This window comes from Rhodnius prolixus, unplaced genomic scaffold, assembly GCF_049639745.1.
Source record: "Rhodnius prolixus isolate KJV_2025 unplaced genomic scaffold, Rpr scaffold_14, whole genome shotgun sequence".
NCBI lineage: Eukaryota > Metazoa > Arthropoda > Insecta > Hemiptera > Reduviidae > Rhodnius > Rhodnius prolixus.
The window spans coordinates 644,800-716,888 of NW_027411594.1; the positions used below are offsets into that span (position 1 = coordinate 644,800).

General features: G+C 31.9%; 4 protein-coding genes across 10 annotated transcripts; 3 read left to right on the forward strand and 1 right to left on the reverse strand.

The window, feature by feature from the left end:
- Positions 1 to 663: 663 nt before the first annotated feature.
- LOC141451614 (uncharacterized) lies at positions 664 to 23,847 on the reverse strand. 4 transcript variants are annotated; one of them, XM_074123074.1, is made up of 21 exons: positions 23,703 to 23,847; positions 18,991 to 19,115; positions 16,757 to 16,975; positions 16,529 to 16,677; positions 16,216 to 16,403; positions 14,297 to 14,540; positions 13,968 to 14,132; positions 13,559 to 13,877; positions 12,379 to 12,592; positions 11,277 to 11,457; positions 9,144 to 9,218; positions 8,280 to 8,453; positions 7,988 to 8,168; positions 5,252 to 5,677; positions 4,888 to 5,162; positions 4,418 to 4,642; positions 3,973 to 4,313; positions 2,837 to 2,996; positions 2,412 to 2,744; positions 1,865 to 1,956; positions 664 to 1,771 (listed from the first exon to the last, which is right to left on the reverse strand). In XM_074123074.1, exons 2-21 carry the CDS (start codon positions 19,100 to 19,102, stop codon positions 1,645 to 1,647), a joined length of 4,200 nt encoding a protein of 1,399 aa, XP_073979175.1. In that variant the 5' UTR covers positions 19,103 to 19,115; positions 23,703 to 23,847; the 3' UTR covers positions 664 to 1,644. The 4 variants fall into 4 exon arrangements, with proteins under 4 accessions (XP_073979175.1, XP_073979174.1, XP_073979176.1 ...); XM_074123073.1 differs by lacking the exon at positions 23,703 to 23,847 and adding an exon at positions 21,841 to 23,168; XM_074123075.1 differs by lacking the exon at positions 23,703 to 23,847 and adding an exon at positions 20,940 to 21,727.
- A 113-nt stretch (positions 23,848 to 23,960) lies between these two features.
- On the forward strand, positions 23,961 to 42,810 carry Crag (DENN domain-containing protein Crag). Of its 3 annotated transcripts, XM_074123070.1 has the most exons (33): positions 23,962 to 24,484; positions 25,222 to 25,318; positions 25,392 to 25,635; positions 25,707 to 25,776; positions 25,849 to 26,021; positions 26,096 to 26,334; positions 26,426 to 26,551; positions 26,861 to 27,005; positions 27,461 to 27,636; positions 27,719 to 27,902; positions 28,893 to 29,034; positions 29,154 to 29,299; positions 29,390 to 29,503; positions 29,592 to 29,866; positions 30,134 to 30,251; positions 30,336 to 30,532; positions 31,498 to 31,664; positions 33,093 to 33,170; positions 34,220 to 34,351; positions 34,477 to 34,753; positions 34,838 to 35,073; positions 35,667 to 35,911; positions 35,989 to 36,272; positions 38,654 to 38,740; positions 39,579 to 39,728; positions 39,995 to 40,197; positions 40,406 to 40,592; positions 41,015 to 41,139; positions 41,252 to 41,520; positions 41,603 to 41,761; positions 41,943 to 42,037; positions 42,130 to 42,293; positions 42,437 to 42,810. In XM_074123070.1, the coding sequence occupies exons 1-33, from the start codon at positions 24,283 to 24,285 to the stop codon at positions 42,574 to 42,576; spliced, it is 5,646 nt and encodes a 1,881-aa protein (XP_073979171.1). In that variant the 5' UTR covers positions 23,962 to 24,282; the 3' UTR covers positions 42,577 to 42,810. The 3 variants fall into 3 exon arrangements, with proteins under 3 accessions (XP_073979173.1, XP_073979171.1, XP_073979172.1); XM_074123072.1 differs by lacking the exon at positions 38,654 to 38,740 and having other exon boundaries at positions 23,961 to 24,484; XM_074123071.1 differs by lacking the exon at positions 33,093 to 33,170 and having other exon boundaries at positions 23,963 to 24,484.
- A 3,598-nt stretch (positions 42,811 to 46,408) lies between these two features.
- On the forward strand, positions 46,409 to 48,374 carry Ras85D (GTPase ras-like protein 1). The gene has a single exon (XM_074123079.1). It carries the CDS (start codon positions 46,654 to 46,656, stop codon positions 47,221 to 47,223), a length of 570 nt encoding a protein of 189 aa, XP_073979180.1. The 5' UTR covers positions 46,409 to 46,653; the 3' UTR covers positions 47,224 to 48,374.
- Positions 48,375 to 54,057: 5,683 nt separating this feature from the next.
- On the forward strand, positions 54,058 to 62,075 carry LOC141451607 (gremlin-2-like). 2 transcript variants are annotated; one of them, XM_074123061.1, is made up of 3 exons: positions 54,058 to 54,136; positions 59,547 to 59,856; positions 60,751 to 62,075. In XM_074123061.1, exons 2-3 carry the CDS (start codon positions 59,609 to 59,611, stop codon positions 61,034 to 61,036), a joined length of 534 nt encoding a protein of 177 aa, XP_073979162.1. In that variant the 5' UTR covers positions 54,058 to 54,136; positions 59,547 to 59,608; the 3' UTR covers positions 61,037 to 62,075. The 2 variants fall into 2 exon arrangements, with proteins under 2 accessions (XP_073979162.1, XP_073979163.1); XM_074123062.1 differs by lacking the exon at positions 54,058 to 54,136 and adding an exon at positions 54,471 to 54,591.
- Positions 62,076 to 72,089: the final 10,014 nt, after the last annotated feature.

A 72,089-nucleotide genomic window follows, 5' to 3' on the forward strand; every position in this document is an offset into this window, starting at 1 on the left:
GAGACGATCTCAACGCACACCCGTAACGAAGGATACACATCGTTCTCTACTTAATGATTTCCATACTGAAGATTCCCTATCATTATCATTGACTGGATATACACCAAATTATGATTCCTTGTTAGAGACATGCAGGCACAGGCTCCCTCATAGGACAATAAAATAAAATATAAATCTGTATTTTTCCTGTAGTTACTCAATTAATAAATACTATTATTAATAAGATATTAAGTGAATATAATACCTTTTCCCCAATTATTACTTAATACAAGTTTGAATTTATTAAATATGAAAACTTTAAGAAGTAGATCGCAACAAATTTTTCAGAGAAAAAAGTAGATCCTATGTGTACAGAAGTTGGCTACCCCTGGTATGAATGGTAGACATTACATTCCGTTTTTCCAAACAAATATAACTAAATAAAGTAAATAAGTAAAAAAAAAAGAAATATTTTTATTTTATAAAGAAGTTAGCCACAGGCATATATTTAAGAACACCGAAGAATTAAAATTTTTGAAAACAAAAATGAAATGGTTAATGGTTGCTAATAATTTGTGAAGATCGTTTTTCCTTTCTACTTTTTATCTTTCGAGTCCGGTCATGGCCATTACTGCGAGTTTGAAAACCATGAACAAAAAAGAGTAATAAAAAAAGCACACAAAGAAAAAAAAATAATAATCAATTTTATCAATAGAATAAAATATAAAAATTTATTTTACACTAAATTACAAAGTATGAAATGTTCTCTCTCTTTGTAAATGCAATAAAGTCCTAATATAAAACTAAAATGTGAAACACAAAGATAATCACAATATAGTTTACTGTTTTAGTACATTACAAGTGAATATGTTTGTTTTTGCACTTGGCGGTGGGTTTTCTTTTAGATTACTAAGTATTTTGAATTTGCTTTCATCATTGCACCTTTTTCTTTTAATTATTTTGTTGTTTTGAAGATAAGAAAATGACTTGTTTAACAATTATAAATATATTTATTTAATTTTAAAAAATTCTACTGTACAATTGTTATTAAGTTAAAAAATATAAAATTTATAAACAATTTCAATAAATTATTCTATAATTTATTTTCAGCATCGTAATTTATTTACACGAGATAGAAACAATACACAAAAAAATTTGTACTTAAATGACCACCAAAAAAGGGTAAGAAACAAAGTCATTTTTCGCCAATGTGGACACAAAATAATACTAATTCAAACAAGTCATTTTCAATACCTTTTCTCTTTTTATTAAGTATGTATATGTATATTTATATATTAAATTTCAATTTAATTTAAAAAAAAAATTAATAATTTTTTACCAAGGTACAACTTTGGTTAAAAAAAAAATTTAATTAAAAAAAAAGATTGTAATACGTTTTATTTTTATAACAGTGAAAAAACTTTGGTTTTAAAATAAGATCACAATATATACACAAATATTTCTCTTCACCTTATTATTTTTTTAAATTTTATTTTCAATTATTATTATATAAAACACTTCAACATTTAAAATGTACAAAAAGAGATTTTAACCGCCGCTTTCTTTTTTACTTCTCTTCGTCTTCTTCCAGCACTGAGTGCGCAAAACGGCAGATGAGGGAAGGAATGGAGACAAAGAAATACTGTATTCTTTTTTATTTTATTTTTAAGGTGTATGCCCTGAATCATGTCGTGCTTGGCTCATATCAAACAGTACATGGGCTATCGTTCTAGAAGATTCCACATTGCTAAGTCCAACGCTGGCTAGATGTGGCTCATATCGAGTCAAGTACCTAGCAAAAACAAAATAGCAAAACCAAAAAATGAGATGGTTTTAATTAATTTTTAAAGGAAAACTAATATCAATAGTGAAAAAATGTGATTACCTCCTGCCATAAGTAGAATATACAACTAGATTACGAAGAACTAGAGCTGCCGTTAATCGTATACTCTTAGTAATCGGGCCTTCGTTATCTTCCTAAAAATGAAAACATGAATCTAGAAAATCTAGAGCTCTGAAGTGGTTATTACTTGTTTCGGAATCCTAATAAAGAATATAACAAAACAGTGGCTCCATTTTTCACAATTTAAAATTTATTTATATTTCTTTATTTTGAGTTTGAGTGTAAATCTATTTTTTGATTTTAATAGAAGCAGATTGTAAAAGGGGTAGCTATAAACAAAATCTAACGTTAGCTAAATATCTACTGTGGTTATACTTATAATAAAATAAAAAATGCAATTGTAAAAATGTAAAAATAAACAATAAAATATGAAAAAAAGTCATAGTGTTCTGTACATGTATGGCCCTGTCAATTATTGTTCGACTGGCAAAGAAATGGAGATCCCAGACGACAGTGAGACCGCTTAGAGAGTGTATTCTAAAATCTATTTGTAAAGAATGAATGATTTGATATGAAAAATAACTCTTACCTGCAGTTCTTTTGCATTGATGAAATCTACAGCACGCCTACTTATTGCTCTGGCGATATGTGTCGATTGTTGCGAAGAAGAAGAAGAAGAAGAAGAAGAAGTAGAAGTAGAAGAAGTAGAAGAAGTAGAAGATGATGATGACGATGTTGATGATGATGAAGTGGTGGCGGAAGGCGAGGATGTTGGTAGGACGGGAGAACCGGAAGTTTGAACACCAGTAGAAGACATTGAAGGCCTGTGGTGCGAAACATGCGAAGGAGATGCAGTTATTGCCGTCGTTCCCGAATCCTTTTTTACTAATTCAGCAAGTAACATCCGCCTCATTTTAATCACCTGAAATATTTATGTATATAAATATAAATATTATTTAGCAGTTATGAATCTATATTTTTTTGTACACAACTAAAATGGATATTGAAACTCACGTCAGCATTACAATGTCGATCATAAAGATGAGTCATCAGAGAAAATCGTTTCCTCTTAATATTATCACATCTTTCCCATAAACACTGAACTTCTTCGGACCCTCTCGGACAGTGGGCCTCACAAGAATGTATATATAATTCGTTTCCCGACTTGAAGTTCCTATAAAAAAAAAAATTCATAATATAAAAATGAATTTAGACACTTCCTCCGTACATTTCTCTAAATACTGCCGCTTATATGAATTTAAGTTAATATTTAACATTATTAACCAGATGGAAATACATAAATTGTCTTGTCTACAAAACCTCTATAATCATACGTCAGATTATGAGCAGAATTTTTAAAACTTATGGTAATTCTAAGAGAATGGTGGCTTGTTACAGTTGGTTTGAGTAGGTCACTGTGAGATTAAAGCAAATCAAAAAATAGACTATCTAAGATGGTGACAAAAATGGAGTTCAGGTTACCCTTCTACAGATTTAAAGGGAAAATAACAAGAATGGCTTTGCAATGGCAGACAGAATATTTATAGCAACTTAAGCAGTTAAAGGTAAAGGGAGAGAGCAAAGCATGTTAAGTAAATCATTGTAGTATTTTCATTCATGAAAGGAAAGAGCTGTGGTGTTCTTTTTAGTTTTGTGTCATTCGTGCTAACACTTTATTCGTACCATTTAGTTTTGTGTCATTCGTGCTAACACTTTATTCGTACCAATGTTTGTCGCACGAGTGTTTATTCTTTTCTTAAATACTGGGATGTTTCTCCAACATAGTTTTGTGACAGTCTTTGCATTCTATTTCGTAAATTAGATTTGAGTTATGTCTTCTTCAGTCCGGTTCATCAGATTCGAGTAAAATTGTCTTTTAGTGTAGTGAATGTTTTTTGTAACGATATTGTGGTTGATGAATATTTTAAATAAAAGTTTTTCATTTGTTTGTGTCTGGCTGTACATATGATAAAGAAGCGTACTGTTTTGGTCCTGGTAGGTTAGTGTCATGTTAGTCGTTAAGTTGGAGTATTTTTTGTGAGAAGTTCGTGATGTCACAGTAATATGGGATAGATATGATTTTAGGTTTCTTGAAATGAAACTGTTGGCACAGTTTGTTACATGAATTAAGGGATGTGAGAGTCAATTACCTCATACACCCTCTCCATTCACAGAGGTAATAACCGCGTTCAACCTCTGGTGCCTTAGGAGGCGGACACGGAGTCGTAGACGTACTCGTTTCCATAACTTTGGATGTAGGTGTTCGAATAGAGGACGAACTCGTTTCCACAACTTTAGGAGTAGGTGTTCGAGCAGCGGACGTATTGGTTTCCACAACTTTGGGTGTAGGTGTTCGTATGGTAGACGTACTGGTTTCCACAACTTTAGGAGTCGTTGATCTTGTAGATATGGTAGTGCCATGACTAGTAGAACCAGCAGCCACACTTGACGTACTTCCTATAGGATGATTACCAGACTGCACCACTACAGACTAAATAGCAAACAAAAATTCATTAAAAAAAATATATATTTTTCAAAAGATCATTTTAGAACTTCAATAAAAATAAATAAAATAATTGTGTAAAACATCATTACCTTATTAATAACAGTTGGCTGATTGGTCGTGTTGGGCGCTAACTTGACCAATGGAGGAGGTGGCGACTTTGCAGTAATTCTTTGGACTGGAGTTACCTTTGATTGACTAGCAGTTCCAGGACTCCCAGCTACAACCACGGCCGCCCCTTGTGGTTGTGGACGAAGGAAGAATATTGCTTTAGCTCCAGCCTGCTGTTGGGTCACTAACACTGTCTGGCCACCGTGCTGTAATGCCATACAAACTATCATATAATTTCGCAACATGTTTCCACACATTAATAATAAAACATTTGCGAATAATGTCATCGTACCAAAAACAACAAAAAATATATGACTTCACAATAATTAGGCGATTTCTTTATGTAAAAGCATTTTTTTTTTTTTTTTTTAATTAGCGGGCTCACGATTTGAGAGGTGTGCAATAATACAAAGACTAAATTGTTTGTATTTATAATTGTATTTAATATTACCTGGACAAGGGCAGGATGGGGTTGGGCAACCATGTACTGTTGGCCTCCAACGAGAAGAATTTGCTGCCGGTTTGCATGGATATTGTGTGGAGCCACGGCTGGTGGTGCAGGTTGTATGTTAGGTGGGGGATGCTGTTCACTAATCCGTGGCTTTTGAGTTTCTTGAACTTTACTATTCTTTGTTTGACTACTAACTGGTTCGTCTAATGTTTCTCCTTCGAGTATATCGGCAGCCAAATTCGCGTATAAGCTCGCTGCGCTAGGAGAGACAACGCCTGAGAAGAATTTGGAAGCATTAACAAAGTAACAACGGTAGCATATATTCCAATCGTTATAATACAAAAAATAATATTATTTTACTTACTTTTTGCTTTATGTTTGTCATCAGTACTAATATCTCCATTCAAACAAGGTTTTTTATTCTGAGGTTGATCGGAGATTGTTTCTGTTGATGCAGGAGGAGTAGTCCTCTTCAGATGATTTTGAATACTAGGTGGTGACAAAGTAGTCGGTGGTTGCCCAGTTGAGCGAATAGTTCCAACATCTTTACTATGTCCCGACTTTATAATACCTCTTTCAATTAAACGTACTGGCCCGTTGAATGCTGACAAAAGATGATCATCCCGTTTGTCTGTACCTTTTTCAAGAAGTTCTGCCAATTTCATACCTTTCGGCGAATTCGGCAGTTTATTAGCGAAAGTGTTATTTCCAGTTACATTTGTTTGTACACCACCGTCCACCAATCCTGCAGACCCTTCAGAAGAGTCCGTAGAAATATCTCCTTCTGCGCCTGTAATTAATACACAAAGATAATTACTAGTACATAAAAATGGCACTTCATTCATATAAAATATTTTAGTAACCTCGCCATTTTTCCCCTTTTTAATTTGTTGATACCCACACTTTGACAGTTACTATAGAGCCATCTCTCTTTAGACGCATGCTGTGACATGCTGATAAAGAACAGATACACTTAATTGCCGTCGAAGAATATATAAAAAACAACTAAGTGTATCAAATGATTTCAAATAATGCATAATTTTGCATGCCGGTAGCTTACCCCAGCAGTCAAATGAGACTGACTAACAGAAGTCCTGCGTGAGAAACAACCTGCCTAACAGACCACTTTTCCTAACTCCGACGTCAATAGTGAGAGTATTGCATATTTTCTATTTGAGTATTTCCGTTTTGTTTGTCCCAGGCTATATGGATAACGACTTTTTCTCGGAAACTAAGATAGCTAGAAAAAAACTAAAAAATACGTGTTCTCTTATTTTTTTGTTAAAAATCCAAATTTAATTTGTAAATTTTTTCGGAGCTTCTAGAAGCGAGATACAGGCACCAACTTCATATTTTCAAATGGAGAGATGTGGTTTTTATTTAAGAAATAGATTCCACTATTTTTTTAAAGAAAAATTTCATTAACATTACAGATCATGCTCGAAATGGCATCCACCATTAGAGATGCATGGACATGCTCTTTCCTGCCAATTGCCCCTTACTGCCAAAGAAATAGATTCGGCTTTAACCGAGTTACAGACATCTATTATTCTCTGCTTTAGTTCATCTACAGATGCAATCCCGGCTTGATTCTGATACACCTAGATTTAGAAATGCTTTTAGATAAGCAGAAATAAGAAACGAAAGAAAAAAGTTATGAATAATCTCCTTGTTTTTCGGGTATCTCCAAAGGAAATAGTCCGTAGGTGCCCAATCCGGTGAACGTGACGGTCACTGAATCCCCCACCCCCCCGAGTCAATATAACACGCCCATCAAATTGCCTATCCAGAAATCTCCTTAAATACCTGATGGTGTTATTTCGATACGGAAGGCGATTCTGCTACACTGAAAAATACTATTTAAATTTTTTTTACTAATTTTTCCCCCATAGGTATTCGATAAATTATCGAATAATGCAATAAAAATTGATATTGTAAAAATGTCCAAAATAAACATGTTTTGAACATTATATTTCCGGTTTCATACTTCTAATGTAACACAGAATCATAACAGTTAATGAAATATTTTCCTTAAGTAAAAGAAAGTAAAATATAGATCATTGAATGAAAATGAAAGAGCACCATTTTACGTACTGGATAACTGTGCTTTTATTGGTGAGGGAGTGGCTTACGGTGTCTCTACGTCATCAACTTAAGACCGCCTACTTCACTCATCCCGTTCGCCAATGAGATTAGCCAATCGTTTTTGGTAATTATTTCTTGGAAAAATACTATTTAAATTTTTTTTACTAATTTTTCCCCCATAGGTATTTGATAAATTATCGAATAATGCAATAAAAATTGATATCGTAAAAATGTCCAAAATAAACATGTTTTGTACATTATATTTCCGATTTCATACTTCTAATGTAACGCAGAATCAAAACAGTTAATGAAATATTTTCCTTAAGTAAAAGAAAGTAAAATATAGATCATTGAATGAAAGTGAAAGAGCACCATTTTATGTACTGGATAACCGTGCTGTTATTGGTGAGGGAGTGGCTTACGGTGCCACTACGTCATCAGCTTAAGACCGCCTCTTCACACATCCTGTTCGCCAATAAGATTAGCCAATCGTTTTTGGTAATTATTTTTAGGAAAACTACTATTTAAATTTTTTTTACTAATTTTTCCCCCAATAGGTATTTGATAAATTATCGTGTCAGAGGAATCTATTTCTTAAATAAAAACCACACCTCCCTGTTTGAATAAATGAAGTTGGTGCCTGTATCTGGAAGCCCTGAAAAAATTTTACAAATTAAATTGGGATTTCTAACAAAAAAACTAAGGGAACACGTATTTTTTAGTTTTTTTTCTAGCTATCTTAGTTTTCGAGAAAAAGTCGTTATCATTATAGCTTGGGACACCCTGTATATACAAAAATCACAAAACAAAAACTTACAGTTTAAAAAGTAAAGAAAAGGGTTGATTCAACGACAAAAGGTATACATATCAGCAATACCCAACATTTCATTCATACTTTATACTGCATTATTTTCCGGACAACCCAATATTAAAATCATAAAAAAGTACTATTAAATAGGAGTAAGTAAGTGGTGAGAAGGTTTCGCACTTTCTTTGAATAAGTTGTAGTATTTACCTTTGCTGATACAAGAACTAACTGAACTACTGTTCGATGCTCCTTCATCAGTTTGTGCTCCTCCATCAGTCGTGCTGTGTTGATGATTTAAGTGGGTATGAGTTGTACTCTGAAGTAAATTCATTTTCTGATTGATTGGCGCAAGTGGTGGAGGCTTGTTAGATGTATCATCATGTTTTTCCTTTATTAAAAAAATAATATAAAATAAAATAACTACATTTAACTCTAACTCCAAAAAAAAAAAAAAAGACAATAAAACTTATAAGATACAAAATTATTAGAATTAACTTACAGAAATATCTGTTCTCAAGCCATTAAGTCTACAATTGTTATTGGCAAACTTTGCTTCCATTATCACTGAGTGTGGTTTGTTTTCTGCAGATGTGGTAATAGTTTTTGTTGGAGTTGCAGGAAGAATTGGCGGTGCATTCTGCATCATTCGTGCTTGTGCTTGCCTTTGAGTCACCTGATATAATATTAATAGCAACAGAAAAGAAATTAATAAAAAATAAAAAAAAACTAAGAAATTCACTTTACTTCTTTCTGAAAAATCACTGTTTTTAACAATTTATTACTTAACTATTTTCTAAAAGAAAAATCAAGATAATTAAAAAATAAAACTTTCGAAAAAGTTAAACTACTCAGAACAACAAAATTGATTAATAAGTGGAGATCCTAAAACACACTGCTATTCCATAAAAAAAGGTTAATAAGAGATTAAGTTTGAAATCTGAATGTTAGTTGCAACGATATCTAAAAAAAAAAGATGAACAATTTCAGAGTAATTATTTTTAAACAAACAAAAAACTCAAATGAAGGTTGATCAGGATTTTTATTTTTAACTAAGGATAAGGATACGCAAACAATTTTTGCGGATTATTGAAAACGATTGAAGACGAAATTAGACATATGCTGTTGGTTAGTAACTTTTTTTAAAATAACTCGGAGTGATAATTAAAATTTTTCAATTGACAAAAAACATTTTTTTTTTTGTTTTCAATGAAAACCATGCTAGGTTAAAAATAAATACATGCTTCCATTAATGTTTTGTTTACTATTTCACTCATCAATTAATTTTAGATAGCCAAATCAGAAAACTAAATAAACAAGGCTATCTAATGAATTCAACACAAGATACCTCAAATTTGAGGCTCACCTTATTGGCGAGAAGAAATTTGATAGAACATGTAGTACCACCGTCTGAAGGGGTAACACTGCCCCCATTTTCAACCTAAACATAACGCTTCCATATTTATTTTTTCAATTTTTTTTCACAAGGATAATTCAAAAAACCGCTAAAATAATCTTAAAATAAAATCTTAAAATGAAAAACACTTTAATATTATTGTATTGTATATACACATATGAAGGTGTGTCGGGCATAAAAAGGAAACTTTTAGAACTATGTTCCTTGATCGCAAATGCTACTTTTATTTATCAGTTGCACTACTCTGATTAGATCTCAAAATTGTGACAGACAGATAGATAGATATCTTTCGTCTTGTAAATGTTCTGATATTTATGAACTCAAAACTAATTTTTAGTTAAACATATATACAGTTTAAACTAGTAAACATATATTCTCCTTATTGACATAAGTTAGTAAACCCGTACACTAACTGAGTAGACATTTTATAGGAAAGCGTATTCCATCTCCAAGAACTGCCCCACAAAAATATCTAGAAAAACCATTGAAATAAAAATAAAAGAACTGTGAACATGAATTTGATTTCCAAGTTTATAAAAAAAAATAATCTCAATACAGAGAAAACTAATCCAATTAGTGAGGTCGATAGTGGAATTTTATTAAAACTCTGAACTTTAGAAACACAGTTAATATTCCTTTAAGTTACTAAGTGACCTAACTTCGAAATGGTATTTTAGAAGGAATACTTCCACTTCTTCTCACAGAAAAGTCAAAGAACTTTTTTTAGTACAATTTTTCAAATGAAAATTATAGACAAATTATATACATACCATAGTTAGAAGAGCTTACATTACAATGAGTACAGTTTAAAGAAAATCTTTGATTTCATTCGTCGTAACATGCGTGGTTATTACATCCCTGATTGGTTTCGGACTTTTATGCACCATCAAAGAGTGATTAATCAGTTTGGTTTAGATATTCCCATTTCACTTATGTTTACACCTCACACTACACATGCTGACTGAGTAAGGGAGGTTACATGATGTGTACTTGGGTTAATGAATCGTAAAAAAATTTAATAAAAATAATGAAACCTTATTACTTGTTTATGAGTTCTGTACTTTTAGTGTATGTGTAATGTTTTTGTATCGTTAAATTGCAATTTTATTTTGTACGGGGGGGGCGCGGGAATTGAAGTCAAAAATACTATATCACTCTTATTCGTATCTGTACAGGGAAACAATGAGCCTAATAAGACAAAATAACTAAAATAAAACTTAAAAACAGTAACCCACATACTTTTTTTTTTTGGTGAGATTTGTTCAATTATGTGTTTGTTATAAGTGTAGTGCGAGATACATAAGTGAAGTCGAAATCTCTACCCCAAACTAGCTGAATCTACCTTTGATGCTAGATGAATGGCCTATGCAGGTTAGGGATACAATAAAATGGTTACTACGACCAATGAAATCAATTATATTATCCAGCGGTATGGTCCTAACCATATTATTAAAGAAAATAGTCGTTTTAAATAGATAAAACCTTTTTTGGACTTAAGGGAAGTCGAAACTCTTCGAGTGAAATGATATAAAGAAAATTTGATACAATCACAGTATTTCCTCATACCTACTAGTGAGAGTAAGAAAAGTTATATGTTAAGATAAATGATGTGAAATTAACATGCATTCACTTTCCCTACTTAAAATTTTCCTCGGAAAAGCGCTAGTGGATTTAAACAAAAAATATAATTCAATAGGAGTTTCTGTCGAACAAGGACACTTTGTCAATGTTAGTTTGATTCAGACCATGTGACAATCAGGTGGTAAGGAGGAATAAAGGAGAGGAAATGTGAGCTTGATATTGAATAGAAAGAAAGTTTTCAATTTTAGATAAGTAATAATTCACAAAAAGATATTTTTTGTGGGAATAATTTTGATTGAATGCCCTCCTAAAGTATTGCAGTTTATAACCTGGATGTCCCCTAAATATAGAGGCCTTTAATACAAAAAATAGGGGATATAGTAAGTTTAAATATAGCCTTTAAACAAATAGGGGAAATAGTAATTTTAGAAATGTACAAAGTTTGAGAGCTGTAAGATAACTAGTTATTTAACATCCTATCTTAAGTCACTCATTTCTTACCTTGACTGGCTCATGGTGAGTGGCAGTTGCTGCACTAAGAGGTGAACACAGTTGGGCCTTCAAAATGGGCGACGGAACTGAACTTCCTATTTTATTTTTCATACAGATTCCTTCATAACAATGCAGATTTCCAGTTTCCGTAGTTATCATCTTAGGACCGACAGCAAGTCCAAAGACAGATCTGTAACACAAAATTCTTTGTTAGGGGTTTCTAATTCAAGTTTTTAGTAATTATTTACTGTAATTCAAACATATCCGAATACGTTTTATGTTTACAAACACATTATTATATTTATCTTTAGACTTTGTGGAAGGTCTCTGTACGTACTGAGGACCTTTCTAACAGCCAGTTTTACTGTCAGATTCGTAGTCAAGACATTAGTTGATATATCAATTAATTGTACCTTATTCTTGCAACTTCATGTCTCCATGAAATAACAGCTGCTGAAATTAAGTAAGCTGCAAGTGGAAATTCGAAGTGAGCATCAAGCCGTTGGTATAACCTGAATTGTTATCAACACTTTAATAGTAGAGGAAGATTGGATCTTCGCAAACAAACAAACTATTGATAAGGCTTGCCAAAGTGGGGGCTGAAAAGTAAAATCGCAACACGTATCGAGTACATCCAACTGGACACCGATAGCGTACTATGGATAAGATAAAAGTAATAGGGACAAAAAGAATGTTTTGATAAAAATAGTAAAACATTTTTTGGAGATTACAAAGTGCGTTTTTTACCCTAAAACAAAAGAATACAGGCAAGAAGAGGATATACTGTCCAAAGATTGAATCGGAGAAAAACTGCATTTCCGATTATTTCAAGCAAGCAATACAGGATAAAAGTATGGATTGTCTGGAATTATGCATAATGCTTAGTTTATCAATCCCGCAAACAAGTTTTGCAATTGACCAAGTGTTGCACTTCGCCCATCTGACTCAGATAAAATGAAGAACTTGATGACGCTGAACTACTTTTACAACCATCCTGTATGTTCCATCCCAAACATAGGTACTACCGACAGCTGCTACGAGAACGTTTCCGTAGCTAATTTACTAGTTGAACGTTAAACCCCAGAAGTTACTGTATTTGTGTACATCATACCTGACACATCTAGGAAAATGAGCAGGTGCTATTACTCCTTGCCTGCCTACTCCTGCACACCAATTAATGTACAATTTGTACAATTCGGCTTCTTCTATTCTAGCACCTTTTTGTGCTTCCAAGGTACTACGCAACCAACCCAAAGCGAACTGCTCGTTCTCTTTGGCTAATAAGCGTGTGTTACTTGGTGGTGGCGTACTGGGCACAGTTGGAACTGAAATAAGAGCATACAGTTATAAAAAATAAATAAACAAATAAATAAAACATTTTCAAAACCATATATTTTGCCAAAAAATGGAGTGAAACCCTCCCACAACTTCCTTATAATGTAAGTAACAATATTCCACGTATGTTTAGAAAATCTGAAATTTCTGCAGCATTTATGATTCACATTAACAATATACAGGAAATACTATCATTAAATTCCCAGTAATTGAAATCACATCTATCCTCTTCCCCCAAAATCCTTCTAAAAATTAAAGAACTAGATTAAAAACAGTATTTAGATGATGTATGCAACGAATATCAAGTTTAAAGAATATCACTAGACCCATTTTTAAAAAATACTCAAAAACGTAAAAAATTACAAGTAGAATTTTCATGACATTGCTACTGACAAGTCTTATGAGCGTACTCAATTGAAGCATTATTTTTGAATTCGCTGCGATTTTTTGTTTTTCAACAAGAGAGTACAAATACTAACAAAAGCACACATACTGACCACATTCTACATATAAGGTTTTTGGTCCTTCAGTTGGTCCTTAAAGTGGATATTTTTATTGAAAACGCAATTTGGGCAGCAATACTTTTTCCTCTTTTTAGGAGTAAGAGTGAGTAAAGAAGAAAACTAAATCTCACAGATCTTGCGACTTTGATACGAAATTCGTAACACATCAAATTTTTATATTCTTATTTCATTTCTTTTAGCACTTTTCATAATCATCTCCAAAGGCTGCTAAAAGGTTTTCAAACACTCATAAAAAGTGATTTATAAAAAATTCAACTAGATGTTTTGTAAATATATAACAGATCTGAATGTTCACACATCTGAATTAAATTTAAGAATTCATGAGAATATATACTTATTTGAAATTTGTTATCTCGAATGATGCAGGCATTTATGTGTATACATAAACAGAACAGCTTCCAAAAAAAAAAAAAAAATAGAAGTAAAATATACCTTTTTGTACTTGTGATTGTTGTAGGCCTCCAACTTGGCAAGCTTGATTAGCTGTAGAAGTTATTGCAGGTGTATTTGTCGCATGATGTGCACCCATGGTAGTCTGCGACACCGGCGGTAATAGTTGTGTAGGATTTACTCTAGTTGCTGGCGGAGTAGAACTAGGTGTAGGTCGTCCTGCAATGTGGGCTGATTGCGTTCTAGCTAATGGACTTGTAACCATGGGTGTTATATCTCGTCTAGTGATTGAATTGACTGTATTATCAATAGTTTCTACCACTCTCATTTGAATACATGCCTTTGGTCCATAACTCTGGGCCTGTCAAACAAAGGAAATCCCTCATTAGTACACACGTTGTAAAATAATTACAGTTTCAGTTAATCACTGAATACAATTAAAGTTTCTTACCTCAACAGTAATAAGGGATACTAATATATCTACGGCTCCTCTTACTTTGACAATACAGTTACAAGCTTTATCGCCCAAAGAAGTGATAGAATAGAGACATTCTAGAGTGTCTATTAGAAGCATAATATCATGAAGTGACAACAAAGAACAAACTCGTTCAAAAACCTGCGAATAAACAAATATAATGATCAGGATGGGTTTACTTTAACCAACTCATTTGAAAATTGAAAAAAAAAAATTATACATATCTTAAAAAAGAAGAAGTTATACCACGCTAAAACAAAGTTTCGTAATTCAATTATTAATAAAGTCTAATTAAAATAATTTACCTCCGGCGTGAGGGCTGTAAGTAATAATTGTTCATTTGTATCTGAACGAGCCATAGCGCTTATAATATTAAGAGATCCTAAAATTTCAGCTCTATCATCAGACAATAAACCTTTAGTTGTAACCATTAGTACATCATCCACCAAAGGTGAATCTCCGCTGAGATGTTCAGCTACATTGCCAAGCATTTCCCAACCAGCACGCGGAAGATCGTTCCAAGACGATGAAACGCACAATAATGCAAATCTGTAAATAAATCAGAACATGACCAAAGTCTCAGTTAAAGTTTTGTTTTTTCATGAATACTTATTTAGATTAACAACCAAGAAAAGCAGGCAAGTACGATTATACAGCCCTGAAATGCAATACTACCTTGACTTTGGTTAATAAACACTTCCTAAGCTAAAAATATGATTGAGAAGTTATCCAAAAACCGCGGCACGGTACCCCGCAGTAGGAAGAAGAAACAGTTTGAGTCTAATAATACAGAAATGTATTATTTATTAGATTGCCAATCTAATTAAAATTGACAATAAAACTGACCTTCAACACTGTTTCTAACAAAATTCACTGAAAGAGTACTTAATATTAAATCAAATTTGTTTGTTTGTTTTTTTTTCAGTAAATTTTGAAAATATTTTATTCGATGCACAATTTATCTCTTCAGTGTTCTACCAACTAGTGAACCAGGAACAAGATTTGAAATACGTTATAAATAAAACAAATCGAAAAAGAAGGTGATATTCAGAAACAGAGTGGTATTTTCAAAATATGTGTCTCAATACTTAAAATAAACATACAATATATTACAAACTGAATACCAAAAACAACCATTGCACGTTGCAATTTTAATTACCATCCCCGTAATATTGTTATTAAGAACCTTTGTTATTTATGTTGAAGTTTTTTTTTTCTCCTTCTCTCTTTCTTTTTTATTTGCTTAAGCAAAAAAGATTTTCTTTTTATTAGTTATAGATAACAATATTATTGCTACCAACAAACTAACATAGGATAAATTAATACAAACCAACAAACTAAACTAATATACCTACCAACAAACTAATATAATAATTTAAATTATTAATTATTGAAAATGTATAGATGCCTATCTAACATCCTGATCTATTTTAAGAAGTTAAATGTTTTTGGGGGACATATACGCCACATAAAAATATTGTAACTTCAGTAAACAGCAAAATTTGGTCTGGGTACCTGGTCATTCAGGACATAAGGGTAACGAAGCGGCAGATTTATTGGCCCGGGAAGGCTCTGCGAGATACTTCGTTGGCCCGGAGCCCTGTTTTGGGGTTCCGAAGTGTATTAAGACTGCGACCATTAACTTATGGGTGCAGAGTAGGTCTCAGGAGTGGTGGTCTGCCACCACTGGACAGAGACAGGCGAAGGAGTTTATTAAAGGCTATTCGCCGAAGCTGACTGCAGAATTAATCCGCCAAGGCCGTGGGGCTATCAGGATGATTGTAGGTCTATTAACTGGCCACTGCAGACTCAGAAAACACATGCATCGCATGGGCCTGGCAGATGATAGCCTTTGTAAGTTCTGTCAGGAAGAGGAGGAAACAGCACTGCACGTGTTGTGCCAGTGTGAGGGGCTTGTTTGGCTAAGGATGTTACTTCTCGGGGAGGAAAAACCAAGGCCTGTGAGCTTTACCCAAGAGTCGCTCTCCAGCATTAAGAGTCTAATTAAAAGGACAGGTCTGGAGGGTGAGCTTTAAAGTTAGGGGAGCCACAATAGACCCAAAGGGGTCGCAGTGGCGTAGGCCCTGAGGCCACCCAAATTTAATCTAATCTAAACAGCAAAATTCCTAAGATTGGCCACGGAGGAACATATGTTATAATAAATATCACCTACAAAAGACGCTAGTAGGAGAAGGAAATTCATCCAATCAAAAGAGCTGCTTACCTGATGAAAGTCACATCTCGTGCCATTAATGAAGAATTATCTTCAAAAAATGATAAATTTCGCAATATATTAGCTATCTGTATAATCCTCTGCCCCACAAAATCCTGAGTGCCGAATGAACGCCCCAGGCAAAACAATCCTGGATCAATGGAATCGAAATACCAATCACTGTTACTGTTGTTATTTACCTGTAAAGTGAAATAAACAAAATGAATGCAAATGGTACTACTTGTAATGAAATATACAGTTAGCTATTAAAAATTATTGTACGAAAACTTATGTTTAATACATCTTAGAATGTTGATGATCTGACCTCTAAAGTGTCACCAGGTAGTTCGTTGAAGTAGTTGTCATCTGCAAGCCTATGAAGTTCTTTATCGCGAACAACATCCTTCCAAAAATGGGTAATAGAGTGTCCCCTATCACGACCATATAATTCACCAAACAAGTCTTTTAAACCTCCTGATGAAGATATTAATAAACAAAATTAAACAAATACCAACAATTTTTGGCATCTTAAACCAATTAGTTTTTTACTAACGTTCATGAAAGACAGCAGCATGTGCCAGTAAATAGTGCAGTATCCTTGGATGTTTATCAAGTTTCAGCACATGTTTAATGTCCCCCGACAACAGCGTACATACATTGATGGCGAAATCTTGTTCATTGGGTAGTGGAGAAATAAGTGACAAAGCAAGTCTGTCATACTCGCTTGGTCTGTAGAGATCCACTGACAGGCCGTTGCACTCTCGCAGAGATTCTAGAAATTATATTTGAAATAAATAATAAGTTCTAACCAAAATTTAATTAAATTCTCGTTTATATTCTATAACCTGGTTTCTTGATCAAAATGAATTCATTTCAATCAACCCGATCTGATGTAAACATGTAGCAAAACACAATAACTCGCTATGAGCTAAAAATTGGTTCTCCGAACAATGTAATCTTTGCCTGTTAATTAAAAAGCCTGACTTTTTTTTGTGGCGATTCTCTTGAAAATAGGTACAACTATTTTCATTGAATATCTCGTATTAACTCCATTCATGCAGTTCTTGGGCATATTTAAAACATTTCCCATGAATTTGGATTACTTGAAGTAGAGGAATTCCACTTTAAAGACTCTTCTTCCTATTTACTACAAATTACTGCTTCAAAACCGGTTTAATATCATGTATATTAAAAGCAAGCCTGGAATTCCAAGCTTGAGAAAACTTTATTCAGAAGTACCAGTCTCTAAATTAGATTTTCCATTTTTTAAATAGATTCCAAGAATTATCTCTTAAAGTTTTCATATAAATGTAAAAAATATTTTATTTGAGTCATACTTCTAAAAAATTTAAATTTAAAGTGGTTCTGTAAGTTAATTGAGGCATTAAATTCTAAATGTTTAAGTTCAATGGAGTTTCCGGTATATCGGCTTTAGTGAAATTTGTCGATGAGTTGGCAACTGAAAGAACCATGCTGAACATCAGATTCGTTTGTTCCACCGTCCGCGAAATTCAAGAAGGAGATTTATCCCGCTGGAGTTTGTGCAGGCTGTACTACAGAATAAGCCGACAATATCATCAATCAAAAAAAATAAATTCGTTAATGTATAGAAGATAGCTATGATCATGTAAAATGAATTTAGACCAAACAAAAGGAACTATTTAATGTTGCAATTTGAGTTTATGTTAAAATCAACGAACGCCTAGTTCTATTTCATCAAATGAAGACTTGTGAGGAGAGTTTATATCAATTTTATTAAGTATATTATAGCAGAGTCTAATCTTTAATCATCCTTATTTGGATTAACTTTCTGTTGCAAAGCTTCCCTGTAAACATGTAATAATGTTAATGTCACGATATGCATTTAGATTAACTCTGCAAAAGTGACAAGTCGGGGGAGGTTTTCGTGACAGTTATGACGAATTCTAACTAAGAACGACTGATTTCCATTCTTCTAATAGAACGTTCTGTGGCACTCATGTTTTAAACGGTACGCTTTATACTGGAGCTTATTTTTTTTGAAATGCTATCCCCAAATTCTTTTACATTTTTTCTTTTAAGTAAAGGATATATTCATGAATCATAGTGGAATCATGACTTTCTATATTGTAGACCTTCGCTGAATGCGCGCTTAAAAGCCTAATCAGTCAACTCATCATATAAAATACCAAAAAGATAGATAATAGTTATCTATAAGAAAACTACAGCTGTCTTTGCTTTATTATGATTTAATAGCCAGACATTTATGTTTGCTGAATCAGTGTAAATAAAATTTTTGCTCTTACAGTTAGTTAAAAACAACTATCCACAACTATTATACATTTATAGTAATTTCCCAAAATAGGTACACAGACCGTATCGCGGGAGAACTTGCGCTCATGACCCTCACGTTACCTACGACTGTAGCCTCCATTCCAATCAAATCTTTTGCCTCCATTTATTTGAAGAAGGACATTAAAACGTCGAAAACTAAAACTGAAGTAAATTTACTAAGAATGTAAAATAAATATTTGAAAATTACTTTTATTTTAAATGAGAATTTATGTTATATTTGTTTTACGGTTTGGAAAAGCATAAAAGTAATTTTTCACAAAACATTAAAAGTGGAAACTCCAATTTCATGAAAAGAAGTGGCTCCCAATTGAACTTTTAATCTTTACTCATTAGTTTTGACCCACCTTATTGAATCTTCACTGATTCAACTTCCTCATTTAAAGAAGAAAACAGGAAAATATAAAAAACAAAAAAATCGCATTAAATTAATAATAGAAAAAATAATAAATTTACCATTTACAATATGTTGAGCATGGTTGTAAACAGCAGTACAATTATTAGGTTTATTTCTTCTGAATTTGCTATCCTCTGCCCCGTTTCTAGTGAAATCTTTTAAGCTGTGCATTTTCTGGCTTCACCTGTTTCAAAACAAAAGAATACAAAAATAATAATAATAGTTATAATAACGGTACACATACATACAAAATTATATGTAAACAGAAGTAGTTTATTTCGGTTGTTCGACAAAAATAAAAGTATAGCCATCTTAAAATGATCAATGATTGATGCATTATTAATTAAATATTTCTTCAACTAAGAAGCATGGCAATCAATAAATTATTATTATTATTTAAACAGTTCAGAAGCAATAATAAATGTGACGGAACCTCGTACGGGGAAGTGAATAGCCATTTCTTTTAGCAGCCACCATCCCAACCCAACACACAATATGGTAGAGAGAAGGTCTCAGAATACACCTGATTTGGTAGTAAAGCTAGTACCCTTCGTAAGACGTTTTTTGTATCGTTAATTCTTAATTAAACATAATAAATGCCCAAAATAATTTAACACTGGCTGAAAAAAGAATTCTTTAAGATCTGACATGGTCCCTTACTATGAGTATTCTGCCTCATTTGTACTGAAGGGAAGATCGATCAAAATTTATTGGGTTATATAGATTTACTATCCGAATAGAAATCTTAATAAACCGGAATTTGGTCTAATGAGACCACCAGGATTAACGACTTTGCCATTTCCATCGACAAGGATGTTTTGCAGGCAAGAGGAGAAAAAAAAATATCAAGTTCTCTCCTTCGAACTAAAAGAAATATACAGTCTAAAGATGAGACAAGTATATATGGTGATATTAACAGTACTTGAGCTTGCTTCATCATCTAAGCTGACACTTTTCATAATAAGGGTTTATTTAACATCCCATATACCTCAAGTTTAGTAAATCTGTCCCTAATTCGACTAGGATAATTCGGCGGAGCATTTTTTTGGTCAGCAGCATTTCTACCCTAACGATGAAGAGAAGTTGCAGATGAAAATAATGCTTATAATATCAAACATTGTGGTGTAGTTTTGTTTTTTATATGTCTATTTTCAGAATTTGTCTTTAATGTTTACTCACTTTCCTTGGGTAAATAAACACCCTGATAGTTGTCATGCATGAACTTTTGTATTTTTATACAATAATAAATAATTTTAAAACAACTAGACATCTCCAATGTACTAGAGCAAGCACGCTATGAAGGTTATATGTATGTACCTTTAAAAAAATAAAATCTAAACATTTACAGTTACTACATTTACTAACATTACAAACACATATGTATATAATGAAAAAACTAATTAAAATGAAATGAATTCTTACTGATACAAACATGACCAAATTCTTTAGCTTTTAAACAAAACAAAAAAAAAACTAACTAACAAACAAAAAAACATAAACTTATAAAATAAGTTTATGCGAAAATTCAATTTTTCTTTTATTTTAATTCCTACTAAAAAGTAATTAATGAAAAATTAGTTACGATTTTTTTTGTCAGCCAAGTTTGAGGTTAAAAGGACACAGTAGTAATTAAAATTAAATAAAGAATCGTAAAAAAGAAAAATTTGTTAAATGATAAATACAAACTTTCTAGTTTCAATCATTCTGCTTTTCTAAATTTGTATGAAAGCATTATTTTCTTTAATAAAAAGTTAAATAGAACTTATAACAAAGATTTAAACTGAAAGGCACATAAATTCCTAATTTATAAATTAATTTTATCTGTTTAAAGAATGTAGGGAGAACTGTAACAAACAAAATGCTTTTTTAAAGTAAGGCAGAAAGTAAGTCAAAATTGGAGTTTTCGTAGTAATAAAGATTTGCTACAGGGTTTATTCAAAAAAAATAAACTAATCCACAGTAGAGTACTATTTACTTTTATAGTTCAATGGGTAGCGGAAACAAATACCTCGGACAGTGGGAAGATTGCAGACCGGGTGCATTATCAATGCTACTGTACTATACGAGCCCGTGGTAGTAAACAGAGGCATTATACTCTACAGATAAAGTGTGACTTCTTCCCAGTTTCAAGATAACAGTGAGAGGGGTGTGTTTTGCGAACCTGCTTATGATTCGCTACAGTGTCTGCAATGTATACATTAATCTATTTACTTCCCCAAGTCAAAACACAGTATAATTCATGAATAATAGTAGAAACTGTATTTGTTTAAAATTAAGATAGCAAATTATGTCTTTTTTTAAATCAAGTTTGTAGAATTTGAGCTCAAAACCTGCGAGAAACCCTTGAAAAGGAAGAAATAACCGAAAGGAAAGTAAAAAAATTATGTCTACTAACCAAGTGAGCAGTACAGTATTTTCTATTTGAACCTAAGTAGTTTAAGTTTCAATACTTTCATTTAAAAATGTTACGGTTAAATAGTTATTTATCTAGAGTAAATAGAAAAGAAACTGAGTAGAGTGCAGGTATAAAAGTTAACTTTTTTTGTGAACGCCATTCAACGAAAAATACAAACTAAAATAACAAGAAATAATTTGTATTTAATATTTCTTCAAAATGAAGCTTTTGGGAATATAATCATAATGAATAGCGATGGCTGAGCATATGAGAAGCCATCAAAGTTTGCATTAAGGGTGAAGTATGAATTGTAAAGGAAAACTGTTGATATATATTTTTTTTTTAATTTCTAAAATAACTTTGTGAAAATGTAAATAACTCGTAAATACAAAAAAAGAAAATAGTAAAAATAATTTTTTTCTTTTCTTTCTAATGACACATTTAGTACTAATTGTTTATTTCCATTCATGAAATTAACTTTTGCGAATCACCTTGAAAGGAAAAGACATTTTACCTGGATTTATGCTTATGCACTATTAGCGCGAAGAGTGTGGGCACTGCTGCGGGCCTCTCTATTGTCCTAGGATGTTTAGACGCTCACTATCAAAATGAATACATGGCCCACAATAAATAAAAAAACACTTTATCTCCCACTAAAAACATTGTAAAGAAGTTAAGGTTAGGTTAACACAACATTGGGTTTGCCCACTTAGAAATCCGCCACCATATTGTAACGTCATTGGAAGACCTGCATTCAAGTCCGATTGATATCCCTCAAACCACACTTTACACACACCACACAAAGATGCCAAATTAACTGCGAACTAACACTAAGAAAGGTGGAGCTTTATTTTGTGATAATAAATATAAGAAAAAAAGTTTCGTAAATATATTTTCCGAGCCCTGTAATATGATATAATTATTTGAAACTAACATTTCCATCTATTGGACTAGAACCGACAAAGGTAATAAACTATTATTAGTTCAGTTCAAGTTGACTTCGCAAGATAGGCCTTCTTGTAAAGAGTTATACCTCCTCCCATCGATTAGAGAAAGATGGTAATACTGATTCAATGATTCAATGCATGCGCTGTGCTGCAAAATTCTTTTAGTTCATTTTGGGTCTCTTAAATGGCAATAACAAGTTGGCCCCGAGAATTCGGAGGGTTATAAATGTGAAAAGAAAAAAAAATATGTATATGATAATAACATATCTCAAGAATGTATATCATATTCAACTTCTAATTTTTATTAAATTTTAATTGAATTTCCAGAAGTTCCCCGAAAATTGTTTTTAAAAAGAATTCCAAGTAAAAGCGACACTTAACGCAGTACTGGATATTAAAAATAGTTCAAGAAATTCCCACTTCTGCTTAGCGACTTTCTGAATCTTAACACACTGAATTATCAATTATTAGTTGGAAAAAAGTATATTTCATTGAAATGGGACACCTTAGAAACAATTCCAAAGTATCCCCTCTTCTAAAAATGATTTCCAAAATTTGGTAAATTATGTTTCAACTTTATTTAATTCATTATTTTTTGGGATGAAAAAGTTTGTTTCCCTCCCCATAAAGCTCAAGGATTTTTCTTGAGAAGCACCACATTTTCATGAGACGAGTGTTGAGCTTCAGATTCTCTCAGCAATATTCGCTTAAGAGTATCGCCTCACACAGATACACATTAAACCAAGTACTGACAAAACAGGCACACTGACACACTGGCGCAGATACCTTCCCCTACTCTCATCGCATTTCTGACGGTCAGCACTCACGGTCCTTCCTAATTTGTATAAATGAATGGCCACCCACTCACCAGTCAGCACACTTATCGAAACTCGTAGCACCTACATAAGAAGGCAGACATCGTGTTATCTTTTTTTATTGGACTATTAGGTAGTAGTCACTCTCCGAGTCCCGCCTTTGTTTCTCCTACATTTTATTTTTATGCATAAAATTACTGCTGGAAGGCATCCGCTAGTTTGGAACGACAGAATTGCGAGGAGGTCAAAAATTCCTAGATAAGCAATTTAATATGAACACTTAATGAACTTATACGCCAATTTTAGTTTTACTTGAACTTTTATTGTATAGTAGTTATAAATGAGGACAGTGGCTCAAAATTTCTGCGTGATTGGAATTGCTTGATTGCACTAAGCCTCTTAATTTGACTTCAAGTTTTGAACCGTACTCGTCACTTTATTACCTAAGAGGCAATCGGGCATTGTCCAGAGAGGAATTTGGGCTCTTACGTTCAAAACCAAATCTGAGTTTTTTAATGCATAACTAGGGCAATTTAAACATTAATTATACCTTAATCACATATTTTACAGACATTTTAAGAAAGGTGTATTACAAAATAAAAATACCTAATTACCTAAATTATCACTAAAACTTTCGCGAACCATTCACATTATTTTAATTATCTTTCTACATCTTTCGATTTTAAACATTCATTCAGTTAAAACTTTATTCGCGAATTCGTCTTTTCGACCTTGCTGTATTCATAGTCTTTCTCGATTCGTCGTATCACGATCTTGGAGGTTATATTACCTTACATGTTGCCATGGGGCGTTGCTAGGGTAAAAATGTCATTTGTGTTTTCTTCTTGTCATGTGTAAAATGGGGGAGAAAAAAAACAGTAAATCATTCAAAATGGCGATAACAACAATTAATTAGACGTTGCTTATTTGTCCCGAGGCAATAGTAAATAAAATAAAAATGTATATCATTAGTTTAACTGATAAATAGTAATGTACACAATCATTCTTAAGTTTTATTTGCGTAATGATGGTGGAACTATGTGGTGGTTATAATTTTCAAGTAAAATATTATTTTATAATTTGGTTGTGAAGCTGTGTTCTGTTGGTGAAAAATAAAAAAAAATAAAATGAAATGGTTTTAATACAGTTTTTAATGTAGAGATTATATTAATATAGATATTCAAACGGTTAAATATGGATGAGTGGAAGGTCGTTGATTATTTTGTAATTGCTGGTCTACCTTCAGATTACGAACTTTTAGAAGATTTTTCTCGAGACAATTCACAGTTAAAAGCTGCCCATAGCAAGGCTCCAATTACAGATATTACCGTAATTTTCCCATCCCAAGAAGAAAAAGCACCCGAAGGTTATACAGTAATTAAACGAACTCCTACAGGTATGTTTAGAAAAAAAACAAAATAAATTATAATGATTCAGTTGTATAATACATTTCGAGTTAACTTAAAATGTATATTTTGGTTTATTACTAAATAATGATGCAATAACTAGTCGCATCATACGGCTCGTGTATTAATTTCATTTGTAAGATTTAGGTTTAGTTTCGTCCTTCCCTTTATAATGTACAATCCCTAAAAAAAAGAAGAAAAAATTCCTTTTAAAGTGAACCTCTATCTCTATTGTACGATTCATATGCAATTTAAGAGTGATTTTGCACTCCTGACCTTACGGAGGTTAAGACCCTCAGGTAGAACGCAGTACTAAGTCTATGAATATTTTGGCTACTCCTTGCATCAGGATTTTGCAGGAGGCATATTTTACAGTTATTATTAAATATTTAGTGTTAAAAAATAAAGTCAACCGGCCAAACTCGAAAGTAAGAGGAGGTACCACTTAGTATGCAACACATTTTCGTAATCTTATTTTTAATTGTAATAAAAACCAAAAGATACATTCATGAAAAGAGGAGAACTTTAAAGGTTATAGTTAATATTTGATACTGTCTGGGGAAAAACCTACATTTGAGGGAGTCAAACTAGCTTTTCATGGTTTTAAATCTATGAAGGTGATTTAGAAAAATAATTTGGGCTTAATAATTTGCGAGAGTTCGCGGTACTGAAAGGGTTTTCTAAATAATTATAATTTCTGAATTGCAAATTTGTTTTTTATTTACAGGCATTACGGCAGATTTGAATCATGGAAGTATACGTAGTCAAGAAGTCTTCCTATGTTATCGCAGAGGTAGAGATAAACCACCTCTTGTGGATATTGGGTTAGTTTCCATTAAATACGCTGATAAACTTAAAATATCCAATAAAATATTTTCATCCTAATTTTAATTCTAGGGTTATGTATGAGGGCAAAGAAAGAATTCTGTCAGATTCTGAAATTGTGGAATTTACACCTGGAGGAAGGCCTGCAAATGTCAACAATTCTACTTCGAAAACTTTTCTTACTTATCGAAGAGCTCAGCCAACTATACCCTGTAATGCATTAGTTGTAACTGATATTGCTGTGATTATAACTAGCAAAGGAGAAACTGTGCCCCACGCGTTTTGTATGATCAAAAAAAATTTAAATAAGGGTCTTGTAAGTATTTCTTGAACATAAGGTGATATTTGTAGAAAGGATGGCAGCACCTACATGTATTTTGTTTACAGGTTGGATCAGATGTCTATATTTGTTATAAAAAATCTATGAATAGGGCAAATTTGATCAATTATAAATCAAGTTAGTACAAAAAACAAAAACTAGAATATCTACTTTAAGAATTAAAATGAGATTAAAAAATTATTATTTCAGGTATTTTATTGAGGTACCCTGAAAATGACAGGCCAAATCTTCCACTTCCGACAACGGTACCAATGTTTTGTTTGCCAATGGGATGTTCTTTAGAGAAGTGGCCGAAATCAGCCCAGGAGCCAGTTCCAATATTTTCAACTTTTGTGCTAACAGTATCTGATGCCGCCGAGAAGGTAAAAAAAAAAGTAGAGGTAAAACGATGGTATATTGATGTGCAACTGCTAGAAAATTATTTTTAATTTTATAGTTGTATGGATCTGCTGTAACATTTTACGAGCCGTATTCTCGCAATAAATTGACAGAGGAACAGAAAATTGCTCTTGGATATAGTGAAAATGATGAAACTAAAGATGACTGGACGTTTAACATCAATAAATGCATATGCCTTCTTTCCCGTTGGCCATTTTTTGATACTTATGAAAGATTTTTGAATTTTTTATATGAAATGTCTACAAGTCCGATTAGTCATCCGGTGCCTATCGAAAGGTAATACAAGCTTCAAAAAATATAATTAGTATGAGTTATCTTATTTCTAATGTATATATATATTTTCTCTTTTTTTTAAAAAAAATAAAAGGTTTATTACTTATCTAATTGAGGATATACCATTTCCTTCACAACAACGTCCTAGGATTCTAGTCCAATTATCTCCAACAGACCGTTTGATTTTGACCCAACCTGAAGATGTGCCCTTACCTCGAAGGTAATTTATTTTATTTCGACTTTCACAAGCATACTCCTTTTTTTTCTACATTTCACGTGCCATTTTCTTATTTTTACATAATGAGTGATAGTTTTGAAAAGAAGTATTGGAATCGGGTATTTTCGCATTAATTTTCTTTTTTTTCTTTAATTCTCTATGTATTGAAGTATCTCCTCAGAGATTTAGCCAAACTCAAAACGAACACTTAATACTCAAAAGAAAAAGCTGAACACTTAATATTACGTAAATTAATTCCAGAACTATCCACAATATTAAAAGGATTTAAACATTTAGATTTTTATTTTCCAGTGGTGCAGGGTTTCGCCAGTTGTTAATGCACCTTGGTTCTGATAATTGTTTATTATTATTGCTTTGTGGATTGACTGAACAAAAAATTTTGGTCCATTCTTTGAGACCTGATGTACTGACTGCTGTTGCTGAAGCCATATCAATGGTTAGAGATTCATATTTTAGCTATATGTAATGTTATACTAACATTAAAAAATAATCAATATCCAAAACTTTTGGTAGTTGTTTGAACTATCAATCATATTTATTTTATGAAGGTATTGTGTGGCAGTGGCCTGAGAAAGTCTTCATATCAAAAACTTTTTAATTGGTGCTCTACGTTTCGGGTACCATTGATGGCCCTCCATCAGGAGCTTCTTGGTAGTTAAAATGTTTAATTGCTGTGAATGTACACAGTTCTTCAAGACTAAGAATGATAAAAGCGCCAATGGTACCCGAAACGTTGAGCACCAATTAAGCAGTTTTAGTTAAAAACTTTCCCTTGCTATTACCGAAAATTTTCTCTCTGGAATTAAAGTCTTGACGAAGTCACAGATATATTATTAAAATTACATTATAAATTTTTGTATTCGTCTGATGCAAATAAATTATATTTTTCAGATTATGTTCCCCTTTAAATGGCAGTGTCCATATATACCATTATGTCCGCTTGGTTTGGCTGAGGTATTACACGCTCCGGTTCCTTATCTTATTGGAGTGGACTCTAGGTTTTTTGATCTTCATGACCTTCCTTCTGATGTCAACTCTGTTGATCTGGATACCAATAATATTACATTGTTAGTACTTATAAAGTCTTTGCTCTACGATGAAGTTGAACGTTAAGGATTACATCACATTTCTTTTATCTTTTTCAAATAGTTGTGAAGAAAAGCGCCATCTTTCGATCAAGCTTTTGCCGAAGAAAGCAGGAAGAACTTTAAGAAATAATCTTGATGTGCTTTCCGAAAAGCTAAAAGATTTTATAAAACAATCGATGGAGCCAGTCAATCAAAGCATCACCGATAATTCAATAGATAAGGAATTTCAAATGAAAAAGAAAGAGGTTTTAATTCAAATATTTATATTGTAGAATTTTATTAATTCGGTTGTCTTTTATAGCTAAGAATTCTGAATAATCACATGAATGCTTGCTAAACGCAAGCAGGTACGATGAAGTGCACGTTCGCTAGGGACGTCACTATTTCCCTTGAAGCAAGTGGCTAAACAATACCTCAGGGTCCTTGGGCACCCTATGGGCGCCTCAATCTATTAATTTGAATATTAACAATTCCTACATTTATACTGTAATCGTAGGCCTTGCAAAGTTAGCTGATATTTCAACGATTTGATGGTAGCGAAACCGCAGGAAAACTCGTTAACATCGCATTCCCATCAATGTTCACACTGTCACATGCACTTACTGGATTAGGTTTTTGTGCTTATAATTTGTATTTATATTGCTAGTACACATTTATAAAATGTAATAGCTCGTAAAATAAACATAGTCAAAACAAAACTGGTAGATTTGATAATGCTACATATTTTTCATATGCTATGACATTTAAGAGTTTTGTAAATTAAAGACAAAATAAAATCAAATATGATATTCATAATAATGTTTAACAGCACTATTGCCATACCCACCCCTAGTTTATAAGCATCTCTGAATTGAAAATAATAATGGAAAAAAATTAAATAATTCCATTAGATATTGTTCAGCCTTCCACTTATGAATCAGAAACTCTATAAAATTAAATAAGGCCTGAAAAAGTCCCCACAAACCCATAAAATAAAGGGCCTTTCCTTCGCTTTGCAACATGTCTTTTTGAAAGATAAATAGGAAGTTACTCTTAATGTCGTTGCTGAAACATCAGCTAGTTAAATGAACTAATACGTTACAACATTACCGCTGATGGCAATCCAGAAACATTTTGGATGGCTAACTTAAAATTGAACAATTAGTTTAAAATCAGAATTATGAATTAAGCTTTATGCTTTACATTATTATCCTTTTTTTTCTTTTTCTTTTTTTTTTTGTATAAAAAACTGACAGCAAAACTTAGAGTTGGAAATACAAGAGGCTTTTTTGAAATTCATGGCGACCATACTAAAAGGGTACAGAAATTTCTTACTTCCAATCACTAAAGCTCCAACAGTTGGAACCACTGATGCTACTTCATTATTTGATTTACAAGGTAAGTTTTGTACATTCAATTCTTGACATTTGTCCAAAATTTTAAATAGTTCATTTTTTTAAAAAGAGGAATTTAAGAAGTTATCACACAAAATAATCACTGATTTTTGTTTATTGAAGGTTTTTTAAGATCTCGAGAAAAAACCCATGGGAAATTTTTTTCCCTTGTCACAAAAACACAGATGTTTATCAGATTTATCGAAGAGAGATCTTTCGTGTCCGACATGGACGCTGGATTAGCATTTTTTGACGAATGTACCGAAAAGGTTTGTTAATATTAATATTATTTTGTGGGAGACTTATTTTCGTAAAACAGTAGAATATTTAAATTGTTTTCCCTTAATGTCACTTAATAGATGGATAGTGATGATGAAAATGTCCGTCTGTTGGAGTTAGATGAATCGCAGCACAGCGATCGAACGGTATTCTTCATGCCTCCTGAACCTACTGGAGAAACTTTCGTTTATAAGGTAAGTGATGTTCTCTCTATCTTGCGCTGGATCTCTAGTCAGTGCAGGAACATTTCATTAATAACCCCACTTGTTGCTTGTTGTACAGGGATTTAATCTGGATCCTGCTCTGCTGAGACGTCCTTGTTGCGGATGGAAACATCAAACTGGAGAAACTTGCGACGGTAGAAATAAAATAGCAAACATTAACGCCCAGGCTAAAGATAAAATAGATAGAGGAAGGTTTAGTGGTAACAGCGTAACTCCTGGTAGCCCAATGGCGCGACGAACTAAGTATGAAATAAAAACAGCGCAAAAGTTAGCTAGAAAATTCGCTGCGTCCCCACCTCTTTGGGCGAAATGTCTTTTAGGAACTTGCTATAGGTTAGTATCTTAAGGAATATTTATATGTTCAAACGTTAGAGAATTCTTTTGTCATATTAGCTTTCATTTTGGAGAACTTTCTTTAGGTTTAATGCTTCTTCAGAATTGTTGCTACTTTTAGACTTCTGTCTAGGGAAGATTTACTATAAGTTAACTCATGTGAACTTTTACAAAATAAAAAATATTGCCTTTGAAATCTCACATAGTTTAAGATACTCTGAAAAACTTACTTAGTTCTTCTAACTAATTTAATTGTTTTAATTGCAGTATCTGGTTTATACACTTGCCAAGCTATATTCTGACAACACAAAATCCTCCAGCAATACTTCGATATGCCTACGAACTTCTAGTGAAAATTCATAAAAATAAAACACCTGCTGATGAGGTAAGATTTTAGTTATGCCATTTTTATCTAGAGAAAGGGAGACAGAGAATGAGTAGAATTATTACACACCCTCCATGATCATAGATTTGCTATCGAGTGATGATGCAATTATGCGGAGTTTACTCTCAGCCGGTAGTGGCCGTAAAGCTACTCTTTCACATGAAGCGATCTAATCTTCAACCGAATGCTATAACATATGGTTTTTATAATAGAGCAGTGCTGGAGGCAAAATGGCCATCTGGCATGAGTAATTCAAGTCAACTCCTTTGGAACAAACTGAGGTAACATTACATTTTTCAGATTGATACTAAGCTAATTTATTAGTTCATAAATGAAATAAATTATTTTCAAATTTTCATTAGGTACACTCCTCACTAAACTTCTAAAATCTATAGTTTTGTATTTAATATTTTTCTTGAATACGATTTTTTGGGAATTTAAGAGTTTTGCTTCAACTTGATCTGGGAGCGAACTGATTCTCTCAAGTTTTTATGATAGAGAAAGACACAACGATTGTCTGCCGCCTGAACCAATCGTAAGTATTAAAGAAATTGTTGCTACAAGTAAAATTGACTCGGATTGAAATTTAAAACAAGATTATTTCGAATGGAAGCTCGGAAAACGGAAGAAATCTTGGCCTGGAGAAGTCTAATGAAGCCTTCGCGCAACTCAAATCTTTAACTGGCACTTCGAAATTTCTTTTCAGCAAGTCGCAAGAATGGTGGGTTAAAACCCCTGCACCTGAGTCAGGTTAAAAAGTTCATTTTAGCTACTCGCCTAAGTTTATTACGTATTTCCCCAACAGTGCCGGATAGCGATTCGATTGATCGTAGTTCTCTGCAGACTGAAGAAACACAACCATCTCAAGGGCTTGCTTGACTCTCGATGTTTGAGTGGATTTCGTCAGAAGAAGAGAAAATGGCGGCATTGCCCATACTGTTTCTGTGAGATCCAGTTGTATGGCCCATAGATCGGCTTTAAAGAGAAGAAAAATTCAAGCCTTCATACTTTTATTAGTTCACATCAACAGAGTGTTAAATCTAAACAGACAGGACTGGAGCAGTTGTCCTAAACTTGTGGGTACCTTTGAAACGCTAAGTGCTGACTTTCTAGCCGGTCCCCATGGATTCAGATCTAATCTAAATCTATCATAAGTGTATATTTTAAGAATATTTGTCAAGTGCATTTGTTATAAAGAAGATGAAATTGTGAGTGTTACATGCCAGATTTTGTTTTGTCGTAACAGGAATGTAATAGTTGGTGCAGCATTATTTAGAAAAGCAGGCTTAACTGCAGGCAGAAGGAGACTTTCCCTAGCCGGTGAAGACATTATTGGTTTAGCAGACAGGACAGCTAATTGTGGATCTAGAACTTCTATAGACAGTGCTGATTCCGTTTCTCATAAATTCGTTGGTGAGTTTTTAATCACTCAAGTAAATTAATATGTTGGCCTTCTAAGAGTAATTTTAGTGAAACTTTTCTGTCATTTAGTACTTGATTTTTTAGGCTAGATGCTTTCCTTAAATATGGCTTCTAATTGATAATAGATATTTTTTGAAAATTTAAAGCTTGTTATGGGTGTTTGGTTAAAAAAAAATTATTATGTAATTTTGTAGCAAGAAATTTAGCACACCAAAAACAAACAAAAGAATGGCATGTTCAGTTGTATTTGAAAAAATTGTATCATTTTCTAAGAAGGTTATTCTAGCAAGACTGAAACTGATTTTTTATACAGCTGTGCAGCAATTTTTAACTCTGCAACTGTATTTCAGTGATTTATTTTAAAGAAGTCCCCTTCTGAACTCTTTTACTACGGATCTGTCAGATCTCTCACAAATAAAAGAAGCCAATCTTTCTTGGTTCTAGAATTGTTTATATTTCTTCCAACATTGCTTTTGAGTTCACAAATCGAATGCACCAGAATTATGACTTGAGGAATGAGAATGGGGAAAAAATTGAACCTTTGCTATTAAGCGAATGTTTGCGCAGACTTTAAGTTGAATTTCGCCAAATATTCCATGGCCTGTTTCGCGCAAGTTGAGGAAGTACGTTATTATGACGCGATCGCCTACAATCTCGTTGCAGATATGGCGGTTTCATTGCTATTTGCTCCCTCAGTGCCGCCAATATTGCCGTGTAGTACGCTGCTGTAACAGGTTTACAGGAACTGTTTGAATTATTCCCTTACTGTCGAAAAACGTGATTCTGCTTTCCTACCGGAGCATCAACTTTCGCGTTTATTAGGTGGATTACCTGACAATTTCTACTATGCTTTGCTTGCGTGTTTGCCTTCAGTCATAATGATGCTATATGGTTCAAACGACAACAAAATTTTATCGCGCCTCACTCTTCCATTTCGCAAAAAAAGCCTAAATCTCTGCTCTTCCAAATATGCTAGGTATCAAGACTAAACTAAATAATTGTAAGAAATATCGGTATCAGTCTTTCTGGTTCAGACTTAGTTCTTATATTCAAGTAATTGTTTAAAATTGTAGGTGATTTATTAGAAAAAAATCCTCTTTTTCTCCTTAGTTATATTTTCCCAATGGATAGTTTCCTATCCCCATGGATGTATGTATGTATATGTCCTTCATAATTTTTAGTGTTTTAATTTGACAACAAAAGCGCTTGCAATTTACTGTTAAATAATAATTTTAAAACCTAAAGGAGAAATTGTGTTTGGATTGTCGTAATTGTCGTTAAGGGCACACTACTTTAATTAATTTTTATCAAATTTATAAGTTTTATATAAAAAAAAATCTAACAAACTAAAAATGATGTTGGCTAAGGAGATTGGAATGTAATATAAAAAAAAGAAAACTTAAGGTAAGAATTTTCCAGACAGTGTAAAGGAAGATATGGGATACAAATCAGAAAGTGACAAGAACAGGACAGTAGGGTACGAGGAAACAGATTCTGGTATGTGGAATCAGCATTAATTCTGCTAATGCACAGCAGTAATTTCAAAATTGTTATCCCACTTATTTTACTTACTAATTTTAGGTTAAGTTGCTAATTGCATTACCTGCATGTGGGCACAAATACTAAAATATGTACTTTGGGTCAGGAAATTGAGCTACTTTCCTTTTGAACACCTTTGTACGTCGTAAGAAGCCGACTTTGGTTTAGCTATTTCATTGAGTAACCACAGGTTTAGCTAATTAATCAAAAAGGATACTATTTTTGGTGCTCTTGGGAAAATTGAAGAGATGACGTTTTCTCATAGCGACTTAAAATTTGTTGAAATCTTTAATCGACCTTTTGTTTTATGTTTCTACAATTTCATTTTTTAGTAAATAATAATAACTTACTTCGAAAAACAAATAAATTACTTCCGAAGTAAGCATTTCTTTAGCGACAAACAATTTTTAAAACTACATAAAGTAGAGAAATAAACAAAAAATTGAAATATTTGCTTCTAATTTGTGGTTACATCTTTTACCCTTATAGAGATAACTTTTTTTAAGTTCACTTTAAGAAGAAAGATCAACCTCCTCTCTAACTCGGAAGTGCTCTTAAGAACCCGGGAAAAAGTTTCAAATAAAAGTTATAGAACTAAAGTGCCTAAATTATTTGTAAACACTCTACAAAAAAAATGTAGGCACTGTTTTCGACAAAATCTCAAAAACGTAAACATTTTATAAGTAAGATGGTAGCCGATTTTGATCAAACTTATTTAAGCATCTCTGACAGTTTAATAAAATTAGGTTATGTGGAGAACATAACTTGTAATTATAAAATCAGTGTTTTATAATTTTCATCTGATCAATTTGGGTTTCCCTCTTCCTTAATGGGTTAAATAATAATTTATAACAGTCGGAATTAGATAAAATTCTATTATATAAATTCTCCTCTACTATTTAAGTATCTCTCTATCGCCCTCCTTGGCAACCTCAATCTTTATATTTCAATCTGAGTCAAGATAAATGCGGAGTTTATCAACTTAAATTACTTTTAATATTTTCCAGACAATTGCATTGCTCCCACTTCTGAAGGATTTGCTGCTTTTGATAAATTTAGATCTCGTTTGGGAAGCATAGTTCGTCCTACAGGTTTACCCTTAATTAACCCTACAACAACATTCAAGCAACAACAACCATGTGAGTAGTAATTTCTTTAATTCGCGAAAGTAATTAATAAATTTACACACATACCACTAATAATCCTCTTTAAGAAGTTTTATGAATTTAAAATGGTTTGAAAATAGTAATTTTGATGATTTTAGTTGAGAGTAGTGCCGGCCTTCTTATGACTGGAATAGCAGGTCCATTGATAGAAGAACAAGTTGATTTAGGTTTATCAGACCATTCTCCAACTTCCGCTACATCCCCAACGCTTGGTCAGCCTCTTTGTAACAGCGGTGGTAGCCCAGGTGCGGGTATTAGAAGATGGACGTATAGGAGTGGTTCATGTACGGATTTCCATCATCGTCAACCACCTCCAGTTAGCCCTCCTCCTGTTAAGCCTTCTGTACAGGACAACTCTTACAAAATCCTTACCAGGTTTTTGTTTTTGTTTGTTTTAGTTTCCGTTATCAAATAATACTTATTATTTGCAGTTGAGTTGTTTGATTATTTTGTTTGTAGGTCAGAGAGTTTTGCAAACGATGCCGGTATACTAGCAAAATTGCACACATTGAAGGCAGAAGTTATGCCGACTAATTATGATGTGAAAAACAAAGGGACGCAGCATAGCGCTTTTAATAGTAATTCTAAGTCACTTTTTAACCGCAGAGGAAGTCTAAATCTGCTTAAATTTAAGGATAATAACGCTGCCTCAGATAGTTATGAATCATCGACAGAAAATATTGGCAGCTCAGTTGGTATGTAAGATAAATTATAATATAATATAATGTATTGAAAGAATTGGAATTTGGACAACATTTTACATCTCCTGTATTTGTAAATGTTTTACTATGTAAAAAGTTGGGTTTGATGCGTGATTGGTAGTAATCAGACGGTTCTAGTCGGGCTGCTGTTACTAGGGCATGTTATTAAATACTTCGCAGCTTCTGGGAATCTGGCTGACTGCTCTTACATGTAAATGGTTAATAAATTCGATCAATAGTGCAAGGTCCGCTTCTACAAGGTCCTGAATCTAGGTATAGAGGACGCACTAAACTATGTTTACTTTATTTTGAGGCTCTAAATTTTTTGGCAAGACATGACCAGTTCGTATAGAATGTTTGGCAGAAATGTCACTTAGTATGCAGGTAAGTGATAAGTAAAAGGAGAGGGGCACCTAATTTATTCCACTATATTCTTATTTTTAGCAATAACAATTTGATCTGATTCTCGAACTGAAATTGCGTAAAGAAAATTAAATAATTATCAGCGAAACAAATAACATTTTACTGGTGATGTTTTGAAACTATCCTTCTTGTGGAGATAACATGAACTAAATACAAATTTTTAGGCAGTGCAGGAGGTGGAAGCTTTGAGGAAATAAATAGGATGGACACACCAAAGAGGTCACGATTGATAAACGCTCTTGGTGCAAGGTTGAATAAATATAATTCACCTGGACAACAGAATGATTTAAGGCATAGTACGGCGACTAGCGAGGAACAGTTGAATAGCAGCTTGCTTAAGAGCCCATCAAGAACTCCTGTCACAGAAAATGATCCACTAGGGGCGCTAGCAAATGAAGACGAAGAAAATGTAATTATATTAGAGTATTCGTATTCATTTAATTTTAACAAGACTTCCCGCAACACTTCGTCGCATCTCTTTTTCAGAATGAGTCACAACCTCAAATCAAAACGCAAGAAAATGTTTCTCTCACAGCTTCAGAAATAGAATTAGATCAATGTGGAGCCCCAGTACTGTTCGATCGTCGTACCAATTCAGACTGGGGTAGTTCAACAGTTCCTCGTAGCGCAACATTCACTAAAACAGATGAATCAGACGAAGAATTATCTACTCATATGCATCGTTCATCTACAATGCCAATCAATTCATCATCAACGGCCACAACAACTGAATCACAACCTGTCTTTGGCCCTTTCAAACTACCTTTCACGTGAGCAATTCTGCATGATTTTACTCTCCCGAATTTATTTTCTTTTTTTTATTTTGCATGATTGTTTTAATAATTAATTTGTGTTCAACTTATACTTTTTTGTTTTTGAATTCGTTGCTATCAGCTTCTTTTATTTGTTGATATTCCTTCTTCATTAAACACTCTTTTTTTTTCAATTTTAAACATTATTTCAAAAGTGTCCTTAGCAATAGATTCATCAATGATTGATCCGTCATAGTTTGCTTCTTTGTTTTCTTTGTGATCGATTTCGTATTTCATCCATCTTCAGGTATTACTTTAACAGATTTTTTAACGAAATTCGACTTCTACTTTTCAAAGTAATATTTGACAGAATATGAAGGAGGTTAAAGGTACATATTAAGTGTCAGAATAACAAGTGTTATAAGCATAATAATATGTGGTAAAAGATTGGAATAGTGCGATTTAATGATTGCTATACAGACTCGGTTTGATTCCCGAACTTGCCCTAAGAAATTATTAAATGGTATAAAAAATGAATTTGTTGTAAATTATGTTGCCTTCATCGGACATCTCGTGATCGATAGTTGGGCGTAAAGCCCCTTTAAAAGAATTAAATATTTTATTAATGCGTATTTATGATTAATTTCTGTTTATTACAAAAGCATTTAAATTTTTCATCTACTACCCAACCTATCTTTTTATCAACTGCAAACTAGAACTAGGGGACACCAATCTCTTTCACAGGCTTTTGCCAGACATCCCTTTTTTTGCCTATGTATGCCCATTACTTTATGAGGTAAGGCCTTATTTTCCAACCATCACAAGTGACGATTTCATTTTGCGACAAACTCTAAAGGGAAGTCAAGGGAAAGCATTGGAATAACTTCATATCTCTGGCTTCTTTCAGAGTGTCCAATAAAATTTGTCTTATTATAGTTAAAATTATGACCTCTCGAAACGTGACCTTTAAACCGTAATTTATCACTCGCATTACAAGTCTTATTACTTCAAAATTAAATCTAAATACCTTTTCAATAATAAATTTTTAGGGTTCCGTGGCTAGGCTTTACTCCTTTACAATGTAGGAGTCTTTATCAGCAAAAACCTTATAATTGAATATCTGAAGATGGACAAAAACTAGAACTGGTTTAAATGAAATTAATCAAGTATTTTATGATGGATGAAGTTATTGACATTGTCCAGTATTGCAGACCCATCCTGGCGTTCAACAAGATTCATTGGTAGAATGTTATTTCCATTTTAAAAAAATGCAATAATTTTTTTCATTTAAATTCTATGATTTAAAGTTTATTAATTAAATTGTTTCAACTTTATCTTTTGGACCGTTATTCTCGTTAACAGACGACGTAACATTCATAGTTCTCAATTTTTTCAATGACTTTAGTCTTAAAGGGTGAACAGAAAAGAATCTTGAATTTGTTTAACTTGCTAAGTTACCGAAATACCGTTCAGGCAATTTCTTAATAACCTTCTTAGAATATACAAAATAGTATAGAATACTCAAATGTACACAATCAATAATGTTGCATAAAAAAAGTTACGTGGCTTATTAAAATTAAAGTAATAACACTTAAATGCAAAATCTTATGAAGTTCACTTAATTAAATTAAACAATTTAGCCCGTATGATAACCTAGCTGGTAACCATGTTCCATTTAGTTGGAGAGAATTACGCTCTAAGGTCATGAGATATTTTTTTTAATTTAATTAAACGGATTAATTGGTTTCTGGCATCTCATTCAAGTGACGAAACACTTGATTCATGCCAATTTCACTTATTCCCAATCTTCAAAGCCTCCACAGCAAAGTGTAGCCTTAAATTGTTTTTAATTGACACTTCTTCCAGTCCCTCGATATCCACTGAGATTACCATTCCTTCACTTCCATTTGATGGTCGAAGTTTGCCAATAAAAGTGTATTTGTAACTTAAGACAATCTTTGTAAGGCACCGTGTTTCAACGTAGTTTCCACTTTCACAAGTTCAGCAGCTCGAGGATGTGGTAACTTCTGGGTGGATAACAGCATATGTTCTTGGTGAATGCATAAAACTACTTGAAAACATCATCCTTATAATTATAATCTTGAAACAATTGAAATTTTGAATTGAAAAGTATGTTACATTATATTGCATCTCTTATTTTTTCTCTTTCTATCTTCTCTTTTCCTGAAATACCTATCCACATCCAGTGAAATTATTTTCTGCATAGCTTTCTATGACTTAACTTTTTATTTAATTCTGAGTTATAATTGAGCAATCTTGGCGTGCTAGTTATTTATTTTATTTTATTTATTTAACTTCTTAAATGTTTAAAAAAATTTGAATGTATTTTAAGTAGAAAATAGCACATAACAGTAGTGCTTGGTACCGTGTGTCCACAGCCGCTATTCTCCAGGCCGATTTAGCCTGCGCAAAGCTGCTGATAGGATCAATGCTCAGATGATTGAGAGTGCTATTACAAGTCTCAGGTAGGCTTTGTTTTAATTGATTTAAAAATATGTTTTCACAGTTTTACTTTATTTAATATTTTTCTGAAGAATGTATATTTTTTTTTTTAAATTCCACACTGCTTAAATTACAATATAATGGATTTTAAAAGCTTTTAACATTATTACAATTTGAAATTGAGTTTTATCACACTGGCTTTCTTTTTTAGCAGATTTAAATGATAAATAATTACACTTCCTAACGTGAAAAATTTGATGTTAATGAAGGTAAACATATGTTCTATGCAAATAGCTATTTATTTGGCAATTGAAAGTGCTTCTTTTTTTGGCTACTTGCAAATGAAAAATAAATATTTGCCGAAAAATCTTCTAGAAGCGAAAATTCTATTTGACAAGTGTGTAAAGTAAGCTTTAGCTCTCGATAAAGGACAGAATAGAAAATGATTCCTGTAAAAGAAATACTAAACAGTAGTGTCAGTTTATGTAAAGATGAGCAAATATATGAATTTCAGAAGAACCTTCAATCGTGCTGAATCAAACTGTAAAATTGGATTTCTTGAGAGTTTCAATGTAGTAAATATAAAGCTCCAAGCCTTGACTTGCCTTTTCTGCAGCAAATAAAATTTAAAATTTTAAAGATCTTCTTAGATTGGGTGCGTGCTTGTTATTATCTTCAAATAGTGCTCAGACAATTTGCTTTTTCTTAAAGATGTGCCCATGTACTGTAAATGAATTTATATAATTGACTAATAACCGGATAATTCATTTACTAAAAATATATTTTATAAAAACAATCCTTTTAATTTTCAAAAATAAATTTAAGTGTGAAAATGAAAAAATTATATTTTCTTGTGTGCAGTCCGAGTAGCCTCACCTCTAAGAAGTCTAATGAGATATTACTGGGAGGTCTGAGTAGTCTGAAATCTGCTGCCAACACTGTGGCGAAAAAGTTTGATGAAATTAAGGGAGTCATTTCAGCTAACAGTACTCCAGTGAAATCAGCGAGCCAGTAAGTATTCACTAACTCATTAACAGGCTTATCATTCTTCGCCGGTGATAGCATATTTTCCGGAATCATTTCCTTCTATTAAATCTGATTTCGGAATGGAAATACAATACAGAAGTTTACTAAATAAAATCTATTTATCCATCTATACTTTTAATAAGTACTATGTCTTATAAATTAGCTAGTGCACGTTGTTAATGGGGCCTTACATGTAATATTTAATGGGAGATGTCTGATTACTTTATAATTCTTTTAACTTGATGTTTTAGTCGAAGTACTTTGGAACGTGAAACCTTCTACGAAAATGACACAGATTGTACCGATGAAAATCCATCAGGAACGCAACGAAGAAAGATATCTAGTGAATTTTCACCATTAAATAGGGCCCAACATCTCCAGACTGACTTGGGAAGTGCAAATTTTGCAGAATGGCTTGTTGATAGCAGTAGTAAAGGCAGTGATTATAATCTTGGTAATTTCACATATATTTATCGATTTTTTTTTTTATTTGTTAAGATTTCTTGTCAGCTGACAGAGTGACGTTTGCGCAGTATTAGTAATTTTTATGGCAAATATGAAGTCATATCTAATGAATATTTTCATAACTATTTTCGTCTAAAAAGAAGTATTATTATTCTATTAGAAACCTTAAGTAATTGAAAATAATATTTTATCCAAAGGAGAGAGTGTGGCCAATATGTCACAGCCAAGTATTTTAATGTCATGGGGTCAAAGAGAAGCTTCTGCTCCAGTTGCGTTGCAAATTGTAATGACTACATGTTCCAAATGTCATAACTGCAACTCCATTCTATATGATGAAGAAATCATGGCAGGATGGACACCTGAAGATTCTAATCTTAATACAAAGTAAGTAATCTTCTTATTTTATATTATATTTTAATATAAAAATGAACTACAGAATTGAAACACTATAATAAATCTTCTATTTGATTATTTCCTGCGGAAGTGATACGATATGGATATTTATTGTCTCAACTATTTTTTAAATAAGACGAATTTTAAACATTTGTTATAACTTTCTCTTAAGTGGGGAAATTATTGCTATCTTGTCATATTTTCTACGAGTTTTCGCCTGAAATATCTGTTTTAAGAATCCCTGAATCTGAAAAAGTGGTTTTTAGAGAATCCTATATTGATAGAATATCTTAAAAACGAAATATTGCAAAGATCTGAAACTTATTTCCAAGGAATCAACTAAGCGATGAAAATCCCCCAACCTTTTTGAATCCTTTTAAGCAACTTCTTTTATAATCATTTCATTTTTTAAGATGTCAGTTCTGTGGCAAGGCGACCGTACCCTTACTATCAGTGACCGTGCTAGACTTCAGAAATTCACCAATGCCGCCTTCTTCTAATGTAACCAAAGAACGGAAAGTTTCTACTATTTCTTTAGGTAAGTGTAGGTAGTAACATTCGTGGTATAATTCTCGAGCATTGTAATTTAATTCATTAGCATTAGTTATAAAATATTTTCATTGATGGAATGCTACTTTACATTTTATTAGGTACAAGTGGAACTCACTTGGGAGATGGTAGTGCTGATGGTCAAGAAGATCCCAATAGTAGTGGCGAACCACCTCCAGGAGGCGGTATAACAGATCCACTTGCCGATCCAGCTAAGGCACAACCAGTTACTAGTGATCCGATCACTGTGCCTTATTTAAATCCACTAGTATTAAGGAAAGAATTTGAATCAATATTAGCCACTGAAGGTGATTCATGTTTAACGTATGCAAAATTTGCCGATGAACATCCAATAATTTATTGGAACATGGTAAGTACGTGAAGAGACAATTTAGTGTTGAAGGCCTCATATAAAAAAAGTTATTTGAAAAGAATGTTTTGGAACATTGCAGGTGTGGGCATTCACTCGCATTAACATCGAGTCACACTTACCAGGTCTAGCCTTAGGCTGTGCTTCTGCTCTTACAGAACCTCATCAATCTTGGGCAAATGCTACAGCTGCAAATGTTCTTGTATCAACTATGTGGCACAATCCTCGGTTACATGACGAGGTATTTGTAGTTTCTCAATAAGAAATTAATTATAATTTACATCCCTGGCCTTTTGGAAACCATAAAGCAAAATACGTGGAAGTTAATTAACAGTTCTATAGTAATTTTTTTATTTCTCTCATATCAACCATCTTTTTAATTTATCAAACTCTGTTTTACTATTAACCTAATCATATTACAGGTTGGCCAGCCAATGTTTTTGTCATGGAATCGGGACAATCAACCAAGTACTTTGGTTAGCGCATTAGTCATGGATCAGACAACCGTCCCTCAGAGGTGAGGACATGTTTATTTTAAATTTATAAAGATTATTTAGTTTAAGAAGTTTGTAGTAAAAACTGAAGTTTAAAATGCAATCTTCGTTTCAGTGTAATGCAGAAAACGATTTCTTGTTTACAATGTGGAGACTTAATAGAACCTTTAAAATTTTTGGCTTTTGAGAGGCAGAAATTAAAAGGACGCGGCCATTCGTTGTATAGAGAAATTCTATTTTTAGGGATAACTGCACTTGGCAGGGAAAATATTGACCAGAGTAAGTTATTCTTTAATCTTTCCGTGTGTTTTTGAAGAGTAGATTCTTTGATTCAAAATTGTTTTTTTGGTTATTTTTGTATGGTAATTATTTGAATATATTTTCTTATAATCCCATTTAAATATTAATATTTATGTTTACAGTAATATTCGACCGCGAATACTGCAGTGCTTATGAAAAACTCCCTTATGAGAAAGATCCAAAGCTGTACCTTCGATCAGATCAGCCGTTATCAATAGCATCATTTTACTGCAGGCAGTTTTTTAGGCCTCTGGAGCTGTGACAAAAGACTTCTACACGCTCCTCTCAACATCAATATTGGCTGCGTTTTCCATAGTGAACCGTCCAATCAGAAAAAATAAAATAAAATCGTACCCTCTCGGAAGTGCTTTAATAAGAATTTTAGTCCTTAAATTATTTAAAAATTAATAATGATAATAATAAAAAAAAAAAAATTAAAAAATATTACAGGAAGATTGTTTGTTGAAAGTTTATTTTGACTATAAGGAAAGCAAATTTTACTACAATCTCTTTGCAATAGGGCAATGTTTGCATATACTAGCAAACTTATTTATGAATTTGTGGAATATGTTAAAAAAAAGAAAAAGAAAATTAATAAATCAGGATGGTTGTTAAAGTTAACTATTTTTGACAATGTCATTTTTTCTGGAAATGACTAAAATGGCAACAATTGTAATGTGAAAATATTATATTTTTATTGTAAATACATTATTTTAAATCATTTGCAGCGAAATTTAATTAAATTTTATTTTTGGCCAATTAGATTGGCGACCAGTTAAGGAAAAAATAAATATTTATTTACGTGTTATTTTATATCTGTTGTAACTGATTAAAAAAAAAATGCATCTGTACAATATTGGCCGTTTTTTTTGTTTTTTTTTTCTCATTGGTGTTATTACTTCTATGTTTTGTATTCTCAGGCTATTTAATTAGTGTATATGAACTTTTTGCGAGCCATTTATTACTTGAAAATTTCTATCCTATGACGGTAGTGCGAATAAACGTTTGATTTTAAAGGCTCATTTAGTATTTTTTATTGTTTTGGAATGTTTTTAATATAATGTTAGGTTGTTATAGATAGTGGATGGTGGCATATTTATATAAGGTTCAATTAAAACGCTAGGAGGTGCCATCTAATGTTGACTTTTCTTAAGAAAATCTCATTATGCCAACGTTTCGAGCTGTATTTAGTTCATCAGTGCTACAAATCTGTGTGCACAATCTGTTTCTTTTTTTCAAATTGTACGAATAATGAAAGGACACAGATCTTCTTCTCACTTTCTTTTTATCTGTCTATTTTTCTCTATTTTCTTGCCTTGATGAAGAACTAAATACAGTACAGTTTCTGTTTTTCGAACCAATGCCAACATTCCAGAATCCTGGAACGGAAAGTTGATAACCAAGAAGTCAGATACTACTTTATCATTCATTACAAGTTCGTTCCAGTTAGGCATAGATAAACTTGTTTAGAAAAAAAAAAAAAAAAAATGTTGAACATGTTAAAAAGAAAACATGTTTATTGTAGATTTTAAAAGATTTTATCAATAAAAGGGCACAAGATGTACGTAAATTTTAATTTATTTATTGTTTTATTATGAACTCCAACGCAGACATTTCTGCTATTTCTTCGGTACCTCCGAGAACTCTATTTCTGAACATATGCTCTGCAGTAATTTCTTCTCTTAATTAGCAGAACAGAATATATAAATTGTGTTATGCCTACAAAACACATGTGCCAATCAGCGTACAAGTTGCAGAATCGCTTATTTTACTCACACTTCGAATACTAATATGAAAATTCAGTTTGCTTTTGTCCAATAATACGGCGATTATAGATGTGCATGAATTCAAAATTTATTTACTCTATAAAATAATTTCCAAAAAATATTGGCACTCGCTATTTTGCGATACAAAGCTGTTTTGTTCCTGTTGGGTTTATTACTTTTTTAAAGTTCATTTATTTTGCCAGTACTCTGATTGATACATATTGCCTTGCAACTTGTGATAAAATTATAGATGCTCAATGAAGTTTAATTGAAAATGATGTACATTTTTTTGTTTTAAATTTGATTTGATTTTAACTTTTTCTTTTTATAAAATGTTGAAATTTTTGTGCTCTATTATCTTGAAAACTGTTTTAATTTCTTTTATTTTAGCACTACTGTTGTAGGAGATTAATTTTGTTTCCTTTTTAATTGATTTTAATGCCTATTGTATCAATGCTATCAGTTTTATTTGACTGTTGCTTGAAAGCCGTAAATAATATATTTTATATCTGATAAATAAATTATTATTTTAAATTATTCTTAAATTGAACACCCATAAAACTCCAGTGAGATAATTTTATAAAGAATCTGCGTTTATATATATATAAAAAAAAACAGCTTTTATTCATACAGACCGATAAAAAGAAACGTCTCATCTTATTTGAGATATCCATAAATAACTTGCTTTAAATTACTTAAACAAGAAAAAGTTTCTTCTCCATGGCGAATTTTACCAAATAGGAAAAAAGTGATGTACACTAAGTGGTATTATTGGATGAATCCTATGATTTAGGTCCTCGGAATTTTAGAAAGGTATGTACTGCTAAAGTAGCACGGGAACTACTCTGGAGAATTGGACTTCTCAATTGAAGAAACGACGCACGTAATGGAATAAATAATGGTCTCTATATGAATTTATATAATTATTGAAGAAAAAGAACCAGATTAAAAAAATGTTGCACTATAAGATACTGTTACAGACTTCACAGTGTTAAGAATAGATAGATTGCGTCCCATTATCAAGTTATTAAGCTTTACGCAGTTCATCTCAAATGACTTTCTTTTGTCATTCAATTAAATAACTGTTCTGTATATGGACAAATATTTAGATGATCAACGTTCGTACCTCTCTCGGCATACCTGGGAACCGAGAACTACAGAAATAAAGTAGCGATGTATCTGCAACCTGTTCAGCATACTCCGATTCACATCTCTATATGAGGTTTGTCGAGCAGAATGTGTAACTGTGCCCAATGGATGGTGATTAAAAAGCTAGCACTTATAGTTCTTTGAGTTACACTTCCTGATTACTTTGTTCCTGAAAATATGGAGCTTGTCCACTCCTTTCAACATTTTCTATTGTTCGAGTTCCATTGCAGACAACCCATTGTTATTAGAGTGGCCTTTAGCGCCCTTTCTATAACGTTATTAATAACTTCGTTGATCTATTAAGTTATGGATATACTGGGCATATTTCTATTGCGAATCTGCCTCTTTTGTACCAGCTATCTTCCAGTCGAGGATCGTAAAAAGATCGTCATGGTACGCTGTAGCTATACTTCTGCAACGACTTTAAATGGTCTTCTCTGAAGGTTTATCTATGTAGATGTCTAGGCAAACGCTTTACCATTCGGATTACAACTCGCGACAATAGTATTTTCAGTCCATAGAGGAGAGGTATACTCTTTATCATCTTTAAAAATAGGAGAGCTTCGAGTCTCAAATGATGCATGGAAAATTGAAAGCTTCGAAAATCTCTCTAGTTCAATCTAACCAGTACCAGCTTGTACCAGACTTCGGGGTTGTATTTCCATCATATTTCAGTATACCGTAAAAGGGGCATAGAGTATTCATCTAAATTCTCCAAATATTAAATTAAGGCTTAAAAATTATGCATTATAATAAATTCTATTATTTTTTTTACTTTTAAGTAAATAGATATCAATTTATTGGCATCCCATACCGAACTTGAAAATTAGAATTGAAACAATGAAATAGGATTCTTCTGGTAATTAACATTATTTGTTTTAATGGGTTTATGAACAACTTTTTAATTTTTATTCTGTAAATTACCAAAGTAATTAAACATAACGTTAACCTCTTATAAGTTACACATTTGAATGGAATTTTTAGAGAATGTTACTTTTAAGGTAATGTTTTTGTCTAGGGTAGTATGGTTAGCAGTAATTTAAATTAGAATTAAACAATAGAATCGTTAATGAATTGCCCTTACTTAATAAATCACTTTATAAAAGTAATAAACTAAAATTATTCATGTCATTAATGGTTTAACACAAAACTTTATTAAAATTCCAAATTCTAACCCTAGTAGTAGTAGCATGTTGGCTAACCTGTTTTTTGTTGTAGTACAGTAGTGTTAGGCTTACTCTAATAACAAATAATTTATGTAGTAACGTTTCATTCTACTTTTGTTTTTTGGATTCGTTTATTAAAAATGGCTTTTAAAGCTACAATTTAATTAACGCCCTGAAAGTTAATAATAAACCTTAACCACGTTTTCAATCGGCGAAGTGGTGTATTCTTTGTGTAGTAGGTGTGTGCTTCAATCAGCAATGACTGAATATAAATTGGTAGTGGTAGGTGCAGGAGGTGTTGGAAAAAGTGCATTAACTATACAGTTAATACAAAATCATTTTGTGGACGAATATGATCCAACGATAGAAGATTCATATAGGAAGCAAGTAGTGATTGATGGGGAAACCTGTTTGCTGGACATTTTGGACACTGCAGGTCAAGAAGAGTACAGTGCTATGAGAGACCAGTACATGAGAACAGGTGAAGGATTTTTACTTGTTTTTGCTGTAAATAGTGTTAAATCTTTCGAAGATATTGGTATGTATCGGGAGCAGATTAAACGAGTTAAAGATGCTGAAGAAGTGCCAATGGTATTAGTTGGCAATAAATGTGATTTACCAGTTTGGGCAGTCGATATGAACCAAGCTAGAGAGATCGCCAGACAATATGCTATACCATTTGTGGAAACATCGGCAAAAACTCGAATGGGTGTTGATGATGCGTTCTATACACTTGTACGTGAAATAAGGAAAGACAAAGAAGTTCGAGGAAAAGAGAAACGAAGGGGCACAAACAGAAACAGAAGGAAACGCTGTTGGATTCTTTAGGTTTTTGCATCTCCAGTTTTAATATTCCACGATTTTCCTTGTACTATTTATTAAAACATTTACTTTAAATTACAGTAAATGTGCTCTGAAAATATTGATGTAAAACTCTCACTACTTATTGTATTGTACAGTGGCAAGCTTTTTAAACAACTGTTTCTTTCCTTTTTATTTTCTTTTCTTTATTAATTTGAATATTAATGGCCATGACAAATAGTAAATATGTTATTAATTAAAATGTATAACTACCAAAAGTTAGTTATTCATTTTAAGTCTTTTAATATTATCCTAATTATAGTTTTACATTAAAAAGTTTTTATATATTGTTTTATGGGTAGACTATTTTCTGTACAGCACAATTTTTGAAATTTTACCTATACGAATATGTTGTTAGGTATGAAATTATAAATGTAGTTATATTGTAAAGTATATTATAGGTTATTCTAAAAATTATTTACTCCACCTGCTCAATGTGGAAAATTCTACCCAACATCCTGAGAGGGGAAAACAACAAATTATTGAGGTTTATTGCTTTTATGATTCTAAAAAAAATATTAACATTATTTGTAAATAAATTTACTGCTGTGGTAGGTGGAATCTCAGTGGTACATTTACTTTAACTCCATGCCTTTGCCCTATTATAATTATGATTTTATTGTAAAAAAATAAAATAATAAGTGAATAAAGTAAAATAACAAAAAATAAAATTAAAACTACGTTATTATCAAATTAAGGATAACTCAAATGTAAATATTGTACTTTATTATAATAATAATAATAAAAAATTGTTTTAATATAAATAATATAGAATTTACTGTTTTTAATTAATGTTAAAAACTTATATGTATATTTCTATAAATTGATTATTTTACACCGAATATATCTTTATTAAAACAACTACAAAAAATCAATCTTACGTGTTATTAATTTTTATTATGTATGCTTGCTTTGTTTTTATTATAATTTCAAGTAATGGATAAAAAAGAAAAGAACATCTATAATATTGTTCTCGAATCGCACATTTATATGTAACATAGTCTAAGAAATGGTTATGACTATTGTTGTATATAATGTTATAACTGTATGACTATATATTTGTCTTATTGTTTACATTTTTTGAAATAGGTAAATATTTCAATAAATTTATGATGTTACTTTCTCTTTTTATTTACCTTTTTTTATATGTATATTAAAATCAAAAGAGAAACTAACCAAAATTAGTCGTAGATCGTATGTTAGTAAGTTGATACACTATTTTTATTTGTCAATTAATCCAGTATAATTAATTTTTCATTATAAATTATTTTTTGAAAGACCAACTTTTTAACCCTCAAGTAGGCGGGTGAAAAAAATTGCACTAGAGCGCAGGATGGTTATCTGAAAACTGCCTCTAGGTTTCTTTTTATTTAACTAAAAACTAGGACTTATTCTTGATACAATTGATAATGTAGTGATTAAATATCAAAACTAATCACCGAATACGATGGCTGCAAAATAGTTCTGCATATTACAGACAATGAATCTAAATTTATTGTGGATAACGTTTGCGGACAAATATCTTTGCCACTTTTTTCAAATTCTGGGTAATTCAAAACTTGTATTTCCATTGAAATTAAAAAAATCGAAAATCTGCGCTGTAAGTACTTCCTCTAAAGAGGAGTATGAGAGAGTAAAAATTATTGATTGTAAAGGTGGTACCCCGGTAGGAGTAGTTTAAAATAAGATCGCTATTTATGCTTATGGTTAATCAGAAAAATGTTTGATGATTTACTGGCCACGCATAAGCTCAAGTTGTTCCCTCAGACCCAACCCGCTCACACGACCTGAGTTTTGAATCTGATAAAAGAGTAAGGTTAAGAAAGATGGTGGAGTGGAAGTAACATACGGCTAAATGCATCTGGAGTTCTCACATAGTTAGGCTCTATGTTGGTCCAAATTTGAAAGCTTTGATAGTTTCAGAAGCAGAAACAATTTTTAGGTAATTAAATTTTTTTAATACTACTCTTAATTATGTAATGAAGTCATGGGGTAAACATTTGGATTTTCTTTTTAAATTCCAAAGCAGACAGATTTAAGTGTTAACAAATTCTGCATTGTTTTCACAGTCGACCATACACTAGTTTAACTTCTATTTAGTAGACTGCCTCGTTCTACTTTCTTTTTCAGGGCTTCTATCTAATCTACTGGAAGGTTCCACATCCGAAAATAAAGGTACATAGGATACGCAGGTCTAGATGAATTGGTTATTCCGCTGATAATTTCGTAACTGGCATTTAAATTTTCACGATATTGGAGAACCTACTTTTTGAATAATCAAAATAAAATCTTAGTTTTTCTCTTAGCAACTTACATGGACTTCCACAGTAACCTGAAATGCCTCTCTCCTTATTCATTTTAAAAAGGATGGGACAATAAACTTTGCATCTTTCAAATTCCCACGAGCAGTTCAAATTTCTTTCGTAAATGTCAGTACTAGAGTTCTTATTCCCTACATCCTCAGTAACGTAACATGGGGTCGAGAAGAGAGAAAAGTTCCAAAGCAGACTGAAGACTCCCTCGCATACACATTCTTCAATCGATGGAAAGAATAGTTAGAGATGTCAAAATTTAATAATGAGCGAACACCACATATTTGCATAATTGAATATTCTACATCCATGAAAAAGGCTTTCATATCATTTAAATAAACATTGGTTTGTCTTTTAATGAAAATAAATGCAACGCACTTAAAATAGAGATAGCATAACTAACTTTGCTGTTGAGTTATAAAAATGGGTTTGAAGATTCGCAAAAATCTGGAATTGAAGATATCTGCGATATTGACATAACTTGAAGGGTAGCCAGAGGATGAGACCTCAATAAATTATGGTCATCTGAAGAATATGAAAAAACCAAAACTAAAACTTAAGCACTTTGTAACAAGTGTTGATACACCATGTCCTGAAGAATGGAACCCAAGCCCGTTCGAAGCGAAAGGAACAGTATGTGAGTAACTGGCATGAAGAGAAGAATTTTTATGAAAACAAGGGATAATTAAGGAAAAATGAAAGATAGTGGATACTTCAGAACGGTAAAAGACTAGGTACAAAATTTGACATATTTACGTAATTCTGCTTGCAATTCTCCAGTATGCTGGAGTAAATCAAAATCAGAACAATCGAAAACAATAAAAAGAATCGTGTGACTTCATAAACGATATCTAAGAAAGTCCTTTACCAAACAGCACGCCTTTTTTTAAATTAAGTATTAAATTAAAACAGTCTTAAAGCTTAAATTTTGAGAAAATGGTACTATTGGGTAACAAAAAGCTTTGTAGCTATAACTTATTTTCACAAACATACCAGTAGGTGCACTGCTCTAGCGGTGAATCTGGTAAAACAAAATTGTAATTTAAACTAAACTTTTTTATCCAATTAGCCAGATATAGCAAAATTATAAAAGATTTTGAGTATTTTTTAATAAAAAAAAATTCTCTTTAAAAGAATATAAAGGCTAGTACAATAACGGATCTTTTGTGTTCAACAGGTTTTATGACAAAAAAAAAAAGTCATGCAAGTTGCACCATTGCAAATATTTCATGAAAATATTGCAGATAATTATTGAAGTACGCAATTTATAGTAGCCCTTTCTAAACTTTAGTAGTCAACCTATCTTGAAGTAAATGAAATAAATTAGTCAGGTAATTTGAATCTCTTTTTTGCAGCATCCATTGTTTAGTATTTTTGAAGTGAAATTTTTATAAAGAGGCAAAAGTGAGATTTGAAAATATTTGTAAAAGAATTCAAAACTAGTAAATTGTATTATAATAGAAATGTTGTACATTTTCCAAAATATTTCTTTCGTTGGCTAAGAAATGAAAAAATCTCCATTTATTAATCATAATTGTTAGATTTGGAAAGCTATCTACAATAGACAATAGATTATGTTAATATGTTGTCTAGGAGATCGAACTTGACAAACAGAACTGGGCAGGCGCCCGACAGACCCGAACCCTACGACTCCCTTTGTCAACAACATCAAATCTATACTTCTCTAGAATTCAGTTAATTTTTTGATTATTTTTTGTTTTTGTTTTTTATTGCTTTACATATCTTGTTATTTTCTTGTGGGACCAGATAATTAACTTTGTTTATCTCTGAAAGCAGTACTTCTTTTTTTCTCTCTTTACTTCAAAGAATGAAATAGTGTTTTTTGAAAAATTGACTTTTCTACTGTAGCGAGACAATTTACCAAGAAAGTAATCCCTTAAAGTAGAAAACAAATTGAATCAATATTTCAAAAAAGGCTATTTTATTTGTCTCCCTCACACTAGAACAAGCCCTGTGTAAGCATTCTGTACCATTCTTCCAATCAATTGATTCAAACTTTGATGTCATTGGTTTGGAAACAAATTTTGTCCTCAAAAAAGTAAATATTTTAAATAAAATTTATTATTTTAATCTGAAGAAACTGATTTTACTCGTTAAAATTTAAACTAAAAGAGGACAATTTTTTTAAATGAATTGATAGTATTAAGCGCAAACCAAAATTTTTTAAATGTCTAGTTGCTGTTGAACGTTCTATTTTTAATATTTACTATCTAGTAATGTTTTACTATCCAAACAAAACACAATTTCTTTTTTTTTAAATCACTTACAGTCGACTCTCGATAATTCGAACTCTACAGCTGCTAACTTCGGTAAATCGAAAAAATGCAGTGTATTTAGATACGCTCGATAATTCGAAATCCTTTTCTTAACAACAGGGGGAGAGAAGGCTCTATAATTCGAACGAGGCCACCTTCCCCTCTTTATAATTCGAATTTTCCCTAGTAATGTTTACTTCTCATTTTCCGCTTATTGTTCATTTCTGGCTTAATGTTTCCCTCCTTTCAGCCCAGTTTAACTTTCCAATTCTCTTTCTTAGTTTGAAATGTTGCTCCGCTCTAAGTTGTCACGATGGGAAGTACGTCTCCCTTACTGTGTCCGACAAAGAAAACAGTACCGTGGCCGTGAAAAGTGGTTCGAAAAAAAAAGATATCGCCAAAACTTTCAATATTCCACCATCAACGCTTTCCACAATTCTAAGTCACTTGACTAAGTCAAGCCACATTGTAACAAAAAACTGTTCTTCATTTTTTTAATTAGGTACATAATATGTTATTATTTATTGAAATGTTAATACATATGTAATTTTTTTGTTCTTTTTTGTCGTTTTCATTATTTTTACTTTTTCACTTGAGGCTATATATGTCTAAAACTTAGGTAAGCTCATACGTATTCTCAATATACGTATGTACATACATATATACATAATAACAACTCTTAATAATTCGAATTTTTTTCCCCCTTCTTGATAATTCAAACTTCTTGATATTTCGAAGTCTCGATAATTCGAATTTTTCTTGTAGTCCCTTGGATTTCGATTTATCGAGAGTCGACTATATATCATTTAATTTTATTAGGACGCATCCTAGGCATCGCGGTCAGAATGAGTAAATTCTGCCGACAGTAGATCTATTAAGGGAAATCTCTTTTTCCATAACTTCGAGGGGTTTCCCCCCCCACTCGATTCTGGGTATCTCAGCTCTGCTCTAAGTTGCCTAAAATTCTGATAATGCGTAATAATGATTGCATGACAGTCAGACAAAATAAAAGGTCGTATCTCTCTCCCCCTTGAAGATTAGAGATGAAAAGGAAAATTCAGGAAAAATAAATTGTCCCCCACAATGCTTATAAAGAAGACATAAGGTCAGGTTGAATCAACTTCGACACTCGGCTTGGTACGTGGTCCTCGAGTAGCATGCTTTGAAATGGAGTATGCTGGCCTTAGTAACTAGCTCAAAAACTAAAAGGGTTCTAGGCGGCTCCTGAAACTACAACCGGCGTTGTCCAGTGATAGAGCAGTGTGCTCCTAATATTGCAAGAGATTCCCACCAAATAGAAATTAGTACTGGAAATAGTAATATTAGACATTCCAGATTAGAAACATGCCTCTAAAATGTGATCTTCGTTAGCTCTTTGTGTCATGAACTCAAACACGGCAAAAAAAAGGGTAAAAATTGAGCAAACTGAGAGAGCCACTACAATCCGCCAAGCGAATCCTCTGTACAGTTCATTTTACTGAAGTTTAGCCTAGATTTTTGCCTGAGAGCTTGCTAAACCCAAGCGTACTCATGAACTAAACAATTACCTTATGCAAGTTGATCGAAATGTTTGTAAATGCTGTGAGAGTAAATTTTTTAGAACAAGATATCGCAGATATAACTAGCTATGACTTGAAGGACTGAGGAATAATAATGGTTCCTAGTTTGTAAAACTCTTTTAAATTTTAATATCTTTCTCTGAATAGAAGCAAAAAAAAAAAGGTTTCTCTTAAAAATCAGTAAAGAGTAACCTAGTTAACTTTATCCATCATAGTTCGCAGTTTCCTTATTTCTAACCGGTTTTTCTTCCACCCATCATCAGCGTTTGATTACCTCACATTAAGTTTCATAATCTGCACTTGTCGACTCGGCACGCAGTTAGAAATGAAACTCTACATCTACTGATAAATCAAATTCGGATAATGGACTATGGTTCGAAACCTGTCTGAAATGAATACATGCATGATGTGACCGATTAAAAATATTATCCAGTACTGCAGATCGTGCCCCTACCACATACCCAACTAATAAGGCATTATTAAAAAAAAAATATAGATTTACTGCTATAAAGCGAACAAATATTGATTATAAAATAATTAGTATTCCCATAAATTGCAAGCATATTAGCGTTTTAGCGCCAAAAATTTAAGTTTACTAAAGGTGTCACTGTTAGTAACACCGCAGAGTTGCGCTGATGTCTGTAAAACTTAAAAGTAGTGGCTGTTAAAAGTCAGGAGCAGACAAGGAGTATCCTAGTGTGACTTTTTCTCTTGAACCGTCTACAAGCAGTGAGTAAGTCACTGATTCTATATTTTCGTAAATTATTTTGTTGGAAAATTGAAGTTTTGTAAAACATTATTATCAATTTTTAATTAGAAGTTAAATTAACTTTCCAGAATCAATAAAGTACAGTTTTCAATATTACTGTCAATAATTTCTTTAAAATAACTTACACTTATTTTTCAATTGTTTCTTTTTAAAATTTTGTTAAATAAAGAGAATGTGGTAAAACAAATTTACCCGATATTACTTTAAATTTGAAAATTTGATAAAAGAGTATACTGCTGGTTTTTGAATAACCCATTTTTTAATTCAAATTTCTATAGAATTTAATATTTCTTTTAAGAACTGATGTCCTAATTTCGGAAACGTTAGTATTTTGTTTTTTTAAAAAAAAGCATGTTGCAATCAATATTAGCGAACAAATAGATAACTTTCTTAAAGTAGCCAACAGGTGTCAGTTGTTGGTAAGTGGGCATTGTCAATCCCAATATATTTATTTAAAGCTCTTTTTATTAATATTATTTTACGAGTTAATAAAATTATAATTACAATTAATTGTGCTAGATTTACTTTATAATATTAAATATTAATAATATAATAATTATTATATTATTGATGAAAAGAAAAGCTTTATTATTTGACACAAGTCTGTTCATTAATTTTATTTATTATGTTGAGGGGTTTAATGAAATTGATAGGTCTCAAATTCAATAGTATTTATGAAATATGGTTACTTAAACCATACTTTTTACCAAAATATTTTCGTTTGTTGTTTACATCAATTATTAATGATTAATATTTTCATCCCTTTATGGGGGTCATAGAGTAGCCGCTTCTTTGGAGATCTTGGCAATGCTCGGGTAATAAAATCGACCAACGAGAACAAACACCACCACATTTACACATACATACATGCAATGCTTAAAGTAAAGATGCCCAAGATAGAGGTTGACTACTCCAAAATCACTTTGCCTTCCAATCAGTGTCCCTGAGCTGAATAATCTTCAGATGCAGCTGGTGCATTTAAAGGAAGCAATAATTGTAACAGATTGGCCAGCTATGCAGTGCCAAAGTTCTTAAAGGTCCACCCTTGTGGATTGCTGCTTTTGAATAGAGATTGTGAAAGTGGATCATGCAGAGTTTGAAGTCTTTCGAGTCTTTGCCGGAATCATATGTTTTTAGAATCCCTTATTACCAAAAAAAAGTGTTATTTTTATTTTTTGAATTGACAGTGTGTGTGTGTGAAAGAGTTTATCTCGGTGTTTGTGTGTGGCCTTCATAAAACTATAAAAGGAAAATTCTGGAAAGTTTAACTTCGATAAATAAAACTTGATGAAAATTATGGTATTAATGTAGAACTCCTATTCTATCAAAAATAACCTAATTTTTTTCTTACTTAGGTTTTTTAATCCGGCAATCACTGAATCAGGCGGTTATTAGAAATTTTCGTGTTGGTTGCAGAATGAGTGCTTAATATATTGGTAATTAGGAAAGGAATAAGCTAAGTGGTTAGCATACTGGATTCACACGCGAAGATCGTAAGTTCAAATCCAGCTGCTGGTTCTAAGATATTCTCTTGCAAGGAGAACTCTGCCCGGAGGCAGGCTGAGAATTGGGAAAAGCCAGGAACTGTAGACGCGTCTTTAATCAAAAATAAAATATTGGTAATAAACAGTCTTTAAATGGAGCCTTTGTGCGTCAATTTTAGGAATCACGTTTATTGCTTTCAAATTCTAAAATCGTCCCTCCATAATATTTGGCAAAGAATAGGTTTCCATTCTTTACAAAAAATCAAACTGCTGCTAAATAATCCACTATTTCTCACTTCACTTTAATATTCCACTATTGTCAATCTCAAAGGATATTGTCTATAATATTGGCCATGTCAGGGTCCCACTTTCCATAACCTGAATCTTCTCTATTTTAGTAAATCACCCTCTCCGCCAATCGGACATTATAGATCAACAATAACTGTTGCAAAGAGTAAGAGAATTAAATTTAAAAAGTTAAATTTGAGATTCATTAATTAGACCAAATTAATAATAAATCCATTAGCAAAATTGAATAAACCTCATATTTGGACTCTGAGAAATTTTCCGCTTAGATGTGTAAGAATTGAATTGAGAGAAATTGAGTTTTCTTCGATTTTATTCTCTTCTGGGTATTTTTCGTTCATTCCCAACATTTTTATTTTATTTTATTGCAATAAACAGTCACGATTGATTTGATGGTCACTTAAAATAGATAATAAATAGTTTCATTTAAAAAAATAGGTAGTTTGCAATAACCAATAATAAGAAAGTTAATGTTTAAACTCTTCAATAAATATAAAAGGAAATTTATTTTATGTGAAAGATGTTGAGAAAATGCTCCGGACAATAAGTTTTTTTTTTTATAAATCTTTATGTAACTTAATCCATCCTCAGTTATTTCTTTTTCATTTTTATTAACTTTTACATGTTACCATTGAATTTAAAGAAATAAGAGCTTATTTTATTATTATTATTCTTATTATTTTTAATTTTACAAAAGAGTAGACATTAAAAATATATAGATATCTATCTATTATTGTTAAGCAATATTTATTAGAGGAAAACATACTGCAGACAGCCACTATAAATTGCGAATGGAAGTTAAAAATATTGTAAAACCATGTGATTCCTGAGATATATTACTTGCAGTTATGTGTTTTTAAGGAAATAACCCCATAAAAGTTCACTTAACCCTGCATTATACTTGCAACATAACATCAAATAATAAAAAATAAATACATTTATTTTACTCTCAGTTCTCTTCTTTTTTTTTTTTTTAAATGTAGTTCTTCTAAGTGAACTTAAGTAATATTTTTACTTAGCGAGCTTTGTTGAAATTAGAACTTTGAAAAAGTTTTAAAATATGGTGTATAAAAAATAACATCTGTCATACTTTATAATGTTTGCGGTTGCAATATACTTATTTTTAGTTTTTACAAACTTTATACTTAGCAAAGGTGTAAATACATAAGAAATGAATAAACGAAAATTTGATCAATAAGTCAGCATTTTAATTGTACCACAAAATCAATAAGGTTTTATCAATCCGTGAATATAGAATGTGGAGAACCAAAATTTCTTTAGAGCTTTGGGCTGTCTTTGAATCTAACTCAGTAAAGTAACACAGACAACACACTGTTAGCCCTGACATTCATAAAATGAATAAAGAGTCCCGCAACTATCATATGGGTTTAGCAAACCCACTTGGGACAAGAAACGCAATTCACCATTAACATAACTTATGCAACTTTGCGCTTAATAATTTTCAGGTGCAAAACATATACCTCAGTAAGCCACAACGGATCATTTTTAGTTCTCCGTGAGTTTGGCTTTTTGAAAGCAACTGCATTTTCTAATTTATCCTGCACATTACTTCCTTTTCAGTTCACGATTCCACGAGCTTCATATATTTTTCACTCCAGGAATTGGAAAATTCTAATATTTTATCATTTATACCGACACCCAAAATACTCTTATAACAAATGTAGGGTCTGCAGAGATGTTTTTTTTTTGCTTATAATATTTGGTTTAGTGAACTCAAAAGCCAAAACTCTATGTAGACATTAACCGTAGTCAGATACCCACATGCAAAACATGGACACTTTAGGGAATTAAAATAGAACTTCTAGGTAGCAGTAGATTTGCCAAAGGCACGCCTTTTACAATCATCTATTAGCCTACTTTGACCAGGGTGGATAATGAGCTTAAACACATAATTTTTTTTTTTAGATCACCCACACATAACCGAACATCTAAAATAATAAAAAATGAGGAAAATGAAGAAATGGAATAACTTTAAATATATGGAAGATGTCTCAATGTTTTATTAGCCATCTTTAAAAGTCTTAAAAAAAGTTTTCAACAAGATTTGTTGAAGATTTTTATAATTACAGGCACAATAATTCTTGCCAATACTTTTTTTTTATTGTCTTTATTTACTTTAAAGGAAAGAAGGAGAATAAATTATATCCAGATCAAAATTATTAAGAGAATTATTCCCAGATGTGTATTTAGTAGATATAATTTATAAAAAGAAGTGATCTATTTAAGTTCTTGCCAAAAGAGATTGTCTTGTTTTAGAGTATATTCTTGTTTTTACTCTTTCTCAAAACAAAGCAATCGTAATGGCTTTTACCAGTTAGAATGTTTTTTACAAAATACTAGGAAGGAATTTAGAATATACATACAAATGGTTGACCTACATGATACCGTTGTTTTTACTGTTAGAACATTATCTTTAATTTCCCAGATAGAGAGATAAATGATTTTCATAGTTTCTATCGATTACTACTGTAATAAACAGCAATACGTAAAACTAGCACCATATGATCAGTATTACTAACTAGACAGTTAAAATAAGAAAATTTTGGATCAGTTCCAAACAACAAATTCGCACATTAAAAACTGACGGTGAGGTACACCGGCTTGCAGCGGAGGATATTAGATCGGTGTTTTGTTTCTTTTGTTTCTCTTTCCTCCCTTGTGTCCTTCAAATGAAATGGAGCTGAAAGAAATGGACCAAAGTTTTTGTGGAAAAACGATGCTATTACTATTTGTTTTAAAAGTGTGCAATGAATGATAGACCCAGTTGATTATAATCATTAGATGTACATTAGGAATACATTTTTTTTTGCGTCTGTTTTCTGTTTGAACATGTACACATTGACTCATTCAGTGCGGAACATTTAAACTAGTTTTTTTCTTACTATATTCTTAGACTTCCATTTATCAATTTTTCATAAAAAGTTTGACAACTGGCATATAGTTGTACAAAAAAGTAGACAATTTAGTTCAATAGCTTTTCAGTAAACATTTTTTTGAATTTTCTGAACAACGAAGAGATAAGTAATATTAATTTTTATTCATTTCCACTAGTCTTCTAATATAATTATCCTCTTCTCAATATGGTTTCATTCCTTTATCCACAACTAACAATCCACTGTGATTCTTCATCATTCTTTGAAGGCGTCCGAATCTATTTCTTTGTGTTGTTTCTTCTATTTTCATTTATTTTTAACCACGTTAATGAAAGGACACAGCAAGGTTTGAGGTTATTGCTTAAAAAAAAAGAACTTTAAAGAGTAATCTCTCATTTTCCCTGTGAAACATTCTGTAAACACAAAAACTATGACCAAGATTAAAAATTCTAATTCGTCTCATTGAAATGGTACACTTATGATTGGTTTAAAACATTTGTTTTCTTGGTAGTAATTAAAAACTTCTTATTATGTATTAACTCTTGGAAAGATATGGTTAAAGCATAACATTTTATCCAGACAGAATAGAATTAAAATAGAGAGCATACTCTCAAAGAATTTTTGTTTTATTAAAGAATATTTTATAATTTAAACTATTAATATACATGTTACATTAAATTAAATTTTCAGGTGATAAGGTACTAGAAGCAACTAATAATTTGAAGTAATCATAAGTTCAGTGCTAAAAAAAAATGGAACACATGTTAATAACTGGGGCAATACTTGTTTTAATCGCTTTAATCAAACCAGCATATTGTGAGGATATCGTCTTGAATGAATTGGACATGAATAAAGTTGAAAGTAATGTACACATTGACCAGGCAAAGCCAATTAATCCAAAAGAGCTTGATGAAAGTGTTCAGGAGGTTTATAAAAAATTATTGAAAGCACAGCAAGGTGGCCAATTGGTGACTCGAAGGGAACATCTGAAGAAAGATTGGTAATTAACTTTTGATGGTTCTATTTCTTTGGAGGCTGATTAAAATTTGATTTTTGTGGAAACCTAGCCACTAGGGTACAATAAAATTCAAATAGTTGTCTAAACCTACTTCTTCTCGCCTTTTGATTCAACTATTTTTTTATTTTTTTTATGACAATAATGTTCAAATTTTTATATTTTATTAAACTAAAATTACAGAGTTTCTATAAACGCGATACCATATGAAGAGTCACTGACTCTTAGTTGTTCTACAGATGATTTCAGAAAAATGGACGATCTAATTTATGATAGTTAATCTACTGATTGTGAATAGCCCGTTTTCTAGGATGATTATTAATACTATTCTCTGCATTCAGGAGAGCGAGTAGGGATTCCCATTCTGAAATGTCGTTTTTATCTGCTTGATTTAGCCATTGGTAGATGAGGTGTTGATATTACTATTTACTATTATTTCTTCTTCAAAATCATAGAAACAGAGACCAAAAAAATGCTGTTTTCTTCTACAAAGCTTTTTCAAACTTTCTTTGAGAATTCTGGGAAATTAAGAAGATGGTTAGGTGGCCAAATTAGATATCTAAACCACTTTCATTGTTGCCAAGGTTGATGTTAGCTTGTAAACTGGGCTTTAGGTTGACATATTTCAAAGCATTGTGAGAGTTCATAGCTTCATTCATAAGGTTGAATTCGGTAAGTTGGCTACAGTCAAGAGGCTAATGAAGTTTTAGCGTGGCTTTCACGGGCATCTAATTGAATCCTTTTGAATTTAATTCTCTATTTCTATTTTCAATTTAGAGATTGTTTTACTCTGGCGGAAAGTTAGGGGATTAAACTTTCTCAGTGACAAATAATAATCTTCAAATTGCCCTTTGATTCTCTTATTTTTTTTAATTACAGGTGCAAAGCTGAACCACTAGTACATAAGATCAGAGATGCTGGTTGTATACCAAACACTGTTGTAAACCGTTTCTGTTATGGGCAATGCAACTCCTTCTATATTCCTGGACGTAGTGGGCGCCGCCGTAGATCAGAAGTAGATTTTAGATCATGTGCAGCATGTCGACCATCGTTGGCCAATTGGATTACTGTTAATTTATCCTGCCCTGGTGGAAATCCACCGCATAAGACCAGACGTGTTTATCGTGTGAAAAGATGTAAATGTGTTGCACATGATTTCCTGTAGACAACTGTTTGTTCATGATATATTTATAAATAATCTTGAGTTATGTCTACAAACGGAAACTAGATGTTCCTCTAAAAAAAAGAAGTTTATTTCAAAATATTTTAAAGAGCTATGTAGGCATACTCATTCCTTTTAGTGAGGCCATTATTTGTTGAAAACATTAAAGAATGAGATTAGAGGTTTGAAATTAAAAAAAAAAAAAAGGTTATTTTTCGTGATATGAAAATTAACACAAGATGTTGGGGTTTTATAATGTTGCTGTTTAAATTGGTGCTCTCTTATAACAGTATTGGTCGTTCAAGAATTCAAACAATAAATGATAAATAATTCCTTCTACTCCCAGAAATTAGTAATGCCATTAACAGTATTTAAAGATCTAGTCTGTTTTCATATATTAAAATTTGTACTTAAACTATAAAAGTTTTTGAGGAATATTTGATTTTTGAAAAGACCAGATCGTATAAGAGATTTTTAGAAATAACTTGTGATGTTTGTCTTTCGATGTTAGGTAATTTTAATTTTTAGATTTTAAATTTTTTATATTAGTAAATTTTAGATTGTAATAATGCCAAAGAAATTCAGCCTCAGCATTATTTTAAATTTTTAAATAATTGCTTTTATCATTATTAATTTTGCGTAACAGTAAATTGGTTTTAAATTAATTAAGTTCTCGAAAACTCGACTTATTAATTATTGTGTAATGTTATTTGAAAAACAATATTTTATAACATTTCTAGTTTAAGAATTTATTTTTTGTATCAATTTTGTTTGCATTTACAAAAAAAATTAAAAATTTACTAAAAGAGTTGTTGTACTTTTAGTTAAAAAAATGCTAGATACTTCTTATGCTTTAAAATTTGTGATATTTGCAATATATTGCTTAAAACTTATAATTTAGCTTTATATTTAAATAAAACTGTGATTTGCTCGCCTTGAGTTTATATGCTTATAGGTGAACTTCTTAATGTGATATCTGATAACAGAACTAAAAAAAAAATTGTATTATGAAAATAAAACGTATTATTTATTTGCAAAATGAGTTCTAATGAATTTATTCCCCCAAAAACTCTTTGAATTCTGTGCTCTGATCAACAAGTGAACGTCAATTAAATTCTTCAAGGAAACTATAGTATTAAAGGGTGTAAAGTTTATGAGTTGTTCTAAAATTTAAACATGCTTTGATTTTAGTCTTTAGTCTATGCTTTCTGATCGATTTATAGGTTGTCATTGTCTGTGACTCGAATTCACGAGGAGCAATAATGCCCTTTTGATATCGATATTATCTTGGAAGTTGAATAGTTTCAAACATCTTGTTTTTTTATCTTCTTCTCATTAGTATAGTTTTTGTACTGAAACATTATTCTCGATTAACCGAAGGATGTTAAGGGTTTTCTTAGATTGGACTGTTGAAGAACAGGAGAAACATTTTCAAGTTTATCACTTAACACTTTTCCTGCTCTAGAAAAGATTTTAATGAAGAGTTCCAGAGTTTGAGAGGGGTAACAGAAGCAGAGTAACAGATTTAAAAAAAAGTCTTTTGCCATCGCCAAAATAAAAAGAACGGGGCTAATCAAATATTTCATTGGTAGGACCAAGATAAAGCTAGCAACAGATTTTCAAGCAGTGATAGCACGTTCAAGAGGTAAGTAATAATTAGTGACAGTTAAATTTATGGGCAGCCACTCCATTTGCAGGTAATCAAGTCCTACGAAGTTAATTAAAAACTGTTGGAAGACTGCTTGGACGTTCTGTAGAGAATTGGCAAAGCTAGTTAACGAGAAACGTTGCAAGATGGGTGAATGGAAACCAGAAGTAGGTTACAATCTCCTAACTTCAGAAAGTTAGATAGAGGATAGGCCCTCTTTTCGAACCTGACAAATGATCTTGAAACACGTCATAAATATAATTTCCTTGTATTACAAAAATAAGAATAGTAATAATAATACGTACATTGCAATGAGGAGGAGGATTTCAAACACATAATAATGATATGTCCACGTTATGTGAGTAGAAAGGAAACGAATGTTTGACGACATATACAGGTATTTAGATGCACCATTTCGCTACGAAGACATAATATTCTCCACCAACATATATGTGCTTAAGTCTATATGTATATATGAAATATGAATGTAATTAAAAGTTATAGCCGATTAGAATGAATGCAAGGAAATGATTAGAGAAGGATTACGGTGATTTTAATTTCGGTTAAGCTATAAGGATGGCAGGAATATAGAGTACTGATCTATCCATTAGTTGTAAGGTTTAGTAAATAGTTGTATATAGTAGAGGGATGAATGTGTGAAGCGAATGTATTTATAAGTAAGAATGGAGAGTGAGTGATATTCTAGTGATAAGCACCGAGACGATGCTGGCTGTATGGCGGAAGCCAATTCCAAAAAAAAAGGAAAAAAAAATAATAATAATTTAGTCCAAAATAGTTTCATTTTTTTGCAGACTGAAACATATATGTCCCGCAAGGGTTAGTCAAGGAGAAGAAGAAAAAAAAATGGCAAGGAAGGTATTGGGGTCAGAGTGAATGGTTTCTAAATCTGAGAAATCAACTGTTCGGAGAAGAAAAGCTAAAAGAAAACGTCAAAATTTTCTCAAAAAAACACTTTTCAGGCTCCTAAATTTAATCAAGCAGACAGAACTGAAGTAGATGTTCCTAACTGAAGCCTTTGAGGATGCATTATTAGCTAACTTACTGGTCAATTCTAACTAATATTTCTTGGAATTGTTATTAATGACAATAGGGCAGGGCTTGCTAGTGAGGCACACTGTTCACAGAATGCAGAAGGTCTGGGTTAGAGGCTAGCTTGCTAAAATCAGATTTTTTTATTTTTTCATCCTGGAGTCTTTATAGCTCACTCCCGTTGATGGATTGGTTGTCTGGAAGCCGGCAATGTACTGAGAATGGCTCCAGGCGTCAATGACCTCAGATGTTTGTTGATGGTCTGGAGTTAAAAAAAAGAAAAAAGGAAGGCCAAGTCTTTAGGAACTTTAAACTGAGGGTTTAGAAATTATGAATTCATTAGTAAATAAGAAGTTTACTATTTAACTAAAAATCTTTCTGTTTGAAACCAAATTCATTTCTAACACAATCAATCACTTAATCTTGAATAGTTTCATAATAGACAAACAAAGGCAAGCAGAGAAAAAAAAATTGTTTTTAAAATATAAAACTTAGTGAGCATATCAACAGATAATAAATCAAATACGAGAAGGAAGTAAAGCTCTCTGTCAAAATATTGGGCCAGCTATTCAGCGACAATCCCTGCTCCAGTCTTGTCCTTCTCGTCTCCCCAAGTGGAAAGAAATATTCACCCTGGTTCCCTAACACCATCCTAAACGCATCTCTACTCCGCTTTGCCACGCCATACATTATGTGCTTTGATCCGAACATTTAGTTGAATAAACTTTCCCAACCCCATACTGTTTTCCTAGCATAATATATATATATTTTTCCGCTCTTGCATTACATAAAAAGCAATTATTTACCTTTTATTTACTGATTTTCGATATCTATGAAATTCTTAACCACCTTAAGTAAACAACCAACTCTTTTTTTTTCAGGCACTTCATCAATTTGCGTCGGATGTCTTCTCACTAGGTATACGGTACTTTCAGACCGTATTCTACGACTATAGAGCTAATGGCAAGAAAGTTAGAGCTAGCACACCTTGCCATGGATTAAGGATTAACATCAAAATTTTCCCTACCATTACACAATTTGGAATACATGGTTTAATCCATAATACCGACATTATCATTGACTTTCTTCTTTGAAATTCAATTCTGACTGGTTTTGAGTTTTTTAAAGAGCTATATTCATCAGAAGGAGTTGGCTTTAGAAAAAATAAAGAAAAAGAAAAAAAATATAAATCAAAAGAAGTTAAAGTACAATGAAAAAGATCTAGTAAATAATATAAGATGAATTCTTGAATTGTAAGTAAAAGTAATAACTTTACATTTAATTATTAGAGAAGCAAAACCAAACTCTAAAATTTTAATAGGATGAAAAAATAATTGCCATTTCAGTCGAGTAAAATTTATTTTGCCGAGCTTTCGACCTAGGGACTAGGTCCATCTTCAGGGCTAGTTTAGAAAGTAATACTATTACATTTCAGGGTTGGTGTGTCTTCTGCCTTGTCTGTTCATGGACTGAGTGTCACAGACAGACAAGATAAGACATGAAATGTAATAGTATTACTTTGTAAACTAGCCCTGAAGATGACCTAGTCCCTAGGTCGAAAGTTCGGCAAAATAAATTTTACTCGACTGAAATGGCAATTATTTTTTCATCCTATTGAAACTATGAATCAGTCACCAAAAAGAATGATCTAAAATTTTAGCAAAAGAACAAGATGAAACAAAATAAATCATGAAACACATTGAAATTGAAAATAAAAGATAGTGAAGTTTTTAGCTCTTCCTCCTTTACAATTTAATTCCTTTACCAGTAGTCAACGTAGTCCGGCTACCTTGGGCTTTACCTTGACAGAAGACTTACATGGAATCCTCATACTCAGACTTAAGAGAACAGAACTAAACATATGCTTCCGACAACTGAAAAGAACTACTCGACAACAGATCAAAACTCACTCTGGACAACAAAAGACTTATATATGTAAGTATACTAAAGCCAGTCTGGGCTTGTGGCACCAAAACTCTGGGGTTCAACCAAACGCTCAAATCTGCAAAGGATCCAGTCCTTGCAGAGTCTAAAATTCTTCGCTCTATAGTAAACGCTCTTTTCTAGACTTCCATTAAGATTATAACATTTTCTTAGAAAATAAAGATGCCTTTTTTCTCGTTCATTCGTTCTTTAATAAAGTTAGTCTTAATTTTATTTTTTTTCATTTTCCATTAATTTATTAGCTTATAATTAAGTTGCAATTTACTGTGTTGTGGTTAATTTTAAGCATTACTATTTATTGTAATCGTTTTAAATATGGCGATACCATATTGTCACCGGAATCATTCTATTGGAGGTCCCCTGAATCCAAACAAGAATTGTTATATATATATATATATATATAACATTGTGTGTATAAGAGAGATGGAGTAAATGAGAGAGTTTCCCTCTGTGGAGTGGCTGCAATATAGGTTTCTTTAAAAAACATGGAATGTTTACTTACAGAAAGATGAATAATTCGTTACGAATATATCAGTACTCACCTGAAACAAAAAGATGAAGAATACATTAATCATGGATCCATTTCAGCAGGAAATATATTTGATTTTTACATCCTCTTCTCAACCATCAGAAGAGGAAGTGCTGCTTTCGTGCAGATAGATATTCGATGCTGAATTTTGTGACCATAGTAAGTTTCAAATTTCTCAGAGAAAGAAAAAGTGAAATTTACAAATTGCTCTGTATATGTGTATTTTTCCTTTATAGTAGCCCTAAAAAGGAAGCTTTTATTTCAGCATGGTGCGTACAAACCAAAAAGTGAATATGTGCATTAAACCATAAAATAAATTTGATATATGAATAAGGTACAAATAGGAGACGTCACAATAAGGTTTTGTTGAGAACACATAAATCGAAAGTACCAGTTACCAGGTCGAATTTTTCAACTCGAACATTGGAAATCCCAGTGAAGTAAAAGTAGTGCCTATTATTTCAGGCGGGCTTTACGTCGCAACTACCAAATTAGGTGTCGTGGACGGAGGCGACTAGCAAACATACTTTACTATAGCATATAAATTCCTTTTATTGACCATTAAATAATATCCAAGGCATAGAAATTTGATAATTAACTTATATATTAGCTATTTTGTATCCATCGAACTGTAGGGTTTCAACCAAACGCTCAAATCTGCAAAGGATCCCAGTCCTTGCAGAGTCTAAAATTCTTCGCTCTGTAGTAAACGCTCCTTTCTACGTCACCAATCAAACCATTTACACAGACTTGAACATTCCTTTCGTGCAACACAAGTGGCTGAAACACGTTATAGAAAATTCCATCTTAACATTCAATCTCATCACAATCCACTAGTACAACATCTATCTTCAAGAACATTTCCAGACAACACTTCTAGAGACGTCTTAAAAGACAAGTGGCCTCGGCCGATCTCCTCTCTGATGAAGAGAGTCAGTAGAATGTAGAATGTTGTTGGAGTGATACCGCTGGGTAACTTCTCCACTCTGATATGTGTGATATGTTGCTTATTATTTACCCTTGTTACTTATAAAGCAATGCGTTGATTGTAGCAAAATAAATGATTTAAAAAAAAGTTTTTAGCTCTCCATTTGTGATTTCATGTCTTAAATTCCAGGCAAGATGGTCAAAATAATCAGCGGATAGATAATCAGAGGTGGAGATCAAATTAACAATTACAATGGCCAGAAAGCAGAAAAATAATGATTAGTTTTATAAATTGAAGTCAAATTACTCTATTCAAATTCCAATGGCTTTTGAACACTTATTTTTTTTCTACCGAAATTCACATTTATATATTTTTTTACTCCGAATACGGTGAAACCCCTACTTTATCTAATTCAACCTAGGATAAGTGGAAAATATGGTGGAGATATAGGAATTAGTTCAAGGTTAGTGGAAAGGAAATCTCCTGAAGTAAACATAAGAGAAAAAAAACTGAGCCGGCTGTTCCAGATATTATAGATCATAATTTTATTGCCTTTCCTTCTCCCCAGTCTAAACGACAATTTGTTACTGTAAAATCGCCCTTGGCAGATAGTAGCGCAGTTTTGCGCTAAGGTCAAATCAGGCGACCTGCTTATTTTATTTATTTAATTTTTTTTTTATCAGTAGATTGGTAAAAACAGTTCTTAGAACACACTAAGTGGGCCTTTAAAAAGAAATGTCTAATTTATTACCCGATAAATTACTCTTAGTTGGAAGAAAGAAGAAAAAAACACAAATGGCCGTAGCAATACTTTTTATGAGCATTGTTACATCTAAATAAAATTCCGATTTCCCTCAAAAAGATATCTCCATCCATTTTCTTTTTATAGACAAATCTTTCCCTATTGTTATTTGTACATACACTATAAATTCACAGATGAGAATAAAAAAAGTAAGTTTGTTCAGACGTGAAAACATTTGAAAAAGTAAAGTGTACTTATAATCTTTAGAATTATGTGATATCACATAGGCCAGCCTATAACTTTTTGGTTATATCTTTTTCCTTGTTTGTGAGATTGCACAGTTTCCCCTTTATTGAAAAAGCGAAAGATATGTAAAATTATGTGCGACGATGGAAAGAAATAAGAGAGTTCTAACTTCTGATCAGTTTTTCCTACAGCTTTTCTTTTCTATTCTTTTTTCTGTATATTGTTTGTCAACAATGATATCGATGTTACTACTTTATTGTTTGGAAAAACATTTGCTTTAAGATAGGGGGGACTTTGCTGTTGCTAAGTAACAAATTATTGAAACTTAGGCAGATGTGATCATTTATGAGAAGGGTGTAAGTTGCAATGATATTTTTGGTTTTCATTACTTGTCTATATAAAGCCTTATTCTAAGCAGTCTGTTGTTTGATTTGCAAATGAACAAGATTAGCGTTAAATAGCTCTAATTAAATTTGGGCTCTTTGTTATATAATTTAATTTTCGGTTGGATAAATTGTAAATAATCTCATGGATCAAATAACACATAAATATAATTTTAAAAGAACTTTTTTATATTATTATTTACATTCTCGTAAATTTTAAATGATTAATGATGATATAATCTAGTCTAGGAATAAAACCAAAGAATCACCAACTGCAGAATAATAGTGAACGTGTTATTGACCCAACTTTTACTTTAAATGTCATAGCATTTTCTTGGTTGGCTAACATCCATTAATCTTTTTAAAGGAATAATATTGTCGCATTTAAATATAAGTTTAACAATTTTTAGTAACATTAGAAAATGTGTTTATTTTAATAATAGTTTCGTTGATTTTATCCAGGGTAGCACGCATGTTATTCTTTTAATTTCTTAGTTCTGATCTTTATTCGACCAACTTCAGAGATAGGTTTATCCAGTACTTTTAAAGTACAATGTCACTTGCAAAGATTTAACACCACGATAATATCCAGCTAAGATCTAATCCCAATTTTCAGTTATAATTTATTTTCTAATAATAGTGCCTGTATTATTCATGTAAATATGGTGACTAATTACTGTTCATTATTTTCGGCGACTGAATCATAGTTTCAATAGGATGAAAAAAGTAACTGCCAGTTTCAGTCATGATAGATAGATAGATAGATAAAGTCTTTTATTTAAATATGTACATAAATTTCAAAATTAACAGATCAACTTATTCAATAATTATCAAATAAAGGACATACGCTTGGTACAAAACCATCAGCGGGGGTGCTAGCTAGCAAATACAAAATAAATGTTCTTTAATAATATACAATTCCCAATAAAGGACAAATAATAAATAAATAATATATAAATATACATAATATATCAATAATAAATCATATATATAAATAAATATTCTTAACTAAATAAGTATGGAAAACATTGTATACGAGTAAATATGTATTTTAGTAAATCGATAATAAACTAAAAGAAATACTTTTTATATTAAATAAAATAAATTCTTTATTTTACACTAATAGATTAATTATGTATCTTTTCATATCGTAAGATCCAAGCACGCTTGGTGTAATTCAATAAAGAAATCCAATCACCATTTAGATACTGTATTAATTCTTGTTGGGACAATATAATCTTATTTAAAAACTTCAATCGGAGATCCCTATAAGCAGGGCAAATACAAATGAAGTGAATGATATTTTCTATTTCTTCCCTACTGCATAGCGAACAGACTTGTGATTCATTACTATTGTATCTTTTATAATTTAGATTCAATAGTTCTCCTCTTATTTTAATTATCCAACTAATATTGTCAGTTGTATATTTATCGCAGAAATAGAATGATTCATCACCGAAACTGAAATTTAGATATTTATAAATTATACTAAACTGAGAATTTAGTTTCAGTCATGATGTATTTTTATTATGCCGAGCTTTCGACCTTGAGATTAGGGCTAATTTACTGACTGTTCATGGACTGACAAGACAGAAGAGGCACACCAACCCTTATAAAATATTACATTGTAAATTAGCCCTGAAGATTAATTAGTCCCTAGGTCGAAAGCTAGGCATAATAAAAATATATCATGACTGAAACTGGCAGTTATTTTTTCTTCCTATAGTGACTAAGATAAATTATATTCCATACTTTTTTAAAGACTCAAAGAACAAGACAGATGATAGAATACAATTGAATTTACATAACACTATACAGCATTGATCAGATAACATCCTCATAGCCGCAATAAAAAAAAATAAATAATATTTTTAGCCAAAATAGGAGATAGTTCTAAAGTTAGGCGCCACGGTAGCCGAGCGGTTAGAGGCGAGACTAGTAAAGCTAATATGTATTGTGTGATACTGGGTTCGATTCCCGGTCTTTAGGCCTTGGATTTTATTTAATGGTTAATAAAAGAAATTTACAGTAAAGTATGTTTGCTAGTCGCCTTCTTCCACGACACCTAATTGGTAGTTGGACGTTAAGCCCCGCCTGAAAAAATAGGCGATTACTTTACTTTTACTAGTTCTAAAGTTTATATTCATAGGAATAGAAAAAGGTCTACCCTAGTAATAATATTCAGTACTGGCATGATTAGACGCTCGCATAACCAAAACAAAAAACTATTTTCCTGGAAAATTGGCAGGATAGTTCTAATGTTTTTCTTCATATTTCATTAAAAGTAAAAAGGAGAATGTGTACCTTAGATATAATTAGCTAGTGCAGGCCAAAATATAGATTCCCTTTATTGCTTTTATGGGCTAAATTGCAGGATGGGTCTTAAGTTTTCATTCGTTTTTGCGCAATGAGTGGAAAAAGAAAAAGGTACATCCTAGGTTCCAATATTTAGTTTTCCTTCCAAATGGCCATATTTATTGACTCGGAAATTTGTCTATTTTTTAACTACTTCTTATTACGTTATCATGAATTAAAGAGTTCTTTAAAATGTCGCTTAATAATTTCTTTAGACAAATACTTTCTAGGAGGAGTTCTTGGCAAGGGGAAGAGTAAGATAGACTTATCTATCTGAAAATTCAAAATAGAATAAATATAAATAAAATAAAATCAATACAGCAGTAATTACCAGCACAAGAATTACAGAATGAACATTTTCAACAAACAGATGAATAGAAATAATTTTAAGTAATACTGTAATAAAAATTTTTTCGAGCAATATAATATTAAAATTAATATCATTCATGATCACTTCTTTATTAAATAGATAGGTATAAAAAATGCATGCCCATGCTACCCTACAGAGTTAGTGTAAACTAGTTCTAGAGCAAATGAACACACTAGTACTAACAGCTGCCGCTAGATAGCATGGGTGGCCCCTTTTACAAGCATATTTTTAATTCAGTCCATGTTTTATAGTTGGAATATTGTGGATCTTATTTTTTGTATCTTTTATTGTGGGCTACACTCTTTTAATTAGATATATGGAGAAGTATTTTTATCTTTTTTAATTATGCAAATATCGAAATAATAAATTAATAAATTTGGCTATTGCAACCAATCTCATAAAATTATTTAAATAATTCAGATACTTGAATTTTAGAACAGCCAGAGTGGTATATCCTTTATAAATGTTTAATAATATTATTAATATTTCTCTATTTACAAATAATCTATCTAATAATGAATAAATAAATAAAAAAAATTACGAATATATGAATATATTATCGATCCAATCTACTTTAGGTCTCCAATCTTCTGCACTAACTTGATATATTATAAATAGGTTTAAGTGTGACAAACTTATAGAAGTACACCTACCAAATAAGATTTTTGGAAGCATTTAAGACAGTATTGTTTCCGGTATTTTGATTTAAAATAATTAAAATATCTGCACTCACACAAAGTTGGCTATTATTTGTTTTTCCACCAATCACAGATTGCACTTAGTTATGCGTAAATGTTGACCTTACCGTACCGACAGTCAAAAATCTCATCTTTCACAATTACGAGGGTCGTTTGAAAAGTC

Bases quoted from the DNA above. Each gene is read 5' to 3' on its own strand.
- LOC141451614 (XM_074123074.1), bottom strand. From the start codon at position 19,102: ATGCACAGCTTAAAAGATTTCACTAGAAACGGGGCAGAGGATAGCAAA. The intron at 12,593-13,558 runs GTATATTTTACT...CTCTTATTTCAG, and splicing joins ACAATCACAAGTACAAAAAG to TTCCAACTGTGCCCAGTACG. The intron at 2,745-2,836 runs GTGAGTTTCAAT...TAAATATTTCAG, and splicing joins ATCGACATTGTAATGCTGAC to GTGATTAAAATGAGGCGGAT.
- Crag (XM_074123070.1), top strand. From the start codon at position 24,283: ATGGATGAGTGGAAGGTCGTTGATTATTTTGTAATTGCTGGTCTACCT. The intron at 36,273-38,653 runs GTGAGCAATTCT...GTGTGTCCACAG, and splicing joins CCTTTCAAACTACCTTTCAC to CCGCTATTCTCCAGGCCGAT. The intron at 41,521-41,602 runs GTAAGTACGTGA...GGAACATTGCAG, and splicing joins CAATAATTTATTGGAACATG to GTGTGGGCATTCACTCGCAT.
- Ras85D (XM_074123079.1), top strand. From the start codon at position 46,654: ATGACTGAATATAAATTGGTAGTGGTAGGTGCAGGAGGTGTTGGAAAA.
- LOC141451607 (XM_074123061.1), top strand. From the start codon at position 59,609: ATGGAACACATGTTAATAACTGGGGCAATACTTGTTTTAATCGCTTTA. The intron at 59,857-60,750 runs GTAATTAACTTT...TTTTAATTACAG, and splicing joins GAACATCTGAAGAAAGATTG to GTGCAAAGCTGAACCACTAG.